The sequence below is a fragment of the Eschscholzia californica genome, unplaced genomic scaffold, assembly GCF_041429995.1.
Source record: "Eschscholzia californica isolate CP2 unplaced genomic scaffold, dmEscCali1.0.p SCAF_1, whole genome shotgun sequence".
Lineage (NCBI taxonomy): Eukaryota > Viridiplantae > Streptophyta > Magnoliopsida > Ranunculales > Papaveraceae > Eschscholzia > Eschscholzia californica.
In genome coordinates, this window is record NW_028238198.1 from 55803388 (window position 1) to 55875476 (window position 72089).

The following is a 72089-nucleotide window of genomic DNA, read 5'->3' on the forward strand; positions in this document are numbered from 1 at the left end:
AGATTGAGAAGTGTTCTCAGATCTACATACAAAGAAAGCGTACTAGATACCCCAATTCCAAGGATAACTGCGACCTCAAAGATTGATATTTATCGAAGGTATCTATGTTATCGAAGTTAACTTAGCAAATATAGTTGATTTCCCCTCATGGGTATTTGATACCGGATGTGGTGCTCATATCATTTATGATACGCAGGAGCTTAAGGAAGTTAGATATTTATCTAAAAGGGAGTCGGTCCTATGAGTAGCGAATAGAGCAACGGTTGCTGCGAAAGCTATAGGAACCTATAGTCTATCTTTAAAAACTGGTCTAGTTTTAGAACTTCATAATTGCTATTATAGGTCTTCTATTTCTAGAAACATTATCTCTGTCTCATTGTTAGACAAAGAGGAATATCACCTATTAATAAAAAACCGCCGTTTGTTCTTTATATAAAGGTGAAATGTTTTATACCAGTGGTAAGTTATACAACGGTCTCTATATGACAAGTATTGAGAACGAAGTCTTTAACATAGAAATCGAAAGGCTACGATCAGATGATTCAAATCCAAGTTACCTTTGGCATTGTCGTTTGGGTCACATTAATATGACACGCATGAAGAAGCTTCATAAGCATGGACTTCTAGGATCGTATGACTTAACATCATACGACACGTGTTAATCATGTTTAATGGGTAAAATGACAAGGTCTGCCTTTAAAGGAAAAGGAGACCGAGCCAAAGAACCATTGGAACTCATACACACAGATGTGTGTAGACTGATGAGTACTCTCGCGAGAGGTAACTTTGGCTACTTCATCACGTTGACGGATGACTTCACTCGTTATGGTTACATATACTTGATGAAGCATAAATCCGAATCGTTTGACATGTTCAAACAATTCAGAACGAAGTAGAGAATCAACTTGGCAAGAAAATAAAAGTCATCCGATCCGATCGGGGTGGTGAATATTTGAGTCAAGAATTTGATGCTCATCTTAAGAGTTGTGGACTAGTATCTCAACTCACTCCGCCAGGAACACCCAGATGAATGGTGTTTCCCGAAAGGAGAAATCGCACCTTGCTAGACATGGTTCGATCTATGATGAATTTAGCCAATCTTCCAAATACGTTCTGGGGATATGCTCTGGAAACGGCTGCTTTCACACTTAACCAAGCTCCGTCAAAAGTTGTAGAAAAAACGTCATATGAGTTACAGTTTTGAAAGGTTTCAAAGTTGTCTTTTCTCAAAGTCTGGGGATGTGGAGTTTATATAAAACGTTTACGAGGAGATAAACTCGCACTCAAGTCAGACAAATGCCTCTTTGTGGGATATCCAAAAGAGACAAAGGGTTACTAATTCTACCACGAATCAGAGAACAAAGTGTTTGTTGCTCGTGATGATGTCTTCCTTGAAAAAGATTTATTTCCAAGAAGACAAGTGGGAGAAATGTAGATATCAAAGAAATTCGATATGAGCAACAAATAAACAAGGATATGGAAATATCAAAAAGTTTAGCGGCTCCCCTCTATTCGCAAGAAATGGAAGAGGATAATGAGGTCGAGTTAGAGGAACTCTTGAAACCTCCCGCACAAGCCGAATCTAATTCGCAGGAGACATCTCAAGTAGTTGAAAATACTCCTAAAGTTGCTCAAGCCCCTCTTAGGTCTCAAAGGCTCAAGGAATTATCTCAGAAAACAGATGTCCTACTGTTAGACGATAATGGGCCGAGTACCTACAATCAAGCTATGACGAGCCCCGACTCTGATAAAATGGCTAAAGGCCATGAGATCAGAAATGGATTCCATGTCAGAAAATCAAGTATGGGACTTAGTTGATTTGCCCGATGGAGCGATACCAATCGGTTGCAAATGGGTCTTCAAACTGAAAACTGACAATGATGGAAACGATAGCGTTTTCAAAGCTAGACTTGTGGCAAAAGGATACAAACAGATTCATGGTATAGACTATGATGAAACCTTTTCCCCTATCGCGATGTTTAAATCCATTCAGATCATTTTAGCAATTGCAGCTCATTATGATTATGAGATTTGGCAAATGGATGTCAAAACCGCCATCCTAAACGGAAATTTGGATGAGGTTGTGTACATGACACAACCTGAAGGTTTTTTAGATTCCAATAATGTTGGAAAAGATTGCAAGCTTAAAAGATCCATTTATGGATTGAAGCAAGCAAGCAGGAGTTGTAATCTTCGATTCGACGAGGCAATCAAAGAATTTGGTTTCCTTAAGAATACATAAGAGTCTTGTGTTTACAAGAAGGTCAGTGGGAGAAACCTAGTCCTTTATGTCGATGACATATTATCATAGGACACAACATTCCGTTGCTGGAATCAGTTAAGAACTGGCTTCGGAAGTGCTTTTCCATGAAGGATCTAGGGGAGGCAGAATACATATTGGGCATCAAGATCTACAGAGATAGATCGGGGAGAATGATTGGACTCAGTCAAGAAACTTATATAGATATTATTCTTCACAGGTTAAAAATGGAAGACTCTAAAAGAGTATTCCTTCCCATGTCACATGGCATCGCGCTAAGCAATAATTAGTGTCCTAAGGGTCCTAATGAGCTAGCATACATGAAAGATATTCCTTATGCTTCGGCAATAAGATCAATCATGTACGCAATGATTTTCACTCGCACAGACGTCTCATATGCCTTGAGCATGTGCAGCCGTTACCAATCGAATCCAGGCGAAGCGCACTGGACCGCTACGAAGAATATTCTAAAGTACCTGAGAAGGACTAAGGATCACTTCCTAGTATATGGTGGGGAAGATAAACTCAAGGTTGTAGGCCATGTGGATCCAAGCTTTCAAACAGATAAAGACGACTTCAAATCGCAGTCCGGTAACGTCTTCTGTCTGAATGGAGGAGCAGTGAGTTGGAAGAGTTCCAAGCAGAGCACTGTTGCAGACTCTACCACTGAAGCAGAATACCTAGCAGCTTCGGAAGCATCAAAGAAAGGAGTTTGGATTAAGAAGTTCATAATAGAACTTGGTGTCGTATGTGGCATAGAAGAGGGAATAGCTCTTTATTTTGACAACAATGGAGCAATCACCCAAGACAATTAACCCAGAGCACACCAGAAGTCCAAACATATCCAAAGGAAGTACCACGTGATTAGGGAAATCACAGAGAGAAAAGATGTGCTCATTTGCAAGGTTCATACGGATGACAATGTCGCAGATCCGTTAACTAAACTGTTACCTCAGCCCAAACACAACTCACACATGAAGGGCATTTATATAAAGTGCATTGGGAAATGGCAACAAATGTAATTTAGAGTTTATGTACCTAATCACTTACATTCGGTAAATAAAATAAAACGAGTTTTATTTTGTCCTTAAAATCTAGTTTAGTATTTTAAGTGATAGTCCATCGATAAAGAAGTACTCCGAGTAGGCTTGTCAGATACGTGATCTGATGAATGGAACCCTAATAAGTGAACTTGGGGTTATTCATTATCAATTCCCTAGTCCAGATCATTGCATGGACAACAATGACTCATGAACACTAGCACGGGAGGTCGATGAGATAGCGCAGTTTCATGGGCTATAGGAATAGTGTATTTGATTCGACTACGAGGTTGTGTAACAGGATTATACGCTGGATAACCCTCAATATGAGAAGTACATCATGAATGATGAAACGTCAAAACACTTCTCATAAAGACAAGATTGGAGAGATTCCTCAAAACATGAGTGTTCAGCTCATCTTATGTAAGGAATGTCTGACTTTGGTTTCGTTAAACGCCGCACCGTAAAAGGAGTTTATAAAGGCAGATACTGGGAAGGACATGATAGACATGAAACTGAGTGGGAGCGCAAGAATGGATTATGTTCTCCTAATTATATTAGGATACAGTGTCCTCGGGCCACTTGATGAGTAGCAACTGAAAAATACATAGTCATGCTCAAATGGATTATAAGTTAATCATTTGTCTTGACAGTTGTAGTCAGGATCAAGAAAGTCTGAATGACGTGACGTATCAGATGGGATACTAAGTGACATGGGAATCGAGCATTGCACTTGTTCTAAGTACAAGTGGGAGTCTGAAGGAGATGTCCTTCAACTAAGGATGCAATGCGATCAATTGGTCGGATAGGATAATTGATTAGAAGATCATCAAGTCCGGTTGATTTAGGGGTAGTAGTGTTTAGCTAAAAACCAACTACGATCGTCGAATTACGAAGTAATTCGCGACTAACTTCGACCGGATCCTACAACGGGTTAAACAAAGAGTGTCAATTTGAGAGGAGGATATGACTAGAGGGATGAGATATATAATCATGGGAGAGCCCCATAAATATGTCTCATAGGCCTAAAGGAAGTTTAGGCAAAGATAGTACAAAAACCCAAAAGAGGGGTTTTGGGCCTAGAACTAAAAAGGGACTTTTTGGTACTGGATTACGCTGAAAATTGGTGGGACGCTTACTCTATTAGGGAAGGTTATTTCTGTCAATTTTGGCCTGGTTTGGACGTCCCCTCATCAAGGAATTGAGAAAATAGCAACTAGTTACTATTTTCGACTATTTCTTTAATCTTATTCAAAAGGTTCTTTTAGGAAACCAAATTTGAGTAGGACTCTTATTAGGGTTCTATATAATTACCCCTAGGGCAGTGAATACGGTTTAAAGTTTCTCTTAGAGCTTTCTTACTCTACAACAGCAAGTAGAGAGTAGAAAGTGAGCTACTTCCCATCTATCTATCTTGTCAAAGAAGAAGGTGTTCTAGCTCTCAACAAGGTGATAGATCAAGTTGATTGCTCGGTGTCCCAAGTAGAGGAGAAACAATTGGAGCTCTTGGTCTTCTCAAAAGAGATTGGAAATGTTCGAGGGGAAACTAGCGATTAAGGTAATCATCAAACTAGTTTTACTTACTTATCATAATTAGTTTATGCATGTGATCCTGGGCATACTAATGTTAGACATATGATGTCTGAGATTCCGCTTAGAACATTAGTAGACTACAAAACCCAACAGTGGCGTAGTGTAAAGCATGGAGCATCTTAATCACGTGTACCCGCAAAGCAGCAAAGTGAGCCTCTTGTATGTATAATCCAGTTCACCCGTGGCAACATAACTCTGTATAATCCAGTTCAACCCGTGGCAACTTAACTCTGTAGTCCCATCGTTTTGACCATCTAGATCTGCCCACGTACTTCACCCGACGGCTTATGTAGCTGCTCTACAATAGTTCTCGTACTCCCATCGCACCATAGCCCGAATTCTAAACTAGCCACCAGACGTCCTTCAATTTTAAGGTTTTATTCTTTAATCCCTTGAAATTACCATTTTACCCCCTACTTTGTCCCCAATTGATTCCTTAGCCAACATGTGTCCATTTTTTGGAGATAAAGTAACCACAACTTTCCATTTTACCCTTTTCAATCTTATCCACTAAAACCCTAGTCACCAACCAATAGAAATAAATCTCTTCCTCTCATTTTTTAGTAGACTTGATATCCCTCTCATTTCTCTAATCTATTTTCTTTCTCTACTTTCCTCTTAGCCTCTACTCTCTCTTCTCTTCTATTCTAACCTTAAAACCTATATTTTTCTACTTTCTCTATCCATCTTCACCTCTTTTACCCAATTTCTTTTTTTACTTCTAATTTCTAGATCTACTTTCTATTGATATCCTATCTTCTTCTCCCATTTCTTTTCTACAACCAATTCCTTTCTAATTTTTCTTTAAAACCTTTCTTCTTTCACATATTCTCAAAGTGTTATTATTTGGATTGGGAGCATAATTTGGGTCATACTTGGAGAACGTTTGGAGCAAGAATTTGGGTGATTTTTTTCTTTGTCTCTTTTATTTTCATGTATTTTATTTTCTCAATTAACATGTCTTTAAATTCAATGAGTAGCTGTAGACGGTGAGAAGTATACGGGTCGGAAGTCAGAAGGTCGGAAGCGTGAACGTCTTATGGAATTCCAAACGTTGAACTCTTGATTGATGGGCACCAACAACGTCTAGAACAAACCTGCAAAAGAAAGTGAACAAACACGAACAAACCCGTGAAGACTTGGGGGGACACCGGGATGGTGCCTGCCAAGGGCCCTCCGACAGTCAAGTCAGCAAAGTATTACAATGAATAATAAATGAAAAGCCGAGGGTATAACCATTGATGTATAATCGGAGAGTGGCTAGGCTCGTAGAATGACCGGAGTTCGAATCTACGGGAGTGAAATGATCAGAAGTATGAGAGTAGATGTTACCAGTAGCATCGAGCAAGAAGAAGGTTGTGATCTCCTCGAAGACGTCTGGAAGCGTCGAGCAGGAAGCGTCGAGCCGGAAGCGTCGAACAGGAAGCGTTGAGCAAGAAGCGTCAAACAGGAAACGTCGAGCCGGAAGCGTCGAGCAGGAAGCGTCGAACAGGAAGCGTCGAGCAAGGATAAGCTTTAACACCCTTGAGGCGTCTAGTAGTGTCGACGACCAGAACCAGGTGAACTTGTATGCAAAATGTCTCAAGGACAGTCGAAGAACAGAGAGCGAGTGGAGAAGAAGAAGTAGTATGAGTTGCTTTGCTCTGCTTTCGATGATCTGAGAAATGAAAGTGCTCCTCTTTATATAGGCTTGAGGAGTGATCCGTTGGGGGGAGTAAAGGCTTGACCGTTACAGAGTAAATGCATGGCAAGATACCTTGGATGTGGTGACGTGTGCACGAGTTGTACATGCACAACGGTTGTGCATGTTCTCTGGTAATGACTCTCAGTATGCATGTACATGGTCTCATTATTTATGTGAGACGTTACCATGTTATGCCTTTCATCAATGGGGGGATATTTGTTGCTGGAGTTACGTTGACCAAGTCTGAGATCTTTGTCATTATGGATATATTTGACATGTAGAGGATCTCTTCATTAAGTAATCTCTTACACGTGGTGCGTGGAGATATAGACGTGTCGAGCGCCAGATGTGTGGAGATTCGGGCGTGTGGAGTTTTGTCCATGTGGAAACTCTTTGCACGTGATTGGGCTTTGACACGAGTTTTAGGGTCTAGTCGACGAGGGCCCATTAAGAGACTTCTGGGCTGGGCCCAAACAAGGACAAGCGAGCCGAGTTGGGCTTGACGTCTCAATGGACATTTTATCGTCGAGGGCCCAGGTGTAGTTTTTGGTCAACACAGTAGCTAATCTTGCATCTAGGGTTTGTAGATGAAACCTATGATGGATTTTTTTGAGATATGTTATTTGATTAATTAAACCTTTTGATTGTGCTTTAATGTCTTTAAATACATAATTATAGAATGCTTTTATTAATAATATCTTTCGAAATTTATATAGTTAATTATATTAAATTTTTAGTTATGAAGAAAGAGGCTTAGTTGATTAATTACATGTGTTAGGAAGTGAACTAATATGATGGATTTTAAAATCCTAAATTTATTCTCATGTTACTCTCTTCTTCTTTAATTTGTAAATATTTTCTCAATAAAATCATTTTCCAAAACAAATCAAAATAATGAATGGAGTGTTAATTTAAGATTTGAGACGAATTTACTTATCCCTGAGGATTGAGCACGGACTTCCGACAATTACTATAACTTGATTCTGTATACTTGCGGGAATAGACCCATTTTGGGCCTATCAAGGCGCTCTACTTCTAGAGTTTTCCTTGTTCTTGGGAAGTCTGTAATAGCTTGATGCTTGAAAAACAACCCATTGTTGCGAAGCCACCAACAAAAGCTGAGTATAAGGCATTTTCTGTAGCAGCTGCTGAAATGTTATGGATCTCCTACCTACACTGAATTGCATCAATCTCTGACCTCCCCTTTGATTATCTATTGTGACAATCTTTGAGAAAATGATATTGCTGCAAATCCAGTATGCCATGCTCGAACCAAACACATTCAAGTGGATTACCACTTTGTAAAGGATCTAGTTTCTTCTAGGAAACTCCTTATTAAACATGTTCCCTCTTTGGAGCAACCTGCAGGTATTCTGACCATGGAATTACCTAAGAAACTGGTTCTGCCTCTTCGAAACAAGCTGATGGTCTCATTGAATGTCTTCTTGAGGGGAATGTCGGAGAGTAGTGAAGAGAGTGTAGATGGATTTTAGAGGGAAGAGATAAATAAGTAATGTGCGGTGCCTTCAAGATTTTGAGGTGCAGCAGGTGCCTATAGACTTGTAACAAACCAACATAAATGTCAGTTAAAGGTAGTTGCAACATAAATGGCAGGCCTATGTTTGACCCACAAGGGGACCGTTTCTTATAGAGGTCTGATTTGTTAGGATAAAAATTATCTAGTTCTTTGTAACACAAAAATCCAACAACTTAGTTGGTAAGGGATGTGTGTGCCATGCTAATGACACGAGTTTGATCCTCACAACCGATCGCACTTTTTCTTAAACATTTTGTATTTTGAGTGTTTCTTTCATTTTTTGAAGTGTGTTTAAGAAATAGATATCTAAACTATATATTGTGCAAATAATTTTATTCTCTTTTTGTTATTTTAGGTTGACCATGTCCATTAAAAATCTATTTTTCGCCCCAAGTCATGTTTGATAAGTGGCAAAATGAATATTCAATGTAACATTACATTAAGATCTAGATATTTTGTTAAAGTTTAAAATTTCATTATTTTATTTGTATTTTTAAACTTATAATCTAAGTCTTAAGATAAAATAAATGAATCATTTTGTTCATTGGTGATTGTGGATTTCCAAACTAAGTTTTTAATAAAAATGAAATTTAAAATAGATATTTTTTCTTACGACTGATTTCTTCAAAATATTATTGCATTCATTTGTAGTTTTCAGCTACCGACTGATAAATTATCTTACACTTTTGTTCAAATTTTGTCTGTAACTTTTATTACACGGACGACCCATATTCAAATTTCGCAGAGGGCCCCAAATTCTCAACACGGTCCTAATAAATTGTTTTCTGTATTTCTTTCTCTCCATAACTAACTTTTACGAGACACATAAATAGATCAATCAATTTTTTTTTGTTCTGTTGAGAATAGCTCAATCAACTTGTAATGTTTAGATGAAATTATGAGAAACGAAACAAGTTCTCTCTTGTGAGGACTGTGTGAGGTATAAAAACTAGTCACTTCAGCATGAGCAACATAGTGAGTAAAATTATGGATTTTTTTCGATTGGCCCCGCTTAAGTATGACCAGCTTTCCGCGTGACTCCCGAAGCATCAAAACTACCGAGATGATACCCTTTTGCGTTATTCTAGGCACTGACAAAAAAAAAAACAGATTTTAACTTGTTGATGACCTCCATTAATAGAGGCCTTTCTAGACAAAGAGAGAAAGAAGACGGTAAAGATATAAAATGAAAAGTGAAAATTATTAGGGAATAACCCAAAAATAAAGAAAAAGACAACCTTGAAAAGTTAAAATTTGACTTTTTAGTTAATGTATTACCAAAGCACAAAGGGAGCAATCTTAGTATTTTTATACTTTAGGGGGCCAATTGGAAAATAACCTTAAAATTATAGGGTTTAAATCAAATAGGTCAATATAATATTGAAAAAAAAAAAGAACACAGAACGTTCATAATTATTATTTAGGTAAAAAAACATACAAAAACTATAATATCCTTTTGTCATTTTGCGCAACTTATTTCTTTTTTTTTTTCTACGTAAACTTTAAATCTATATAATTTTTTCTTGAGATGTCGGATCTCTATGAAATTTATATATTTACGAAGGATTTTTCATTATCTTTCTAACAAGATCCACTTTTAATACATTTTCTTCAATAGAAAGTCACAAAAAAAAACGGTCTTCAACATTTTTTTCTTCTACAAACTGAATTTGGATTTTTTTTCATCTACAAACTGAATTTGCAAATTTTTTTCTGCAAACTGAGTTTGTATTTGCATTATTGAAAACTCACTTTGACTTTACGTTTTGCAAACAGAGTTTGCATAAGTTTATAGCTTGAAACTCTGTTTGCAACAACAACCTGAGTTTGCAAACTCCATCAAATTAGTTTACAGCCTCCATATATTAATCTTTTTAGTATAATCTCTACTAGAAATCACCTCTCGATTAACACTAAGAGTGTTGTAAAATGGTGAAAAGACCGTTCTTGAAAAAGTTTATAGCCTACATTATCTTCTCCTATTTGATTTCACGTCAATTAGAGTGTTGCGGAAAACAATATTTGGAATACAACCCCCAACCCACCTATCCTCAATCAACGTCTTATCTTCTTCAATCTTCCTTCTTTACACAAATATCTCACCATTATACAAAAAGGAAGTTGCCGGCCGAATTCCGACCGTCAATTTTTTGACGGGCGGAGACAAAAGGATGAGGTCGATGATAAACACTCTCAAATTCAGGCATTGCTTCTACCCACAGTTGGTAAACTTGTTATGACTAAGTTTTTATGAAAAAAGTACATTTCCTTTAACATGTTTGGGCATTGCATAAAAAACTTCCCGTAAATTTTTAGACCCAAGCAACCATTTTCCGTAACATTAGGGAGCCTAACATTATAGCAAATAGCAATTCTCCTTTTGCGGCTAAATTGGTCGAGTAAATTAAGAAAAAAAACACAGTGGGTTAAGGTAAGAGTGATATTAAGTGAATGATTTTATGCTTTTCCTTTTTTATTCTTTTTTTCGATGAGATTTCCTTTTTTATTCTAATCATACATGAATTTGTGGCCATAAGTTTTGAGGTACATGATGACATGAATGAGACTCGTCAATGTTCATTTTTTTGTTGAAAGGAGACTCAATGTTCATAGTAAGTAGATGAATTGTTTCCTAATAATTCGTATGCCTATTAATTAAAACGCTATATTCCCCTTAAGACCAATATTTGGTAGGAATCAAAATATTTTGATACCATCCATATAACCAACATTGAAACTTGTAGATATCATAGAATCTTGGAAATATTATAGAAACTTGTAGATATCAACCGTGATAGACTTCCCGGCACGAAACCCGGCTGAAACTCGGCCGGATGACGTGTCGGGAAGAGATTTACATAGAGAAAGTATCTCTCCAAATCTTTTCCGACACTACATCCGGCCGGATTTGGTGCGGGGAAGAGCATCATTTTCCTGTAGATATAGAGTATATATTTTCCTTACAAACTCGTCCCTTTACAAAAAACAAAACATTCACAAATCAGAATGACAAACACTGAATTCGGTTTCTACTGTTCTCTTTCAATTAGAAAGATGAAACCCTGCTTTCTTTTCGTTTTCATATTTACAATATTTCCACACTCAATTCTGTCAACACCCACTCCTAGGAAACACTTCGCATTCATCGAAACCCTAGAGGGAAGCCAAAAAGGTGAAACTGTTCAAGGTCTGAATCAACTTAAGCAATATCTCAAGAAATTTGGTTACATAAATCCCAACAAAAACCCTAATTATGTTAAACCGACTAGGCATGATCATGAACATGCAGATCATGAGAACGACGTCTTCGATGAGGTTTTAGAGTCAGCAATCAAGACTTATCAACTCAATTACAGATTAAACCCCACAGGAAAACTTGACACTCCAACTGTTAACCAAATGATGAAGCCTAGATGTGGAAACCCGGATATTATCAACGGCAAAAACTTCATGCTTTCCGACAACAAGAAAAAGAATACCCATAGCTTGTTACATATTGTAAAACACTTCGCTACTTATCCTGGAAACATAAAATGGCCATTACCATCAAAACTTCAACTCACATACAGATTCAATTCTACAGCAAACCCAGACCCATATATTCCCATTGAAACTCAAAGAGCAGTAATGTGGAGAGCTTTTCAGACATGGTCAGGTGTTACTCCATTCACATTTACAGAAGCACCTGGTATTGTTTCTGATATTGAGATTGGATTCAAGAGAGGTGATCATGGTGATGTTAGGGCTTTTGATGGGCCATTAGGAACTATAGCTCACTCTTTTGCTCCAACAGATGGAAGATTTCATATTGATGCAGATGAAAAATGGACTGTTGATCCTGATTCAAATTCAGATAGCATTGACTTAGAATCAGTTTCTGTACATGAAATTGGACATATATTAGGATTACAACATAGTTCAGATCCAGATGCAGTCATGTTTGCTTCTATATCAGCAGGAGCCAAGAAGAGACAACTTAATCAAGATGATATTGATGGAATACACTCCTTATATGGGTAAGTATATAATTACAGCAAACTTTTATCCACAAAGTTGATTATTAGTATTATTACTACAGTTATGCTAGTTTTGTTTTTTGGTCTCCTAAGGGTTGTTTAGTTTTTTACAATTTGTTCCTTAATTTAGTTGTAGGCCTAGTCTTTTTTATTGTTTTTTGTTTTTTGGAATTTTTGAAAGCAAGCGAAACCATATTTCATTCGTAAGTGATTCAATCACAAGTTACATGGATGATAACTTTTATATCTTTGGGAACTACATAAGAGTTACATACGATAAGTTTATTAAACTTTCGAATGTAAAGTGCCTAATGAAGGGAAATGAATTAACCAGAAACGGACTCAAACAAAAGACCCTAAAGGTCGACAAAAAATATATAATTAATACTAAAATTGCTCCAACCGAGAGAACCACCGCCGCCAATGAGTGTAAATCGCAAGGCCAACCATCACTATCACCGCCGAACAAGTCTTTGAGTTTGCTCCAACCGAGAGAACCACCGCCGCCGATGAGTGTAAATCGCATGGCCAACCATCACTATAACCGCCGAACAAGTCTTTGAGTCCTTCTGTTTAGGCTTGTTACTTGATAGATCCAAAGATTCAAGAAGCTTCAAACAACCAAATGTTGTTGTTTCAATTCCTGTTGAACCCAAGAAATCCCAAATCTCTCTTCATTTCTTCCTCTCTCACTCCATCAATCTGTTACTAAATCTTTCGAATCCTTTAACAAATTGAAAGAATCAATGTGTGGTGAGTCCAGAAAACAATCCCTAGAAACTCAATTTCAGAAGGAAAACAACCTTAGAAACTATTTATTGATGGAGAACAAACTACAAAAGAAACATAAAAGGGTTCCGGCGAAGGGAGGCCCCTTCGCCGGAGGAAAGAGACGTAGATCTGAGTAAGCTTGAAGAGAGAGAGAGATGGTTATTTTTTCATAGAGAGAGAGAGAGGATGTAAGCCATTACCTATTCTCGCCTAGTTTTCTTATTATGAATATGGAAACACTAACTTTCTCTTTGCATCTCTTCTTCTTCCTCTTCTCAATTTATTTTGTTGCTTGTAAAAATTATTATTATTATAAATTATCATTATTATTATTATTATTATTAATATTATTAATAATATTATTATTTGTCAAATATCAATAGAAGGAAAAGAAAAAGAATGAAATTACCTATTAGTAATCCCTAAGTAGCCTGCACTAATAACTGGAACTATTCCCGCCCCTTAATTATACCCTTATTATGCACACCCTTAAGACCTTCTAGATTCTTTTCCCAACCATCTTAAATTCTAATTATTTGACCTATTAGTTCTAGTATTTTTCAAAAATCAATATAGCATTGGTTCAGTAATGGTGTTTGGGAATTAGGCTTACAAGCAGTAATGTAGGGGTTGGGCCTATCAATTCTCATGAATTTGCCTTTCATCCATCCATAATCGTGTAGATTAAAAACACCCAATCGGGTTGTAATATCATAATAATAGGTAGAAATTAAAGACAATCCATCACTCAAGAACAGAATAATGAATTAACGAGGATCCTTATCAATGAGGAGATCAACAAAGCCATTAGAGATTTAAAGACAGAAGCGGTTCCAGGACCAGATGGATATCCCCCCTTTTTCTTTCAATCTATTTGGGACACGGTGAGTCCTGACATTCATAACCTAGTAAAGAATTTCTTCACTACAGCATACCTACCTGAGGAAGTGAATCATACTCACATCTGTCTAATTCCTAAGACCTCCTCCCCCCAAACTGATTAGCCTCCACAACACAACCTACAAAATTATCACCAAAATAATGGCGGACAGACTCAAAAATACACTCACCACCATCATAACTCCTTTTCAAGCGGCTTACATCCCAGGAAGACAAATGACAGACAATATCATCATCGGACAAGAAATTATCCACTCCCTCCAAGTTATTTTAGACTAAAGCTTGATATGTCTAAAGCTTTTGATAGAATTGAATGGGATTACTTGAAAGACATTATGATAAAACTTGGTTATGCAGAGCATTGGATAAAGATGATCTCTAACTGCATATCCACAACTTCCATGGTTGTTCTCATTAACGGGTGTCCGGGTCAAACATTTTACCCAACTAGAGGAATCAGGCAAGGTGACCGACTCTCCCCCTTCCTCTTCACTATCGCCATGGAAGGTCTGAGTAAACTTATACTGGCAGATCAAGATCAAGGTCATTTCAAAGGATTTCCCACCAACAGCCCAGACCTTACGATCTCACATCTTCTCTTCGCTGACTACTGCATTATTTTTGGACGAAATTCTCTGGATAATATCACTACGCTGAAAGATATCCTCAAAACCTTTTGCGACGCGTCCGGGCAAGTAATTAACTACAACAAATCCAACATATTCTACTCGAAGAACTCCTATCCCAAATTTAAGCGCGTTATTATGAGATCTCTCAAAGTCAAATACGCCACCACATCGGAAAAATATCTCGGAGCTCAACTCTTCATATGACCCCAAAAAACCAAAGTATTCAAAGACATAGTCCAGCAGATTAAATTAAAACTCGAGAAATGGAATAACACTTTCATTTCTCAAGCAGGGCGCGCTGTGGTCATTTCGGCAGTAGCAACAGCCGTACCCCGATACCAAATGCAATGCTTTGCCATCCCGAAAGGCATAAGCAAAAGCATATAGACCATTTAGAGGTCTTTCTGGTGGGGTAAGTCTAAAGTTATTTGCAATAAATCATGGGCTACTATTTGCATCCCAAAGAAAATGGGAGGTCTAGGTATTCATCAACCGGAGCTCGACAACACCGTTATGTTAAGTAAACTAGCGTGGAGAATTAAGACTGAACCTAATGCACAATGGGTTAAGTTTCTTAAAGCCAAATTTTACCCCCACTCGCAAAATTTTGGCCCGGCTAAAGCCTCTCACTCTTGGAATTGGAAAACAATCAGAAAGCACCTTAGTGCTATCAATGATTTAACAACTTGTGAGGTTCACAACGGAGAAGATATAGACATCTGGAAAGATAACTGGATACCAGATATTCATAATCCAACTAACAATGGCAACAGCTCCAACTACACAAAGGTATCTCAACTGATACACAACAACAAATGGGATGAAGATAAGCTCACAATGACGATGAAGCTAGCATCAACTTAATCAAATCTATTCCTCTACCCAATAATGGAAAAGACCAAAGAAAATGGATGCTAACGAAGTCGGGTAACTTCACGGTGAAATCTATGTACAACTATCTTAGCAATAGTATGAACACCCCTCTCCCCAACAATTATGAGTGGAATTTCATTTGGCATATACCCACAGTTCCCCGAATCCAACTCTTCCTTTGGAAAATTAGTTCCAAAGCCCTTCAAGTTAGAGAAAAAATAGGAAAATACATAAATAACAATGTTAACTGCCCTAATTGTAATGAGATCAAAACTATAGAACATGCTTTACTTTACTGCCCTTTGGCAAGAAACATGTGGTTTCATTTTAACATCATAGCTGAGAACATCTCCTCCGTAACGGATTGGATCTTCTCTTGGTAGTCTATGCCTGATCAAAACAAAGCAGCTAACAACATTCATTTCGCTACTATCTTGTGGATTATCTGGAAAACACGATGTGATCACTATTTCCAACACGAAATAAAAAATTTAGAAACGATTATAAACATGATAACTACATTTCTAGAATCGCATAATAAAATAAAACAAATCAAACAAAAACATCAAGACAAATGGCAGCCTCCAAATCAAAATTTCCTTAAAATAAACGTTGATGCATCCTATATAAACAACCAATCTATTGTTGGACTGAGTCTTATTGTCCACAACTCAGAATCGAAATTTATAGCAGCACACATTTCTACTTATAGATGTAGAACCAGTCAAGAAAGTGAAACGGTAGCTATACTTAATGGCCTCATTTGGGCCGAATCTCAAAACCTCTGAAATATCATTATAGAAAGTGATAATATAAATGTGATAAAAAACATCTCAAACAAAAAAACACGAAGTACGATGGCAATCCAAAATCCATATAGAGAAAATAAATCAAATGAAAAACTGGTTTGAAACAGTTCTATTTCAATACACCAGTAGGAAACTCAATACTTAAGCCGACTTGTTAGCAAAATGGGCAAGAACTAAGAATATATCCAAGACCTGGCAGAATGTGCCTTATTTTGTTGTTAAAATGTAATGTAATAAGATCTTAATTCCTTGTAATGACTTTTAGTTTTTAATATATGAAAATCAGTTCAACAAAAAAAGGTAGAAATTCGACGACTTTTTATATTCTATATAAGAACAAGACTCCAAAAAAATATAATCGCTATAATTATGTTTCAAGGGATGTTTTATCAATTTGTATCTATTGAAAATTTTAATTGAGTAGAAAATTCTCTTTATTCCTTTCCTCCGCTCACACGTATTTGATACATTACATATATGATATGGAGTTAAGTAAAATTTCATGTGATTCAGTAAACAGAATATACATTCCATCATTGCTAGATTGATCCTTACCTATCTCAATAAAGTATGTGATTGGTTCGAAGAGCGTCTCGAGATTCAGGCGATTGCAGATGATATAACTAGTAAATATGTTCCCCCTCATGTCAACATATTTTATTGTCTAGGAGGGATTACGCTTACTTGTTTTTTAGTACAAGTAGCTACGGGGTTTGCTATGACTTTTTACTATCGTTTGACCGTTACCGAGGCTTTTGCCTCGGTTCAATATATAATGACTGAAGCTAACTTTGGTTGGTTAATCCGATCAGTTCATCGATGGTCGGCAAGTATGATGGTCTTAATGATGATCCTGCACGTATTTCGTGTGTATCTCACTGGTGGATTTAAAAAACATGTTCCTTATATATGCGGAACCGTGTGCTATTCAATCGAAAACTTTTCAACTACAAATTCCTGTAGTAGTATAAGTATATGGTTCTTTCCATTACTAACTTTGGACTAGAACCCGAGGATCTGGTGACAGTGCAAATACATTCCTTGCTTTTAACCCAACCTAAGCCGAAGAGACTTAGTCAATGGTCACCGCTAATCGTTTTTGGTCCCAAATCTTTAGGGTTGCTTTTTCCAATAAACGTTGGTTACATTTCTTTATGTTATTTGTACCAGTAACCAGTTTATGGATGAGTGTTGTTAGAGTAGTCGGTATGGCTCTGAACCTACGTGCCTATGACTTCGTTTCCTAGGAAATCCGTGCAGCGGAAGATTCTGAATTTGTGACTTTCTGCACCAAAAATATTCTTTTAAACGAAGGTATTCGAGCTTGGATGGCGACTCAGGATCAGCATCACGGGAGTCGATGACTATTCATAGCTATTACCTTGATACCAAAGAAGAATTCGACCCAATGTGTTATTTCCCACTAACGACCCATGTAACAAGCTACACCAAGTAAAAAGTGTAGAACAATTAGCTCATAAGGACCACCATTGTATAACCATTCATCAACGGATGCTGCTTCCCATATCGGGTAAAAATGCAAAGCTATAGCTGCGGAAGTAGGAATAATAACACCAGAGATGATATTGTTTCCATAAAGTGGAGACCCAACCACAGGTTCACGAATACCAAAAGAAAAAGTAAGTGGACCTGACCCATTGAATCATGACTATATTAGCTATTCTGATATTAAAAGTCTATAGAGATAAAATTGTAGCAGCGTAGCGTACCGCCTTTTTTTATTTATTTCATTTCCTTGGGCTACGCAAGAATTTGCCGATATTTCTGATTGAATTCTCTTGTTATGGATGTCCCGACTTCGGCTTGATACAAAAATGATTTTTTGGTGCAACCTAGTGTATTCAGATCTCAATTATAAGTGCCTTGATGTAGCATAAAAAAAGAGCATGTTGATTGTATCAAAACTCGGAGGCACCGATAATTATAGTGAAGGATGTATCCGTTCGGTCTGAAGGAGATGTCCTTCTAAAGGAGTGTCCTTCGACCAAGGTAACAATGTGATCAATTTTTCAGCTAGGATAAGGATGAACTAGTCATGGAGATCATCCAGTCCGGTCCAATTAGGGGTTGTAATGCTTTACTAGAAGCCACTTACGATCGTCGAACCGCTTTGGTAATTCGCAGCTAAAATAGACCGGATCCTATAAAGGGTTACACATAAGAAAGGTAACTTGATCGGAGAGATTTTGACTAGTGGGGGCTGAGTTATAGATGGATATAATCCAGTCTAAAGATGCTCAAAAGATAGAAATAATCGGGCTTGAAAGAGAAATCCGAAAAGGCTAAAAGCACACCTTTTGGGCCGGAAAGGGAATCCCTTTTAAGGGATCCCCTTGCCCGGCCAAGGGAGCTAAGTGGGCTGGCCAGAACAAGCCCATAAGGGGCTGTTGTGGCCGACCATAGCAAGTAGAAACCCTTATTAGGGTTTTTCCCTTAAAAGAGTTTAAAAGAGAAATAAACTCCTTTTGTGCTAATCTTTTCTGAAGGGACTTTTTAGGATTCCTTATTTGAGTAGGACTCTACTAAGGTAATGCCTATATAAAGCCCCATTATGAGTTCAGAAGAGGTGTGGAATTTTCTCTCAGATAATCAATTCTCTCACACATAAAGGAGAGAAAAGATAAAAGAGAAAAAACTCCATTCTATCTTTCTAGTCAATAAGAAAGGTTCTTCTCAACCTTCCATTAAAGTTCTAGTAGACGTTAAGGAAGGAAAATCAAGTTATACTACTCGGTGTCTCAAGTAGATGAGCGACAATTGGAGCTCTGAATCTTCACACACGATTGGAAAGGTTCGAGGAAAAATCGCGATAAAGGTTAGTTTTTCTTTATTCTAGTTCTTAATAATTCATGTATAGATCCTGGATAACTTAGTGTTAAACATTAGATGTTTGAGATTCTGCTACCAACACTAGTTATTGTATTAGATACACATAAAATCCAACGGTGGTATCAGAGCCGATTGCATGAACGAACTTTGACTAGACGAATTAGATTCGAACTTGAATGATTGGATGTTTATGATTAGTTTAAATTAGATTTGAACTTAATCGGATAGAAATTGAAAGAGTTTCAATGCATAAAACTTCAAAATTTCGAGTTTTTAAAAAGAGTTTTCGAAAACAGAGTTTTGAAAGATATTGGTTTTATCAAAAGGATGAAAACCCAAGGGTTTGATGAACTTTTCATCAAAAACCAGCAGCTGAATCAGTGAGGAAGAAGAAGAAGATAAGAGTTTAGAAAAATCTAAACTCTTATCCGGATAGGGACTGGGTCGCGGCCACAAGACGCGTCCTGGACGCGTACCAGACGCGACTAACTCGCGTCCTGTCCTCTCGGACGAGGATCGCGGAAGATCCACGTCCGAGCCTTATCAAGACGCGTCAAGAGTTGAAGATATGAACGTCATACTCTCATTTAGCAAATTGGAGAGATTCCTCGAAACATGAGTATTTTGCTTATCTTATGTAAGGAATGTCGATAGACATGAAGCTGACTGGGAGTACAAGAATGCAATATGTCTTCCTAAGTAAAATTAGTATAAAGTATCTCTAGGCCACTTGAAGAGTAACAACTGGAAATGCATGGCCGCGCTCAAATGGATTAAGAGTTAATCATTTGTTTTGACAGTTTGTACTCTAGATTAAGAAAGTCTGATAAACATGACGTATCAGATGAGATATGAAAAGACATGGGAATCAAGCATTGCACATGTTCAAGTACAAGTGGGAGACTGAAGGATATATACCTTCGGTCTGAAGGAAGATGTCCTTCTAAAGGAGTGTCCTTCAACCAAGATGGCAATGCGTAAAATTTGGTAAATAAGATGACGATGACCTTATCCGAAAGATCACCTAGTCCGGTCCAATTAGGGATCGTAACACTTAGCTAGAAGCCACTTACGATCGTCGGATCACTTCGGTAATCCATGGCTAACATAAACCGAATCCTACAACGGGTTACACATAAGAGTGGTAGCTTGAACAGAGAGAATTAACTAGTGGGAATTTGCCTATAGAGGGATATGATCCAGTCTGATAGTGCTAAATAGAAAGAAAGAATCGGGATCGGAAAGGAAGCCCGGAAAGGCTTTAAGGGAAGCTTTAGGCCGGGTTGATCTAGCTGGCCATATAAAGGGAGTGGGCCAGCCAAGCCCATTAATGGGCTACTCTGGTCGGCCAAATCTAAGGAAACCCTAAATGGGTTTCTAAAAGGTTATCTTTTCTGTGGTCCAGATTAAATCCAAATTGGAATGGGGTTCCTACTTAGGGTTTCTCTATAAGGACCAGTTAGACAAACAGAAAAAATGTAAAATTTTTTCAAGAGAAAATCATCTCTTTCAGACATCTTAGAGAGAGGATTTTAGATTAAAAAAACTCCCAGTTCCTTTTAGCTAGTCAAGAAAAAGGAGTTCTTCATCTCAACCTTCAGAAAGGTCCTAACTGACTAAAGGGAGGGAGTTCAAGTCAACCTACTCGGTTTCTCAAGTAGAGGAGCTACTCTTTTGAAGCTCTTAATCTTCCGAAAAGGTTAAGGAATCTAGTTCGAAGGAAAGCGAATAAGGTATTCTTCTTTCCATGTTTAGTTCATGCCTGTGATCCTGGAAACCTAGTGTTAAACATATAGAGGCAACTTTTCAATTATTGCTCGGACTTGAAAGGCTTCATTTGTCACCAATGATTCAGTCGTTAGTTCTTGAAGAATCATCTGAAATTCTAGGACTTTGGCTATGACTGGTTTAGAGTCAACCATTTTAAAGTCCAGAAACCTTCTAACGATAAATTTCTTCACTCCTGCATTTGGTTTTATAGTTATTGTGTAGTGTGATCCATAATTCTTTTCCACTATCAATAACACAATGCACATTATAAAGCCCATTATCCAACGAATTCAGAATGTAACTCTTACATAAAAAATGACTATGTTTCCAAGCCTCTACGACCGAAGTATGTTGGATATCTCCATCTTCGCGAAGGACCGATTGGTCTTCAGTCAGATATTTTGCTAACCCTAGAGTGGTCTAATAAAACATCATTTTCTGTGCCCATCTCTTAAAATCGATCCCCTTAAACTTCTCTAGTTTTTCGACATAGGCATGACGAACACTTTTCATTGTGGCTTCACCAGTTGTTGCCATTTCTCTAACATGGAAAACTAGTTCAGTATACCGAAGAAAAGTCAATTGTCTTAAGATTGTTATTTTCGATGTACCGATTCAACAAGTTGACTTAGCGAGTCTATAATTGGATCACTGGTGAAACTTGTTACTAAGGAAGAGACTAAGGAAAAAATAGAGATGGAGAAAGCCTAAGGAAGAGAAAAACTCAATATATTTCGTATTTCCAACGATAATGTCTGTTATCCAGAACAAATCATTCGTAGTTGAATCTCACTATCGATATAAGATCGGAAAAAGGAATTGTATTTCTTCTGTGTTTTCAAATTTATTACTTTAAAATCAACACACTTCTGATTTGAAAATTAGAATGTCTTTGATTAAGAAATCAGATAGACTAAAAAGAAAAAGAAAAATCGGAGTTTAAGAAGAAGAATATTTTTTAATTGAGGCGAGGTGTTCCTCTTTCTTGAAGACAATTGACGCCCTATATAGTGCCACACAGTTACCGGCGTTTGTCTCCTAGGATACCACGATTAACGTTTCGATTCAATGGTACTTCGAATCAGAAAGCAGTCCAACTTGAAAATATAGTAACCTCTGACTTGATGCAAATAGACCAATACGTAGCTGTCGTGTGGCAGGTAAGGGATGATACAGAGCATCGCAGAGCATCAAAAGAATAATGCAAACCACATTAGGATCACAGATCACGAGGAATGGGAGCGTCAGCCGTTAGATCGAGCCATGCGCTTAAGGAAGTATGGTTGTATCTTGCACTCGGATGTACAGTATGAGAGTTAGGATTCATCCTGAGTACCACCCGCGCTTGCCTACTAGTGTACTGAAATTTTTACCCTCGCCGTCAGATTGCATGCCACGTGTCATCTAGCTGATTTGGTCATCTGTCTTTGACTTGGATCTTTGACTTTGTTAACTTTCTCATTCGGACTTCATTCGACTTCCGTTTTTACCATTGGGTTCGTCTTGGACTCTACTTCTCATACATGCATCAACATTGGAAAACATTACTATACTACCCTCATCTACATATAACCAAAGTACCCCTCGAGTGTGTCTTTCTACGGTTTTTATCTATTTTTCGTGCCAAATGTTGTAGAAGATACCCGGGTAAGAGAGACAATCAATTTATTTCGAAATAGACTAATAAAGTTAAAAGATTTGGATGGGAGATTTTCATGTCTTATCAAACATCCCCAAACTTAGATTTTGTTAGTCCTCGAGCAAAACATAAAAATGAGACTATACCTAACTCACCACTTTCGTAGGGATTAAGATTGCACTTAGCATGTGCAACAAGCCGTTAAACCTCTAGGTTGGGGTACAGGATGAGTTGTGTCTCGTGAGGGTTTGCAGTGAATATACCCACAAAATTCAATATTTCAAAAATTCAGAAAGGTCCAAATGTAACATTGACTGAAAAGTGTTTATCCGAGAGATTTATGAAAGCTAATAGAAATGAAATCCAAGTCAAACAGACCATACAAATGTTAAAAACCTCTTCACTAGTAATCTAGACTCGAAGTGCACGTGACCAGCCAATATGAGCATCATTTCGATTCTGAAAAGACAAGACCTTGATTACCATCTTAATAGATTTCGCCTCAACTGTTGACTCACGGTCGTACACAAAAAAAATGCAAGTCACACAAAAATCGTTCACTCAATGAGCGAGTACGAGTATGAAGGAAAACTCAACATATTACAAAAGACGGACTAAAATTTTCGTTGAACGACTGATCTCATAGAAAATGAACAACCACTACTACGGAATGGGGAACCTTACCAACTTTTCTTACTTGTTATACTATCTAATAGTGTTTCCTCGAGGTCAATAGGCTCTAATGAGGAGGTGAACTAGAAATCCTAGGAACTCGACGTCTACAAATCTTCAAGAACTATTTCAAGGGATAAACACTTAAACAAACATTTTCTTTTCTTTTCTTTTTCTTTTTCTTTCTTTCTTTCTTTTTTTTTTTCGAAATACATCTCTGGTATTCCAAATTCACAAAGTACTACTCCTTCCCCGGGTAAAATTCTCTTCATTTTGCTTCATGCCTTATTCTCAAGGTTCTAAATGATGGATGGGTTCATATGTTCCTCTAATTGACACTTTTTTCAAGTTTCTTAGACTACAAAAGAAAAGTTTGCATTCATGAGGGCATCCCTAGTGGTTGTAAAATTTGAACTCAAAAGATCAAATGAGCTCTTTTTAGTATTGCGAGTTTGAGTACCTCTTCATTCTACTTGGAATTAGCGTAAAAGAGATCAATCAAACAAAAAGAAAGGCTCAGAATCATACATAGGTTAAGTCTCCACTAATGATCAGTTAACTTCTCTCAGAAAAGTCTACTCTTGGCTTATCTAAACTCACATGGCTAGTGCAGAAACGACGTCAAAACTCGAAATTCATAGAAAAACCTTTAGCAAAAGGATAGTACGATCAACTAGACTCTATAACTATGAACAAGCAAAAACAATTAGACTCGTCTTTTCAATTCGAAAAAATTTCAAATTTTAAACCCTTTTGAATTTTTGAAATAAGTCTTTAGCAAAAAATTCAATCCCCTATCCCCAAACTTAAATCGAACAATGTCCTCAATGTTCGGAATACTATACAAAAATAAGAAGGTCAAGGGAAAGATATTACCATATGTCAACAACTTAAGCATGGGTTGCCTCCCAGAAAGCGCTAAGTGTAACATCTTCAGCCAGACAATGATACATAAAATGGTCCACTGTTGACTGACGTCAAGAAGTCAAGAATAGACCAGAAGCCTAATGTGTCAATCCGCCCCAAGGTAACAGGATTGCTAGGCCCAAAAAGATCCGCCACCTAAGCCCAGAACTGGGAGGTTGGCCAAATTATCTAAGGAACTCCAGCACTGTTCCGCCTAAAATACAACTAGGTCTGCCCTAGGGTTCGCAAGAAGTATACGGCGGTCCACGTAAGTAAGGTCGACGCCATACGCCCTAAACATGAGAAGGCAGAAATGCGCCGCACAGTTATCGACTTAATCCCGAATCATCTTAAAGATCTCAGTCGGCTACGACACTAAACGTTTAATTAACTTAGGCTTCAAGAGTCTCAAAGGAGGAAACATCTCCTAGAAGATCTATCAACTCGGCAGGATATTTGCGAAGTATCCTTGAACAGAGGAACTTCTAATTATCCTAGATACGAGATAAGCTAAAAAGGAAATCCTAACTCCGAACGGTAGTCTTAATCCCGAACAATGGATAAACCGCTTCATCTACACCGTCCATCATAGTCAGTCCTAAGTAGCCTATAAAAGGCACCTCATCACCTTCACCAAGTAAGCTCAATACATTCCACAAGGATCACTCAATACTCAATCTTTTAACTGGAAAGGGCAATCTGACTATCTTGAGCGTTAGAGAGGTTTCTGAACACTTTGCAAGTTTTCCCCCGAGGTTTTAAGGAGCAAAGAGCGGGAATCAAAAGAGGCAGTATCTTTCATCGAGACGGAGTATCAATCAATCGTACGATCCAACATCAAGGTCTCAATTTCCTGACTGATAAACGAAGATAACCATTTTTCGACATCAACAATACAGATCACTCAAAAATAGAAAGAATTATATCTACTAGATTACGAATGTGTAACTATCCATAAACAAATAAGAAAAACATCTATGGGTCAACCCAAAACACAAAGTATGTAGTGAACGATAGTCTCACGTTTGTGTAGATTAATGATAGTGCAAGTGAGACTATCAAGGAAAAAGGGCAACCCCCAAACCTAGACGACAATAAAGCGCTAAGTTTTACGTCTTCAGCCAGACTATACAGATAACTCATAAATAGAAAAAAGTATACCTATTAGATTACGAATGGGTAACTATTCATAAGCTAATAAGCAAAACATTTTTTTGTCCACCGAAAACACAAAGTTTTAGTGAAGGATAGTCTCACATTTGTGTAGATTAGTGATAGTGCATGTGAGACTATCAAAGAAGAAGGGCAATCCCCAAACTTAGACGACAATAAGGTCGTTAAGTTTGGCACTGCACAAGAGAGAGAACGAATCTGATAGAAGGGGTCTTTATATTGATTGTAGACTGGAGTGAGACTTTTTCAAAATCCACACATGGTTTTGAGGGACAAAATGCAAAGTAATCTAGAGGACAACTAACGACACCCGGAACTAAACTAGATGTCTCTAAAATAGGTACTTTGGGTTCTTCCAAGGGAAATAGTTGTTTAGGTAAACCTTCTACACTTTCTTGTGTCGCTATATAATCAGGCTCCTTGAAGAATTCTAGATCTTCACCAAAGTCAAGCGAATCAATGGTCTCATTTAACAAATTGATCAACCATGATTCATCATCCTGAAGAGAGTCTAACGAATTCAAATCATCTTCAACTCTAGCAACCTCTTTATTTTGGTTTGAAGGGATTTCAACTTTGGTACTACGAGAGAATATTGCAATGTTTCTGAGATTTTAGGCTAAATAACGATGTTTTTCGGAGAATTATATTCCTCTAAAATCATATCCACATGATATTGTGTACCGTACTCTACATTGTCATGGTAATCCTCTTCCGTAACACTAGTTCTCCTACTGAGTATTTCTTTTAGAGTTGTGTTAATTTCTTCAATATTTTTGCTAAAGTACTCTTTTGAAGATGGCCCACAATGTTGACTATTGAAGGTGATGCTAAAGATGTAGGGTCAATAGTTTCAACGTTTTCCCATTAAGGTTGAGACACGTTTGAAGCATAAAACCCTTCATTATAATGCATGTAAGAGTCATTAATTTCAACGTTACCTCATTGAGGTTGAGATACGTTTTGAGCGTAAGACTCTACATTGTAATGCATGTTAGATGATCTATCAGGATATCTATAATGGGACTGATAACCTTCTTGATATTGACGATCTCAACGATCATCATTATGCAAACTGTAGCTAGGTTGGTTAACACGATTTTGACTATTTGCTAAGTACCACCATCGTAGATTTAAAGAATTTTTTGCCCTTTTGTCACTATGTTTGGACCACAATCTATCCATCTCTTTTTCAATTTCTTTTCTCTTCATATATATCGAAAACCGAGGAAGCACTACGAAGATCCTAAATGAAAGGAACACAACCACAATCAATCTGACTTAACCAAGCAACCTAAACAAAATCTGGACGACAGAAAAGTTGGTCAGTTTCACTTAAAATTCTAGACAACTCTTACTCTGTACCAAAACTTGACCTATGATTCTTGTGAGGGTTACCCCGTCAAAGTACAACGGATAAGCGATTCTCCAGGAGACGGTCAACTATGAAATCTGTGACAACTGTCCTACCTTTGGCAACATTTTCTCTTCTCGAGGCGGCCTTTGAAAAGAGTTGTGCGCTCGACTCATTCCCTCTACGTGGGAATGCCCAAATAATAATTGAGTTCTAGAGTTGTTGCGAAGATCCTATAAGCTCAATATCTAAACCAGATTTTAATTTAAGTGAGGTTCGGGATTGCAACCTTGTTTCCAAGATGGGTAAGAGACCGGTGACGAAATCCGACTCTTATCTTGTCACAGTGTTAGTGCCTTACTAAAGACGATTAACTAAACAGTTCGTAAAATAAATCAGACACACAAATCACACACAAGTACCCACTTACAGGAGATTCGTGGGTGATAAAGAAAAGTTACCTCCCGTTCATGACAGGCGACGACCTTTGCAGACGACCCGGGCAACTCTTCCCTCAAGTGTTTGAACCCGAGGCTTCTTTGGGTTCGATTACAAATAAGCACTTTAAGTTTATGGTGAAAAATTAATACTAGAAAGTCTAAGTCTCTCTCTCACAAAAATAAATACAAAAAACTAAAAATTGTAAATTTCTTGTTTTCGACCTCCCCCTCGTTGTTGCGCCTTCTCCTTCGCTCCTTAGAGTTATGTTTGATCTCCTATCTCTCTATATATAACTATGTTTCTCTCTTTCTCTATAAGAATCATTTCTTTAAAATTCTTTTTCTCTCACTCTACAAATCCAAGCACTATTTACCTCTCTCTCTCTGTCCTCATTCTCTTTCTTTCTGTAATTTCATTGAAGCTTAGGAAAGAAGAAGAAGAACAGAGATGAAAAAAATCAAACGAACTCAGTTACTCCTTGTGGAGATGATCAGATAAGATCCTGTCCGTTCTCTTTTATAAGAAATGAAAATCCAGAATCCCCCTTTTATTTTTATAAGAATTTCTATAGAGAGAAAAGCAATCAGGCAGAGAAATATACAATCTATCAATTATCCTTTCTTTCAATGGAATTTTCATTTCTCTTTCTTTTGATTATTTCTAAAAATCCTTCAATCACATAAAATCCCTAGCTCTAATCTAATCTTCTCTGTTTCAAATCTCTTTCTCTCTCTACTAGCTAATTTGGTCATCTATATTTGACTCGGATATTTGACTTGGACTAACTTTCTCATTCGGACTCTGATTTGACTTCTGTTTTCTCCATTGGGTTTGTCTTGGACTCTACTTCTCATCCGAGCATCAACCTCCGAAAAATAACCATACTACCTTCATCTCCAAATGATCAAAGTGTCCCTCGAGTGTGTCTTTTTTCGATTTTTATCTATTTTTCGTGCCAAATTTTGTAGAAGACACCTGGGTAAAGGAGACTATCAATTTATTATAATAATGCAGTGAACTAATTTCTTTTTCTCAAGGTAGATAATAGATCAGAGGGTAAAGATGCCAGAAAAAAATGGAACAAAAGGTTTAAATTTGTACTAGGTTTATCCCTGTTAGCACAAAACATTACGTTTTGTGTAATGAACTAGGTATAACATGTGTCTCCGAGATGGGATGTTAAATTGAGCGGTTTATGTGTTCATTAGAAGTATTAGTTATATTCTTAGTTACATAATAATAAAGGGGGGAAAATTTGTTATTAAAAGTTATTACCAAAAGATGATAAAAGTCAAGTAAATAATCATCCTGATATTAAAGATTTTTATTAAAAATAACTACCATAAAACTTCATCATAAACAATAGTAGTTCTACTAAAGAAATCAGATTGTTCAGACAATAATATATGCACCCTCTGGCTGTTAGTACACATGGATAGATCTACATATAATTGTCGTGACTGAATACTGGAAACCGCAGATCTAGTTCCACATGTGTGACTGACTATCCTTAACACTTGTTTATTGTCATTGCATACGCTAATCGAGGAGGATACTAATGCCTTTTCAATTGAATTTTCAACTCAGAAGAGCTTGGTGTTAGAGAGATTCTAGGAATAAATACCATTTTACCACCTTTATCTCCAGTTAGGATTTTTGCTTCAAGAACTTGCCTTGCGCAGTTGACAATCATCAGTCTAGTCCTATTACATGGTCCATCTTTAGGGGAAAGGTTCCTTAAAAACATAATAGGACAACCAATTTTATCTACAACTTGAATGATGGTAATCTAGATTGATTAAGCGAGTTGAGAAACTCGTTTAGGTAACGAGCATTTAAAGAGTAATCATTTTCTTCTATTTCAGCCTTCAGCAGCCATGTAAGTGATCTTGGAGTTATGCTTAAAGATGATATATTTATGGTTGCTACATCTTTATTCCGTGCAGACCAAATGGTTTATTGTGTAAGATAATCAGTTGTAAGACTTTAAATCATATTTAACTCTGGATTAGTTTCATTCATAAGTTATACCAGAGTACGACATCTATTTAGGTAAGAAGGTAAGTGCAAATTTTTGAGTCATTTGTCCCTACCTACAGAAAAAAGTGTAATATCTATTACATAAAATATCACTTGCATCTAAACATGTGTAAATGTATAAAAGAAATGTCAAAAGATAAACTATCAAAATCAATTAAAGAACATACTCGTTGAAAGAAAGTCCGAATAATGTGATTGTCAGCTTCATCCAATTGGAGACACACGTTCTGTGATAGAGTCACCACGTTAATGTTGATTCAAAGAAATGGTCTCCTAAATGAGGCTCTTAATATTTGCTCTCGGACTCCCTTTTGTATAACAATAAGAATTTGACGGAAGTCACCACCAAGAACAACAGTAAATCAACAAAAAGGCTTATTGTTATCATAAATGTCTTGAAGTGAACGATCAACAACCTCGACGCAATATTTTTGTTGCATTGGAACCTCGTCCCATAGAGTCAATTTCAATGCTCAGAATAATCCGCAAATGTTGTCTGCTCACCCATGTTGCAATTAGAATCTTAATGCACATCAAGAGGAATCTGAAAGTTGAATGAGTTGTTATCCCTCCTACTAATAGCAATGAGGCAATATCAGATGAAGCAACAACATAAATATATCGTCATTCTTCTGACACGTTGCTGCAATTGTATTAAGAAACAACAATAATCCTTTAGTGTTACTTTCAGAATGAATAATGGACACAAAAGCGTGTCTTTGTGCACTGTGGAAAAGGGCAACTTTTACCGTTAATTTTGTTTCCGTGATTGATGCTTCTTGTTGGCATGTATTCCTAGATAAATTGATTGTCTAAAATTTGATCCGACTATTGATGCGATTGAGGCATAGATCGTATTAAAGGGTTTACCCTACTCTAAGAGGATTTCATTTAGTCTGAAATCTCGTATCTGAGAGTTGGTTGGTTCGGTAATACCGTGTGTGGTACGAAGTTGATGTGTGAGTTCATCACAAATATGTAGGGTGAATCTATCCTATAAAATAGATAGATTTAGTGAACTACATTCTAACAAAATGATTTCATTTAGGAGGTGTAACCTATCAACTTCTTTTAAACATAATACTCATTCACCAACATCTTCTAAAAGTCCACAGGCACCACATGCAGATTTGAATGTGTCATACAACATCTCATTCACAGTACGTAATGATTCAAATGACACTGGATCTTTCACAATGATTAACAATAAGCGTCAATATAATATTTCCCATTCTCTAGGATTAACAAAATACATATTTCCCATTACAAATTTTTTTTCGTTTCACCCACAATTTAGATTGTTTGTCCCACACATAGTGTTGTAGAAATTGTTGATGAGTGTAATTTATTGAGGTTCGGTCCATGCCACAACGGTAGAAAAAAACCATTAAAGTAGAAATTTCGTTAGCAGCTTTATATTAAACGATATTTGGATGCTCTAAAGGTTGGAAAATGACATCATGCGTAGCAGGTAAATGCACATCCAACCTAACAACAAATGTATATTCTTCATGCAGTAAATGACCGAATAAATTTTGTGCCGCCTCCGGTGGTGCAATAGATGGAGAGTCAAGATATTGTTGAATCTCATCTGTTACGCCCACAACCATTGTAGTGCGATCATGTCCTTTATAGATACATTTGTTTATATATTTAACACAGCGCACGTATAGCCTATATAAAGTAAAAAAGAGAATTGTAGGGTTAGCGCATACGCTTTCTTGGTGGGAGACGTGGAGCACTAAAGTCGCCGGAAACAAACCGTACCTGGCTGGATCGGGCTCGGACATAGCATTCGACTCCCCACCTTCTCATCTATCTATGTTTGCCGTGTGCACGGATGGCGAAACGACGGACTTCCCCTCTCTCTCCATTGAAAGGTAAGGGCCACTCCCTATCTCCTGCCTCTGCCGCTACTGATTCGAATCCCGGCATCGACTTCTCTATTTTCCCGCTCTCCCACCTACGGGAGGCACATAGTAATCCGCCTCTTTCACAAACTTTCACATTAATGTGTAATCAAATAATTTGGAGAGGTGGGGATTATAAGGAACAACATCCCTATTATCACCTAAATTACCACGGACGATGAAAGTACAACCATCATTACGACAATGATGTACTGGTATCCATCTTTCCTTATAGTTGTTTTATCCACATAATTTACGGGGTAACTTTTTGAGCATTTTCAGCTTATCATGCATGGTGACGTAGGACCGTCCTAGACCACATGGACCGTGTATCTTATAATTTTTAACTGTCTCAAAAAGTAGGGGATCAGTATCTTGATCTGAAAATTCTACACACATGAATTTATCAACCTGGGCAGGTGTGTAAATTTTATGTTTTAGTTGAAGGGAAATAAGAGCATGCATATGGGGCAATCCACGTTTCTAAAACTCTATTGTGAAAACATGAGTTACAGATTTTCTGAATATATCATTAATTTTATGCGCTTAAGCTCAAAGAGATGCGCAACTAAATCAGGTCGATCAATATCGGTTTGATTTGTTAATAGTGGTTGTTATCTTTGGTCATTTGGATTTGCAGCCATTGTTAAGAAAATATCTGGATGATGGTGATAAGGTGTGATTGTCATGGAATCTGGATATATTTCAAATAAATGTCTACTACTACCTGTGAAGGAGGATGGCAAGATAAATTGACGACCTACTTGATCAAGACGTAATCCATCACTTGCAATATTTGTGAGACCATTATATAATTGGAACGTAACTAGCTCTGATTAAGTCTAATGTAATTTAAGCGGTTCTGCTCGATTGAGGCCTATGAATCCACCAAAAACTCTTGGAACAAATTACAATCCCTTAATATAGTTGAATACTCATCAAGACACTGGAATAGACGATGGTGGTAGAACTGCATCTAAGTTAGGCCTTTCCTACTTATCCGGTTCAATTTTGTATCCCACTGCTTTAGTTTGGGCTCCCATCCTGACCCCCCCCCCCCCCATATGAAAAGAGCGAAACATAATGTAAGGGCAAATAACTAAGGTGACAGTTTGATAGTCTCACAAATTCATTATCCCATTCAATTGCAAGATTATATGGGTTGAAGTTTCTGCTGCCATCTTTAGAGAGTATTACAGTAATTTCTTCAGTTGTAGGTAGATTATATTGTCTTATGTCAGTTGACGCACTATAGCGTAAACTAATAGGTATATCTTTGTCTGGCGAATTTAACTGCATTAAAATTGCGCGAGTCGATAGATAAATTGGGAAAAATACATTATGATTTACGAACGTGTCCTGGATAATTTAGAGGATTTAAACATCAAAGTCGTCGTTTATATGGTTACGGATATTTACAGCAAATGAGGTATAATAAATATAAAGTTGCATGTATCAGTGAGTTGTTTCTGGTACGAGTGATCCGATCTTGTGACGTAATTCTCCCTGTATAGCTAATGAGATAGGACTTTTCCTTTGAAATTTATGCCCTCTAAGTTGCATCCAAGACTTGTGAAAGCATTTGATGGGTTGTAGCATTGAATATTGCATCAAAATGGTTTAGATTGATCTTGAGTACCATCTACTTTTGACGACAAAGGGGGTTCACACAGTTGTGGTAGTCGTATTTTCCCTTGCAAAAATGTCTCAAATAATGGTGGAGTATTTGTACGAGAGTCGACTAACTTTTCATCAAGCCAATGCAGTGCTTTGAAATAGGGGCATTCACCTTCCATTAATCCCAGGTAGTGACGGACTAAAGTCTTAGTGGGTATGCTTTCCAGGAATGGATTCACTGACCGTATTAATAAATGTATTTCGAGAGCGGCTGGATGATCCATCTTCTTCATAAATGCTAGAATTAAACCTTTCACGCTTAGCCAAATGTGTTTGCTCATTTGTCGTGATGATTTCCTATTCAAATGAATATATATGATGACATGAGTTTTGAGAGAGACTTAAAACGTTTATTATAGATATTTTAACACAACTAAAAGTATAACGATATATTGGTCATGGTGGTGTGGCTTTTATATCGACAATATGTAATTGTTATCGACACAAAATATAAGTAAACTAAATTAAATGCACTATGCAGCAAGATTAAGTTTAGTTATATTTATTATAGTTGTAGATGAATTTAAAATTAAGAGGTTAAAAATGAAGAGCTGAAAAGGAAGATAATTTGTTGACATACATCGGCCTGATTTGCTACTACTTTTTCCATTTGTTGACTTGTTATCATTTCATTCTAACGACGTATGCGTTGAGCTATATGTCGATTCTAGATTGATATTTAATAGATTAGTTGGAACCTATAACATAATTATTTGTTTCAAAATCTTACATCCGTACAGGGAAATAAAGATGCGTTAGTTACTTCTAGCGTCTCTGACAACGAATGCGATGCAAGTTCTCTTTCACGTCTACGACGTTGAGTTAATGTTTGTCCTATTAAATAACAAATGTAAAAGCCCGTCACAGAGTCACTGTGTCACTGTTCTCCAACTTATGGCACTCCCATACAGAGTGAACGTATAGCCCGTCAACGATCGTTTCCTATCAAGGCCCCCTCGAATCCACATATCAAACTTCTGATCCAGAAGCGTCAGCCCCTCTATTGTGAACTAGACCAACATCCGCAATACCTCCCAGATACCGCATTATGCATTTCACAGCCTGTCAATGACCCCTTCTTTTAGGCTTGCCCAGGTACTCTGTCTCCTCATTAGTTGTCAGCTATGATTCAGCTGAGAGCTTCAAATGTGTTGCGAATGTACCCGTTGAGGAGGGGTTACGATATTTGTATTTATGGTGACAGCTCCATACGTTACTGCATTTAAGACACATCTCACCGCTAGGTGACAGTCAACTCAAGATATTATAAAATGACTAAGAAAAGCATGATACAGATCATCGAGTATACGCCTGACATAACCGTATAATCGGTTATGTATCTGATTATCAATAAAAACAATCCACCATTTTTTTCTCATACAATCTTGCTCTCTCTCATCCAAGTACCGATCCCGCAGCTAGGTTCACAAAGAGTACATGACTTACCTTGAGGAATCGAACATTAACCTTCTCTCTCTTGACAACTATTCTATCAAGGAGGTCGCCTACTTATCTCTCATAAGGAAAAGGCTGCCTACTTTATCTCTCCAACGAGGTTGCCTACCTTATCTCCCTAGAAGACTGCCTACCAGAGAACGACAGTCAGACTCCTTCTTCATCACCCACGTGATTTCCTTATACAAGGTACAAGGTCGACCGCTCATAAAGGCAGAAATCCCACTTTAGTTACGGTACATATCTTGAAAGAGACAAACTTCACAAGGGCCGGCTTACTAAATGACAAACTCATAAGCTGTCATGTTCTCCCCCAAGCAAGTCAGTCTAACCCGTAGGGATCGAGCTCCGGCTACTCTATAAGTCGCGGCATACTCTGACGATGCCCTAGACTGTAACATTCTAGGGATATCATTCACGTGTTTATTAATTTTAGTGCAAGTTTACTGACTTGACCTTCAGAGTCCCTTTGGCCGGCACCATCCCATTGTCCCCAAAGATGTTACGTTCATGTGTGTTTCATTTTTTGTCACAGGTTAAGCCCAGAGACGTCGTTGGTGCCCATAAAAATATTAACGAGTGAAGTTTTGACTTTTGGTCCACGTCCCGGTCCTGCTGACTTCTTGACCCACGATTTCAACTCCTCACACTTAGTTTATCTAATTATATTAGGATTTCTCTTTGGGATTTTCCTGTATATTAGATATTTGGAAGTTGCCTTGTTGAAGGACACTGGATAGTTTATTTCGCGTTTGTAGATCCTATCTGAGAGGTTTTCCCCCTTGTGGGACTTGCTGATGTCATAATTTATAAATCTTGTATCATTCAAAACAATGAAGACTTGATGTTGGATCATGCCTTGATGATTGATTCTTATCCGTTGATTCCTTCCACGATTAATCATGTTTTCGCTCTAGCTCCTCGAAACCTTGGGGAAAACCTGCAAGGATCTCGGAAACCTCTCTAATGCTCAAGACAGTCAGAATCCCTAGCAGTTAAAACATTAAGGTAGTCAAAACCTACGGGAAACCTGCAAAAAGCTCGAAAACCTCTTCGAGATTATTTGATGCTCTTTTATAGGCTGACTTAGACCGACTGTTAATCGACGGTAATGATGAGGCGGTTGAGACCCACTGGTGTTGTATTGGAACTACTATTTTGCAGTTAAGAGATGTAGGATTTCCCTTTAGAGTTATCACATATTTTGATATTTAGGAGATCCTTTGTTTTAGGATTCTCGATAGATATCTTTCCAAGTTGATAGATCCTCTAGGAGATGTTTCCTCCTTTAAGAGTCTTGAAACCCAAGTTAGGCAAATACTTAAGATCCTCGCAGACTGAGATCTTTGATTAGATTCGAGACTAAGTCAGTAAGCGTTTGGCACGCTTCTTCCTCCCAATATTTCGGGCTTAAGGTATCGTCTTTGCTTACGTGGACGTAAGTTGACCCACGGGCTTTTGGTTTATTCTTGGCTCATTGACCTCAGTCAATTAATGACCACTTTTTATATCATAAAGACTCTTCAAACCCGAGTTTGATAAATACTTAAGATCCTCACTAACCGAGATCTTTGATAGGATTTCGAGATTAAATTGGTAAAGCATCAAACACGCCTTTACCCTCATGTTTTAGGAGAGATATATTGGCCCCACTTACACAGACCTCCATAGTCTTCTCGTAAATCCCTAGGCAGACTTAGTTATATAGATTTTCTTGAACATGAATAAAGGATTTGGTGGTTGTCTTTAATTGTTGTTTAAAATATCTTGATGATCCCTCTTTGTTTATCTATGTGAAGCCCTTTCATTAAATTACTTCATTAATTCCTTTAGCCATAGCGTATGTTAGATCCGGCTTCTCAACTGTCTGACCCTATAAATTCTGTCAGAATAGAGCGATTAACCTTCATCTTTCTTTATGGCTTGTTTAAGGGTTCGTGGAACTCTTCCTGAGGGTAACGTTGGAGTAGCCTTTTACATAACTCTTGAGGGTCCTGATTTCTTTGTTTGGCATCTCTGTGTAGAGGTCGGGGAAAAACATTTTGCTACTGTTCTTCGTCTTGGCGACCTAACTGATTTCAGAATCCTGAAGATGCTTCTTTCCGCTGATCCCTTCTGTCTATTGGTTCACTCCGACTCTCGACCTGTGATTTTTGACACAATGGTGTTCCTTGTTCGTCGACGAGGAGGTGGCCGACTTCTGGCCATTGTTGCCCGTGCCTCTATGAGTCTGATCGACCCTCCGGTTGATCTTCCTTCTACCTCTCCATCTTCTTCTTCTTATCTGGATATGTAAAACCTTAAGATCACTGCTATTTGGTGGTGTAGGTTATAAATAAGGTGGGTCGACAAAATAATAAAAATTCACTATGAGATATGTTATTGAGGCGTAGCGCTATAATTTTATTACTTTACTTCGATGCAAGTGATATGCATAGCAGTTAGGAAAACAACACTACAGTGATTGTCAAATCACAACAATCAAAGCGAATATGGTGTTATTCTAGCAGTGTCAACCTAGGATTTGTGTTCGTTCAAAGAGTTATATGAAAAGGATAATTTGTTTTGGAAAGGTAGTAATAATGTCTCTAACATATTTATATACTCATTATTTATAGTGGTCATGATGAGAAAGATAATTAACCATACCTCAAGCTTGAAGTGTTTCTTAGTTATTTGGTTGGATGTTGTAAAAGGTAGCTCTCAACAATATCAACTTTGTTTATCCTATAGAACGCTGCAACTAAATAAAGAACATAAAGTTAGTGATTTGAACATGAGTATGTTTAATATTAAAGCAAATAAAAGAGTAGACGACACAATTTTTAGCAAGGGGAATAAAATCAACATATTATTTTAGTGTTTGTAATTTGCAAATGTAATTTTGATTTATGAGGCGGATGATCGTCAAACATCCCATAAGGTACACTTTGGAGCAAAAACAATGACACAACATCACTAGGTGATAGTATCTCAATATAAAAGTTAGTCAACGAAATAGAATAACGTTGAACAAATTACACACAATAATATTGTTAAAAAATAATATCCAAGTTAGTTGGATAAAAAGAAACAAAATTTTCAACAAACAACCTCCTTTTATCTAAACAAAACAAACACAAAAAATTATTGCTTTCATTATTGATGAGAGTAGGTAAAGACTACAAAATGAAAGGCAAAGTGCGAGTTTGATAAAAATGCCATACTTAATCTGAAGATGAAAGTGGCTCAGAAAAGTAAGTTAGTTTATAAGTCTTCACATTGTGACTTATCATTGTGTACTTCCATTGGCATTTCTTGCAACATATCACCATGTACGTCATACTCACCTCCTTGAAGCTTTAGATATCATGACATGGTGTATGACATTTTGAGAAAGATGGCCAAAGAAAGTAGTCATAAGTTAGCGGGGACGTTGTGGTGGAGGCTTCACAAATGGTGGACATGAAAGGCAGTTCATTGACGATGAAAATGAAGATGAAAATGTAGGGGATGTTGTCCTATTAACGGATGGTGTTGTTGGCACATTAATGATGGTGATGAGGAAACCGATGACATAGTCGGGGATGACTGACTAATAGATGGTAAAGACATGTGTCGGGCTTCAAATTTATCTGTTTTCGTCTTTCTATGGGGCCCATTGCTTTTTTTGTGACAAAGGGTAAATTGTTTGAAGCAATACCTATACACGGAAGATAAAGAGGGTTTGTAAGAAAAAATAAGGTCAATTTTTTAAAAACAAGGAGCAAAAAACAATACTAAGGCCTACAGTGCTATTGTCTGGAAATTAGATTGTTAAGTCATATAATCTAAAAAACAATAAAACATTTACTAAACGACGAAAATGAATAATTCGCTGATTGTAGTTGAAATGAAAGAGCTACAAGTCCGAGGGTTAAAAGAGTCATGTTTTACTGTAAGATTTTAGAATCACTAAATCCAAAGTTGATTGGATTATTAATATCTTATTGGTAGAGTCCAAACTAAAGATGACATAAATCTTTTTTTTTTTTTTTTTTTTTTGTTGAGGAGAAAGCTACAAAACGCAAGAACTACACAAATGAGGACTGTAAGGCGACAGGAAGATCTGATCGAGCAAGCCAAGTCCAGTTTCCTCCATGCAGGCGACTCCATTTAGCCAACTGATCCGCTCTAGTGTTACCTTCTCTATTGATGTGGGAGTAAATAATTCTGATGAAGTTTCCTTCCAGTTGGCGGATTCGGTCGAAGAGCTTGAATGTTTGCCACCCAATATCTGCCTGTTTACCATTGAGCATTTGAACAATATTACTATTATCACTTTCTATATGGAGGTACGCTATGTTCTTTGTAGCCGACCATTGAAGCGCTTTGACGATTGCCCAACCTTCACATTCTTCTGCGTTTTGTCTTCTGAAGTTACATGCCGTCGCCGCTATGAAAGATGCTTGATCATCAAACACTACGTTACTAATTCCCGCAAATTCATTGCCCTCCACGAATGAGGCATCGACATTAATCTTGATGAAAGGCGCTGTCGGTGGGGACCAGAGGGAGTTCCTCTCCTGAGGGGAAGTAATTACCGAATCCTTAAGTAGAGTTGGAGTGCTTTTAATCTGTTCAATAATCATCATAGGTGAAATCTTAGTTGACGAAAAGCATTTATCACACCGCGCTTTCCATATCTGCCAGAGAATATTAGCAAAAAGACCGCTGATCTGCTCATCAAGAACTTTCCAAGAAGTAATCCAATCAACCAGATTAGTAATATTGCCAGAGATAATATTAAAGTGAAACCAAACCACGGAAGCTAAATCACAATGTAAAAGAACATGAGTAGTCGTTTCAGTTTCTCGACAGAAAGTACATTCGAAGTTATGATCAGTAAATCGACCAATAATACTACGCACAGGTAAACTGTTGGTGCAACATTTCCACAGGAATAGTTTGATTTTTGGTTGGACCGGTAGATACCAAATGAAATGCCAATCTTTAATATTATACTCATTATATTTCGTACGTAAATAATAGTACATGGATTTGATTGTGAATTTACCCGATTTGGTTAGGGACCATTGAGCCGTGTCATCCATGTGTTCCTGCAGATTGATGCTCAAAATGGAATTAGATATATCTCTGTTAAAACACTGCGTAATCATATTCGTATTCCACTGGTTATTAATAATAAGTTGGGAGACCTTAGTGAGGTTGCTATTATTGGTATTATCTATAGGCGGCGGGTGGTTGGGAATCCAGTAATCCGATCAAATATTAATGTTAGTTCCTTTATTGATATCCCAGAAGGTTAAATTGGTAACGTTATCCACCTGCTTGGATATGGATTTCCAGAACCACGAGTGATGGTTCTTGGCACGAATTGGTTTATGATCACTGTTTAAATACTTCGCTCTGAGAATCCTGGCCCAAGGAGAACCAGTATCTTTGAGAAGTCGCCACAATAACTTACTCAAAAAGGCCTGGTTATCCAGAGCTGATAACCGGAAGCCGAGACCTCCCAATTTCTTAGGAAGACAAATAGCGGACCAGTTAATGGTATGAATCGTTTTGGATTTTCCCCACCAGAAAGTTCGTTGAAGAACTTCAATGCGACTGCTTATGCCCTTGGGAATGGCAAAGCATTGCATTTGGTATCGGGGAACAGCCGCAGCTATAGTATTGATAACAATAGCGCGGCCAGCGGGAGAGAGGAGAGAGGTCTGCCATTTAGAGAGTTTAGATTGGATCTGAGTAATGAGGGAAGAAAACAACTTCCGTTTATTCGCACCAATGAAGAGGTGGGTGCCAAGGTATTTGTCAAGATTAGAAGATTGATGGACCTTGAAATCACGAATGATCATACGTTTGAATTTCGGATGGGTGTTTTTAGAGCAGAATATGGTAGACTTAGTGAAGTTGATCATCTGACCCGAGGCAGAGCAGAAGGTGTCCAGAATATTTTTAAGGGTGGTGATATTGTCCAGAGAGTTCAAACCAAAAATGATGCAATCATCCGCAAAGAGGAGATGCTTCATCGTAATGTCGGATTTAGGAATCGGGAAGCCCTGAAAGGGACTGGAATGACTATTGGTTTCCAAAAGGCGACTAAGACCTTCCATAGCAATAGTGAACAGAAAAGGAGACAAGGGATCACCTTGCCGGATACCCCTGCTGACATTAAAGGTAGGACCGGGACGACCATTAATAAGAACAGCCATGGACGAAGTGGAAATGCAGGTGTGCACAAGGCTAATCCACTTGGAATTAAAGCCCATCCGGCCCATAATGGTCTCTAAGAAGTTCCATTCGATCCGATCGAAGGCCTTTGACATGTCCAGCTTAAGCGCGAAATAACTCTTCGAACCTTTGGTGAGTTTGAAAGAATGGACCACTTCTTGGCTGATGATGATGTTATCCGTAATCTGCCTCCCAGGCACATACGCGGCCTGAAAGGGCGAAATGATATCGGGAAGCACCATCTTAAAGCGGTTAGCCAGGATCTTGGTGATGGTTTTGTAGGTGGTATTCATAAGACTGATGGGACGGTAGTCCGCCGTCGTCTGAGGGGTGTTAGTCTTGGGAATGAGGCAGATGTGAGTATGATTGACCTGCTCAGGAAGAGTAGAAAGGGTAAAAAAAATCCGAGACAAGCTGAATCATATCGCCTTTCACCGTATCCCAATTGGTTTGATAGAAAAGAGGGGGAAAACCATCCGGTCCTGGGGCCGAGTCAGCCTTGAGAGACAAGATGGAAGCGTGAATTTCCTGCTCCGAAGGAATACGAGAGAGAGCAAGGTTAGACGAGTCAGAGATTTGATGAGGGAAGAGATCCAGTAAGTCCTCAGAGATAATCGACCCCGAAGAGGTGGAAATGCAAACAAGATTGGTAGAGAATAAGTTAGCAATATCCAAAGCTCCCTGAATCCAAGCGCCATTATTGTCCTTGATAGCCGTAATGCGATTCTTTCTGTTCCGATTAATCGCCTTTGCATGGAAGAATTTGGTGTTTTGATCCCCCAACTTAATATTGTCATTCCTGGATTTCTCTTTCCAAAGGCTTTCCAGCTGATTATAGGCTTCTTCTAAGAGAAGAGATAACTGATAAGCCCTATTACCACAATCAGCATGTTGGAGAGCCTCAGTAAGACTACGAATTCTGGTGTCAATGTGACCAAAAACCTGTTTATTCCACTTGGCTAGGTTAATGGCTAAATGATTCAGTTTGGGTTGAATAGATTGCTGGTTAGAAGGCCAATGAGATCTGATAAATTCACTACACTCCGGATGAGACATCCAGGTCCTAATGAACTTGAACGGGTGTTTGCCAAGATGAGTCAAAGCAGTGGTGGTGAGCAGGATGGGGATGTGGTCCGAACCAACTCCTGGAAGATGAGTAACCAGAGTAGCCGGGAAGTCCATCAACCAGGAATGGTTAGTGGGGCCCGGTCTAATCTCTCTTTAATGAGAGCCCCTTTAAATTGCCTATTAGTCCAGGTGTAAGTGGTGCCCTTATAACCCGCATCTTTAAGGCCTAAACTATTAATCTTCAAATTAATCTTAGAGACCTGGCTAGAAATCGCGTTACTTCCTCCCTCCTTATCCGACGGATGGAGGATGGTGTTGAGGTCGCCAATGACAACCCAAGGGACATTAGAGTCAATGTTGTGCGAACTAAGAGTGTTCCAGGGTGTCATTCTAGTATTTCTATACGGGCTCCCGTAGAAGCCCGTGAGCACAAAACTATTACCATTATCAATGTGAGAACATTTAGTGTGGATCATGTGGTCATCCGAATACAAAATATCAACGTCAAATTCCTGGGTCCAGTATAGCACTAGACCCCCGGCTTTGTTTTTCGGATCCACCACATGTAAGTTATAGTTGGAATAAAACTTGAGCACCTGATTGAGGTGCTTAGTGGTGCCTTTAGTCTCTGAGAGGAAGATAAAGGCAGGTCTGTGTTGCTTAATAAGGCCAAAAAGATGTTTACGGTTCAAGTATTGGCCACACCCACGAATGTTCCAGGCCAAGATGGATAAATCCGGTTTAGGGGGGTCCATAACAACCACTAAAGGCACCCCCTAAACGAAATAGCGAATCAAAGGGCAAAGACCAACTAGGCTAAACAGGACAAAAGATCAAACCGAGAAAACTAACAAAGAAAACAACTAACCAAAACAGGCCGAAAGAACAAAGGAAAAACTAGCAAAGTAAATAACAGAACAAACTGAACATAAACAGTAATACAAAAGTAAACTAGATTAACAGTCCAACTAAACACTAAAAACAGCCAAACCCCCAACAAGCGCCTCCCACTAGAACAAGAGGGCCAACCTACTCCGGTACTAACTGCCAAAGGGCCAAAAAGGATGCCACCACCCAAGAGTCTGAGTCGACTCAGAGCTTAGGCATCAACTAGGCCTCAGTAACCCAAGGCAAGCTTTATGTCAGATAGTACCAGCAAGGGGAACAAACAGAAAAAAACCAGACCTGAAACAGAAAAACTAAACAGAAACACGAACTTATCTAACAACACTTAACCAAAAAAAGAAAAAGAACAGCAGGAGAAAGCTAGGTAGACTGGACCGGTGGGATTACATCATCCCCTTCATCCCCTTGCACAAGGATGTTGAGACTACGAGACAAGATCATGGATTCTACAAGAAAATCAAAGTAACTAAAACACCAAACCCTAACAAAGAAGATAAACTACAAGCAAAACTGCAAAGGGACACCAAGAAAGGAACTCGGAAACTAATTGAAGATAACAAAAGAACACCAAATAAGGAACTCGGAAACTAATTACATATAAACCAAGTGAAGTCCAAGAGATGATATGAGGGGTTCTATTACATGCGATGGTGAAGGGAGGAGATTAGTCTATTGAAGTCGAATCAGGGTAGGAGGAGAAAATAAGATACACAGACAAAAAGTCAAAAGCATGAAGTTAGATTGAAGAGAGAGATCAGAGAGCTTCCCTGATTTCCAACGGTGAATGTGAATTTCTACTAAGTGAAAACCCTCATGCAAGTACCCTGAATAAGTTGATATGCATGCATGTTTCTAGTGGCTGGTTCATCCTCCTTGTTGCACTTTGAATCCGAGTATTGTTGTGAAAGGCGATTTGAAATTAGATTTGCTACCAGGTTTTGAGTTGGTGGTTGGTTCTTGGTTGGTGATGGTAATGATTTTTGAGGGTTTTGGATGGGTTATTGGTAGGTGAGAGAAGTAGATCGGATGATTTGGAGTTTTTATTGTGTAATTTATAATTGGAGTTGGATTTGGGTAAGATCTTCAGGTGAAGTTAGGGTTTGGGTAGAAAGGAAAGAGGGAAAGTAATCGGGACTCTCTCTCTCTCTCCTCAAAAAACCCCCCCGACCAACCCCGTGCATTAAGATGACATAAATCTAAGTCTATAAACATTAAGTTCCTTTTTTTTGTTTTGATGAAGACATTAAGTTTCCTTATATATGAAGGTTGAAAGTCCCATTTTTTGGAAAAAATAACAAGGTAAAACATATAAGTCTGTAAGCAATTATGAATGATAAATTAAAGATTTAATTCTTATTTGACCCCCCTACTTTGTGACCAGCTTCCTTTTTGACCTCCTATTTTCTGTAAATTCAAATATGACCCCTTTTTATGAAAAGGTCCTAACCACCCTTCTTTTAAATATTGTTTCAAAATAAAATTAAAAATAAAACATTAACTCCACCTCATTTCCCTCTCCACCACACATCTCTCTCCATGTCACCTCTCTCCACCTCACCTATATTCCCAACTCACCTCTCTCTCTCCAACTCACCCCTCTGTCTCTCCAACTCACCATTACCTTCTCCGACGAAAGTCGCCGGCCGGAAAGTTTTCAGTCCGGTGACCTTCAAAAACCCAAAAAAAAAAAATTTCTTTTTCTCTCATCTCTCTCTCTCTCTCTTTAAAAACTCTGGCGCAGCCATTAAACACCATGGTAATTGGTTGAATTTGCCTTAGTGGCTGACTAGTTGTTGGTTGGGATCCGAATTGAAACTTAGGGTAATATTGTTGGATTGGTAGTGGTGAAACTCTATTCCCTCCGTATTTATAACAATTTGGACCAGATTGAATCTCTCTCAGGTGGAAATTCCGGTGGCAATGGCAGGCGGCACATTTGAAATCTTCACCACTTGCCATGAATTCTCCACACCCATCAATTATGTGTCCTCTGGTGCTAGCTGCGTGATTTCTTAGGCATTCGCTGTATCGGATGATAGATTTCTTAGTAGTACTAGTGCTAGGGTTTGTTGATTCCCTTCAACAAGTGAAGATGATGGTTTACCCAGATCCAAAATTTAAATTAATCTGGATCCAGTGGGATGTTGATTACTGGTTTACTAATTAGCATTTGTTGCCGGTGATGATCTTGAGTTTGAGATGGGTTTAGAGATGCAAATCCATTATTGCCCTTCCCACTGATTTCCATTGATGAATTCTTCAATCACATACCCTCACTCTCTCTCTCTAACTTCTCCTTGATGCTTAGATCAACACGTAAACACTTCAGTTTTCCATACCTACAACAAAATTAAATTTGGATTACTTCATCCTTGTGGGTGGTAAATTCATCAACCTATTTTCCAAATTTTATCCATTTAAAATGCGGATCATGTGAGCAAGTAATTGACCAGTATCTAGGTTTAGTTTAGAAAGATAGTATTAGTTTAGAGAAAGAGGGAGAAAGAAAGATGACATATATGATGAAGAAGAGACCATCAAAACTCAAATGAGGAATAATTGAGGTTAAAGTAGTACTCCTAAATATATTTTAATAAAGCAACCTACTAGAGATCCATAAACCAAAAGTAGAGAGAAAGAAAGTGGGATTGACTTGAAGAAAGGGTTGTTTCCTTACAGCAAACTAGTTATCAAAACTCAAAAGGCCCTAACATGGGATCTGGTTGTTTCCTTACCTTCAAGGTTTGGTTTTCCGGCGAAGGGGAGCCCCCTTTGCCTTAGAGAGAGAGAAGGGAGGGAAAGAGGGAGAGAAGAAAGGAGAGAGAGGAAGAGAGATTTTTTTTTCTTTTTTATGCTGAAAGTCGCCGGCAAAAAAATTTCCGGCTGGCGACCTTCGTCGGAGAAGAGAGAGATGAGGTGGAGAGACATGTGTAGTGGAGAGGGATGTGAGGTGGAAGTGAGTTGGAGAGAGATATTTACTAATTAAATTTATTTTGAAAATATATTAATGGGAGGGGTTGTTATGGTATTTACATAAAAATAGGGGGTCAAATTCGAATTTACAGAAAATAGGAGGCCATGAAGGAACCTGATCACAAAGTAGGGGGACAAATAAGAATTAACTCTAAATTAAATCATGGTATAAGTATTGAGGTTGGAATGAACCAATAGGGTAATATATATTAACATATCTCTAAAAGATAAACCATATAAGCATATAAGGACCTAGAAGAATATTACTATGTTTTTCTATCATCAACGAAGTTTATCAGGATAGTTCAACAACAAAAAAAAAAAACGAAGTTTATCAGGATCTCATTACAATAAATGTAAACACATACATGGAAACTTCTGACATTTCATGAAGTAAACTATATATTAATTTCTATGAGACATTTGATTGAGCACGCACATGGTATATTTTGACATTTGACGAAGATCTAAACTATGCTAATTTCTATCATATGTGTATAATAGCAACACAAAGGTTATACAAATCGTAAATTGCTATCAAACATTCGATCAGGCACATACATGGCAGGTTGTGAACTATCAACAAACAAACCTCCATAAAGTTCAATTTTCTTTTTTCCTTTAAACCAAGTAAAATTCATAACACAATGAAGCAAAATCTTACTGAAATATAGAAAATACTAACTTTCTAATGAGCTTGAACTTCTAAACAACTGTATGTCCTACAATACAAAAAACTGAAGAAGCAAATGGGTAGAACACAACGTAAATAGGAAAAAAACAACGAAGGAAACCAATGACCAATGAGTATACCTTGCAACGTATTTATGATGCAGTCAACTATTGATAATTATTCTTTCTAATGTCTTTACCTTACAGTTGAGGGTCTAAGATCACTTGGGTTTCTGGGCATATCGTAATTGGGAATAGAAGAATACAATAATGTTTTTCTATCATCAACAAGCAATAATATTAGTGACCAATATGCATATATAGATAACAACTCAAGAGTGATCTCACTCACAAGAGAACTGAACTGTATTAGGATCTCATTACAAAGCATAAACACATACATGGCAACTTTTGACATGATGAAGAACTAAACGACATACTCGTAATACTCCAAAGCTTTGTCTTTGCGCTTATAGGTGACTTCGCGGGCATCAGGCTCTTTAAACTAAACTATAGCCTTTGCCCTTCTCTTCGTCTCCTTACGTTCTCATAGGTGAAAACTTTTTTCTTATCCATCAGACATTCGATCAAAGACACACATGGAAGAAACATAATAATGTTTCAACATACAATCTAAAAGAAAGCACCATTTCGAGTTAGGAAGCACATATAGCACTATCATGAGGATTTTATCAAACTGGCGATAAGAAATTGTAAGTGAGCAAACATAGATAGAACTTACTTGAATTCGAAATTCCTTGAGTCAGCGCTGAAATAAAATACAAAAAGAAAAGGATAAACTTTAATGAAGACTTTGTGGAGGGAAGAATAAACTTTCAGTAAGCATAAGCATTTATTATAAATAAAACTTACTTGGAACCCAAATTCCTTTAGTCGACCTAGAAGAAAGTACAAATCAAATAAAAATAAAGAATAAATTTTGAGAAATGAAGATTGGAATTGACCTAAAATGTACAAATCAAACAGGAAAAAAATTACAAAACAAACAAAAAGCGGAAAGAAAGCAATTGACCTGAAAAACATAAACTTACTTGAAATTGGAGTTCCTTGAAGCTACGAATTGACTGGAGCAGAAACTACGAATTGAAGGAAGCAATTAACTGAAGAAGGTGAGTTGTGAAGATGGATAACTGGGAGATTTTACAGAGGATTACTATAACGTCGGTAACACTCCTACAGAATAATTTCTCATTTACAATTGGAGGAACTGATGGATTTGAAGATAGAAATTACGCCCGTAATGCTCTGGCCGGATATTCTTAGTTGAGTAATTGAAGAGCTTGATGGAGAGGATGGAGGAAAATTGAGCCGGCGGTATTTGTAATTGACAGTATCGAATATGAAATTGTGTCCAAATTGGTTGCCAAGAGCTCTAAATTAATCCAAATTGAATACCTGATTTGGCCGCCAATAGCATGTATTTAGAGTCTAAATTGGGTGCTAAGCGCATTGCGGCAATCCAAACTGATTTCTTGGTTTAAAAGAGACTTTAAAGCATTGAGGTGAACGTGAATGCAATTCAACCCACGGACTGACCTGTCATGTTTTAAGTAAATCTAAAGAATCTAACGGTTTAAAATAATAGTGTTGTGTCATGTTTTACGTATCAAAACAATCCAACAGTTGAAATTAATTATGATCTGAAAGGAACGGTCAGATTTATCTTTTGGTTTGTCCCAGTCAACACTCTTCAACCTGTTTTATTATACAGATTTCTTCTTCCTCTTCTTAATAACCATTGGATATATTAACCGTAACATATTATCATAGCTACTTTTAAGGATAGGTGGGGGCGTCATGGGTGGAGGCGACTGCTAATGTATTAAATCTAGGCATGGTGTTGTGAGATAATATCTCTCCACAACCAGTGCATTAGAGAATTAGGAAAGAAAATAATTGTTGGAAAATTTTTCCCTAACAAACTAAGTTTCTAGGAGAACTAGACTTGATCTTTTCTAAAAAAGGATTCGTCTACCAGATCAGAATCATCTCCAAAAGAGCGGCACATTAACAGTTAAAAGAAATTTTTGGGTCAAAGGGTGCTACGAGTAACATATAGACTATCTGAAGGAGATGTCCTTCTAAAGGAGTGTCCTTTGACCAAGGTGGTAATGCGTTCAATTTGTCAGTTAGGATGACGATGACTTTATCCGGAAGATCATCTAGTCTGGTCCAATTAAGGGTCGTAATGCTTAGCTAGAAGCCGTTTACGATCGTCAGGTTATTTCGGTAATCCGCGACTAACATACGCCGGATCTTACAACGGGTTACACCAAAGAGTGGTAGTTTGATCGGAGAGCGTTAAGTCATCGGGCTCGAAAGAGGAGACCGAAAAGTGCAAAACTCACTGGGTGGGTGCCCGGATCATACCCGGTTAGGGGCAGCCCCTAACCGGCCATATGATTGCAATGGGCCGGCCATATCAAGCCCATAGTGGGCTGATATGGCTGGCCAAGCACTTAAAGAAACCCATTAGGGTTTCGGGTCAGAAAAGTTCTGACTAGTTTACTTTTTCTGGGACACTTATGATATCTTATCGGGAATAGGATTCCTATTAGGTTTTCTCTATATAAGGGTCATTAGAGAACAGAAAAGGTTGGTGGATTTTTCTCAAGAGAAAAGCTTCATCTCTCTCACAATATACAACTAATGGCGAGTGAGGGTTTTAGAGAAAAAGCTCCCAATCTATCTATGGAGTCAAAAGAAGAATGGTTCTTCTTCTCAACCTTCAATGGAGTTCTAGCGGACAACAAAGAAGGAAGATCGAGTTATTTACTTGGGTGTCTCAAGTAGAGGAGCTACATATGAAGCTCTCATCTTCTTCGGAATAAAGTTAATGGAATCTAGTTTGTGGGAAAGCGAATCCAGGTATTCTTCTTTCAGTTTCTAGTTCATTATTAGTTCATGCATATGATCCTGGTTAATTAGTGTTAAACAAATGATGTTTGAGATTCTGCTTACAACACTAGTTAGATGATTAGTATGTATTAGATACGTACAAAACCCTACTGTGGCATCATGATCCGTTTGCATGTAACTAGTTTTGACTAGAACAAATTAGATTCATACTTCATTTATTAGATATATTAGTTTGAATAGAGATTCAGACACGTTTCGGTTAGTTTAAGTTAGATTTATTCGTAATCAAAACACGTATTTGAAAGAGTTTCAATGCGTAAAATCATTAGATTTTGAGTTTTTTGAAAAGAGTTTTCGAAAACGTATCTAATGGATTATAGATTTTGAAAAACAAGTTTCAAAATCATGAGTTTTTGGTGATGAATATCACAAAACAACAATTTTTGAGTCCAAACAGCAATTTCTATGTGAAAACAACAGTTTTGGGGTACAAACAGCAATTTTTGGTTGTACACAACAGTTTTTTGGCTATAAACAGCAGTTTCTGGCTGCAAACAACAGTTTTCTGACTGTAAACAACAGTTTTCAAGGCTAAAACAACAGTTTTCCGAAGAAAACTGCAGCTATGGACGGCTAGAGGAACAAGAAGAATGTCGGAATAATAGTATCTATTTCGAAAATAGAAACTTCCCGGTCCGCGCAGCCAAGACGCGTCTCGGACGTGTCTGGGCAACCAGAGCGGATCCAGCAAGATATTCTCAAACGCGGGAATATCTAGGATTCTCGGACTGGGTCTCGGACTGGGGTATTCCCAGTCGAAGAGGAACAGGGAGTTCGAAATTTAAAGTCTCGGACATCCAGACGCGTCTAGACGTGTCTGGAATCCCAGTCGGTCTCGGTATAGTACCGAGACCGAGACCTTATGCCAGACGTGTCTAAGACGCGTCTGGTGAGACCATACTTCTCGGACGTGTTGTCCGAGAAATTAAAGGCTCGGACGGACGCGTACAAGACGCGTCCGAAGCATCAAGGCGCGTCTAAGGCCAGCAGACGTGTCTGGCCTAGGGCCAAGACGCGTCCGAATCAATGGGTCTGACACGTTTTGAACGTGCCGGTCCGGTCCGGCCAGTACTAGGGCTAGATCCTAGACTTGTCATGGGGCAACTCGGGCTAGTCAAGGGGACTGTTGACCAAGTTTGACTTGGGTCTTTCGAGTATGACTCGGGCCTTAATCCGAGTGGGAGGTCTTGACTTTTCTTCTTCCGATTTCAACCAATGTTTTTGAAATCGACTCGGGCCATCCGAGGGTCCAAACGGAGTTTTTCCTTGAATCGATTTTAGAAATCATTGAGGAAGAAACATAGCGTGAAATTAGTCCGTATTTTACGAAAAATAACTTAGAAGCATATTAGACATAGATATGTCACAATAGTAATGCCTTATCTTCTTCTTCGAATTTGACATCTATGTTTGCCAAATCTAAGAATACTCGGTTGAGTTCATCCATATGGTCTTTCAGCGATTCCCCTTCTAACATCTGTAAACTAAATAATTTCTTCTTTAGATACAAACGATTAGTTAGAGATTTCGTCATATACCTTGTCTCCATCTTACTCCATAGCCCATCGGCCGTAGTTTCCGTCGCTACTTCCCGCAAGACCTCATTGCTCAAACAGAGTAGAATTTGACCATGAGCTTTCTCCATGAGATTTTCCTTCTATGCTTCTGAAAGTGATTCAGCGAGTGCAGCCTTCCTATTCAACGTCTTCAGCAGACTCTATTGAGCTAATACTGCTCGCATCTTAATCTTCCAAAGATTAAAATCGTTACTTCCATCGAACTCCTCTATCTCGTATTTCACCATCACAGAAACCTCAAAACCATAGCTCTGATACCAGTTTGTTATGCCCAATCGGGGTAATGTGAACAATACGAGTAATCCAAGACAAGCAATAAAAATTGTAAGGAACAATCAAGAACTGAAAACAGAGATTTACGTGGTTCATGATGTAAAATCTAGTGAAACTAAATACTAGGCTAACTAGACTAAATAAACAAGTGCACGAACCGTATGTGAATATGGCAAGTATTACGAGGTCGATCCCACGGAGATTTGTTTGGAATTAAACCTAAACCTAAAATTAACTAACAAACTAGGAAAGTGGACAATTGATTTTAAAGAAAATATTTGGAAACTAAAAATTGAAACTTAGAAAAAAAAATAAAGTTGTGATGAAAAACTATAAGTTGGTAAATATAGGATATTGGAATTCACCACTAACAATCATATTCGAATCTAATATCTAATTGAAATTATTATCCCTCTTTGATAACTCAAAAATTGTTAGAAATCAATCTTCAATTTTCGGAAGATAAAGCAATAAAGGACCCTTCTCAATTAACTAAACCCATAGCCCACTTCACTTAAAATATCATGCAATTAAGAATCAAGTTATTAGTTTCTTAGGCTAACCGAAGTACGATTAATTATGAAACATTAAGACACATTAAAAGAGATAATAAAATAAATATGATACTAGAATTCAAATACTCTGTTAGGGTTTATTCCTTTATCCTAGTGGAAGAGTTAGAAACCCATGGATATTAAATACATGGTTCAATTAATGATAAACAAGTAAAGGAAAAGAGTGAAGAAGATAAAACCGAATTGATATTGATGAAGCCCGTTCCTCTCGACTTTCTCCAAAACTTGTCTTCGATATAGCCCTTGAATCTCCCAAATTCTTGCACCTAAAGAAGCTAATTTATCTCTAATGTTGCTCCTCTAAACTTACTCTTTTCACTAGTGTGTCTGTGTTGTGTTTATTGTATTGGCTTGGTCCTCTTTTTATAATATCTCAATAGATATAAATTTGGAAACAATTAAAAGAACAGGGGATGTGTTTTAAGTCCAAAATCGCATGTTCAATGAGTCTAGAGACCAAAGATAATCTGAAATAGAAAATAAATCCACTCAAAGTAAATTACATGTCTATCCTCTCATTCTCTTTTACTACCTATCCTATCCTAAGTTAAAAAAAATAACCTATAATAAAATATACCATAATATTTAGAGTTTCATTAATGATTTCCTCAAAAACAATCTTTCCTAGATTATTGTTTTTCTTACTATACGTAATTTAAAATGTTAAAATAAAAGCATTACGTATAGTAAGAAAAAACAAACGTTAAAATAAAATGTTAAAAATGTTGTTAGACTCAATAAGATTCTACCAACATAGAATTTTATTAGAATCAACCTATTGTAACAAATTCATAACAGATGGTAACAGAATCAAGAAAATGCTAGTAAAATACTGAAAATGTAACAAAAACAATTTCATATAATATATTTTAATTACTAAAAAATATTTGTTAACCTACTGTAACAAATTCATAAGATGCTAGCAAAATATTCTTGCTTTTTAAACTACTATAGTCAAAATCATTCAACAGATGCTAATAGAATGTAAAAATTGTTACTAGAATCAATAAGGTGCTAGCGAAATAGTATTTGCCTTTTAAACTAATTTATCAAATTCATTCATCCAATGCTAGTAGAATGTAAAATATGCTAGTAGAATCAGTAAGATGCTAAAAAAATAGTATTTACTTTTTAACCTACTGTAACAAATTCGTTCAACAGATGATAATAGAATGTAAAATATGCTAGTAGAATCATGCTAGAAAAATAGTATTTGCTTTCTAACCTACTGTAACAAATTCATTCAACATATGCTAATAGTATGTAAAAAATGTTATTAGAATCAATAACATGCTAGCAAAATGGTATTTTCTTTTTAACCTACTATAACAAATTCATTCAACAAATGCTAATAGAATGTAAACATTCCTATTAGAATCAATAAGATGCTAGCAAAATGGTATTTGTTTCTTAACATACTGTGACAAATTCATTCAACAGATGCTAGTAGAATGTAAACATTGCTATTTTTTTGGAAACCATAAACATTGCTATTAGAATCAATAAGATGCTAGCAAAATGGTATTTGGTTTTTAAAACATCTGCAACAAATGCTAGTATAAAGTAAAAAATGCTATTAAAATACAGAAAATGTAGCAAAAACAAATTTACTCTATAAATCTTTTTTATGAGAAAAAGATTGTAGTGATAGAGATTTCGACATTCATTTTTTACCAAAAAGTTATAAAAAATGTTACATTTAAGTTTTTTGATAGAATAAAATAATTTTTTGAAGAAGATTGTACTAATAGAGATTGTGTTAATAGAGATTTATATATTTTAACGATCAATTTAAGTCAATCATATCTCACAAACGAATTTGTAGATGTCCAATTTGATCGAGGTAGAGATAAAAAGTAAATCACAAATTCATACTTTCTTGAAGTTCAAAGAACATAAAGTTACAGAGAGAGAAATCGTTTTTGGGAGAGAGCATCTCGTTTTAGGTAAATATCCATTGAATTGGTAGGTTAATTTAGACAAATATAAGTTTTGGAAATAATATATTTTCTTGAATTCAAAGAACATAGAGTTACAAAAAGAGAAACTCGTTTTTGGGAGAGAGAAACTAGTTTTAGGTAAATATCAATTGATTTGGTAGGTTACTTTAGAAAAATATAAGTTTTGGAAATAAAGATTAACATTAAATATCTACCATAAATATTCTTTCATAAAATTTATGGAAAGAACAATTGTATTAACTCAAACATTATAAACCTTTGGTTTACCAATGGTTAAAAAATATTTATGAAAGGGCAAAAATGAGAGAAAATTAAAGGATTGATGCATGAGGCCCACCAAATAGTGAATTTTTGGACTTATTTTACATTTTCGATTTATTTTGGTTTTATTTTATTTATTGATTTAGGAGTGGATATATGACTAATTACCACCCCTATTTTTGGACCTTAAACTCAAAAATCCTTAAAAGAATTGGAAAGCATAGATGTTAGAAAACCCATTTATTTGGAAATCCAAAATTAAGAAGCCCGTCATACTCAAGAAACACCACCGCCTATAATCAGTGGGTTCTCATTAGTGGATGCTGACGTCATCGTCATTTTTAAATTAATTCTCACGTGGGCAGCAATGCCATTTCTAGTTAATTCAAATTTAAGTCCCTCGAAATCCAGAATTGGCCCCTATAATCTGACTGGCTGCAAAATCCCCCTATATCAACTTTGAACTATTCCTTCAATCTTCCATACAATCTAAGACCAAATATATATTTTTGCCAACTTCGTCCAATTAATAGCTTCCTTGTATTTTTGAGAATTCCTGCAAGAGCCATGTAACTTTAAATATTTACCAAAATTTATACGTAAAGACTATAAAATAAAACCCCAAAAATAGAGTACTTTACGTACTCATCAAACATCCCGAAACTTATAGTTTGGTAGTCCCCGAGCAAAACAGAACAATACTATACTAAGAAAAGAAAAAGAAAATCCTAACTCACTTTCGCAGGCAATCGCGATTGCACTTGGCACGTGCAACAAGCCGTTAAACCCCTAGGTTTCCCTTAGTGGACGAGTTGTGTCTCGTGAGGGTTTCTAGTGAATATACCCACAAAATTCATATTTCAAAATACAATAGGGTTCAAACTATTTAGAGTTAAAGAGGAGTCAAAATAAAACTAGTTCACCCAACGTTAGACTTTAGAAAGCTAATAGAAGAAGATCAAAGTTCGAGAAACTATTCAAGTACTAAAATTTTCTCACTAGTAATCTAAACTCAAAGTATCCGTTGCTAGGCCATATGAGCACCATTTTAGTTCTGAGAAAACAAAACTTCAATCCCTTTCCTAATACATTTCGCCTCGACTTCAGCCTCACGGACATACACTCAGAAATAAAAGTCACTCAGAATGGTTTACTCGCATGTGTGAGTATGAGTATGGAAATGGACTCAACACATGATTTTAAGAAGAACTAAAATTTCAGAAAAACTATCTCATGGAAGGAATTCAACCACTTTACTAAGGATGGGGAAGCTCACTCATCTTCTCACCTGATCAACTATCTAACAGTACCGTCCTAAAGGTCACAGAGATGATGGTGACATAGAATTGTAGGTTTTCTAAGGATATAGACTCTTTAATATCTTCGGAACTTTACTCCTTTGAAAATTTTTTCTTTTTCATCTTTTTCTGGTTTTAACCCTTATTTACTTTTTTTTTTCAACAACCTTTTCATCGAAGATCTTCACTGCTTCTTCCTTTCCTTTATTTATTGTCTTCCTCTCAGAATTCTTTTGGAATAAGTGGTATGGTGATATGATCTGTTATTCTCTACTATGGTACTGTTGATCTAGTTTCTCAGACTTCAAGAATAAGGTTTATTCGCATTCCTGATGACACCCTCAGTGGTTGGAGAATTTAACTCACGAGATCAAATGAGCTTTCTAAAATTACAAGGTTGAGTAGCTCTTCATTCTACTCGGAGTTTATGCAGAAGAGATCTCTCGATTGACATAAAAAGGCTCAGAAATCCTCACTGGGTTTAGTCTCTACTAATGATTAGTCTAGTTCTCTTAGTAGTGCTAACTCATTACCTATATAGTACTCATATGGCTAGGTATCAAATAACCTTAAGACTCGACATTCGTGACAAAATTTTTGGACAAAGATAGTATACCAACTAAGATCTAAAGCTAGTAACAAGCTAAAATTCCTCAACTAGCCCCACATAATCCTATCGACTCAAAAATTTTGAACTTTGAACCCTCTTACATTTTGAAACAAGGGACAAATTTTTGTAGCCCCCATCCCCAAACTTAAACCGAACATTGTCCTCAATGTTCTAAAATTGGACAAAGAGAAATGTAAAAAAAATAAAAGGGTAAGAGGAAGGATATTACCAGATACCGGTGCCCCAAAACCTACCAAGTGCATGGGTTGCCTCCCAGCTAGCGCTAAGTTTATCGTCTTCAGCCAGACCATGATGACTCAAAGAAAAGAAAAGTTACTAGACCTACTGGATTCCGGGTTGGTGACTCCCCATAAAATAGTAACCGAAAAATCTGAGGGTCAACCCAGAATGTGAAATATCCAATTAGGTCTAGTCTCACGTCTATGTAATGATATAACAGTTTAAGTGAGACTCTTAGAGTGAATGAGCGATCCCCAAACTTAGATGATGCTAAGATCACTAAGTTTGGCAATACACTAAAGATGACAGACTTTGGATAAAATGGATCCTCATAAACCTGATAAATGGGTAGAGAGATCGTGTTGGAATTGACAGGTATTTCCATAGGAGGGACACGAATTTCCGAAAGACATGGTGCAAAATAATCTAAGAGATTTTCAGGTTCACCTAGACCCACTCTCAAACTAGGAGGTTTTAAAGTAAGCTCATCAAGATGTTGCATCGAAATTTCCTCCAAGTTAGGTCCAAGATCCTCAGACTCCGACTTAGGTAAAGATATAGCAGACCTTCTAGTGACACATCACTCTCGTTTAAGATTTTTGCAAGCCATAATTCATCATCTTCTTCCTCTGCTAAATAGATCTGATGTTGCACCACTGAAGGACTGATTCCCTTAATATCAACTGATGAGTTAGGTACTAATGGTTTGACTTCTAAAGGTTCAGGTTTGGCTTTCCACTTGAGGTGATCTACAATTGGGGTCGATTTTAACACAACATTTACTTCCTGGACATCTTCTTCCTTAGCAGCTGACTCAAAGTAAGCAAAAAGGAGCTCTAGTGGATCTTGAGATAATGTGGTTGGTAGAAAATCTTGAATTAACAACTCAATTAGGTCTGCCTCATCAAATTCGTCAGGATTAGTTGGGCGCAGTCCAGCATTGAAAATGTTTAATTCGACTTTCATGCTACCAAATGACATCCTCAACAACCCACTTCTACAAAAAATGATTGCATTTGACGTGGCAAGGAATGGCCGACCTAAGATAATTGGGATTTGCCTATTGATATTCTCGACTGGCTCAGTATCTAAGATTATGAAGTCCACAGGAAAAATGAGATCACCCACTGTAATTAGTACATCCTCAGCAATACCACGTGGACGTCCTATAGAACGATCAGCTAATTGAAGCATCACAGATGTAGGTTTCATCTCCTCTAATCCTAGTGGAAAAAAACCGTGTACGGCAAAAGATTGACACTGACACCTAAATCAAGTAAAGCACGCTCTATGTGATGATCTCCTATAGTGCAGGGAAGTATCGGGCTACCAGGGTCTTTATACTTAGGAGGGAGTTTCTGCTTTTTAATGATGGAGCTGACATTCTCAGTTAGAAAAACCTTCTTGTGTACTTGTGGCTTACGCTTATGAGTACACAATTCCTTTAGGAGTTTTGCATAAGCAGGAATCTGCTTGATTGCATCGAGTAATGGAATGCTAATTTTTACTTCTTTGAGAATATTTATCAATTCATTAGCATTTGTACCCTTTATATCCGCAACTAACCTCTCATGAAAAGGAGTTGAAATTGTACTGGTCCTCTATGGTGAACTCTTGTCTATACAGTTAGGAGGTGGGTCACTATATATTAGATCCTTGGTGGGTGAGGTGGTAGTAGTTTTACGCTTTTCAGGTTCTTCCTCCTCATCACCTATATCTTTGCCATTCCTAAGTGTAAAGATCGCTTGTACTTGTTCTTTTGTCTTAGAAGAGTTAGGTTCAAACACTCCTTTTGGTTTTGGTTGAGGTTAGCTAGGGAATTTACCTGGTTCCCTCGCACTTAGTGTATTTGCCAATTGACCTATTTGTGCCTCTAACTTTAGAATGGACTGAGCTTGGGAGTTCATCATCTGAGTTGTTGTTTCTTGGAACCGAGCATTACTCTGGGCGAGTAATGATAGAGATTCCTCTAAAGACAACAACTTTTGTTGAGTGGGAGGGTTTTGCACAGTTGGTTCTTTAGGAAAACCGGGAGGAGTAAGAATATTCTTAGATTGAGTGATATGATTTTGTCCGTTGGATCATGAGAAATTAGGATGCTTTCTCCACCCTGGGTTGTAGGTGTTAAAGAATGGATCATACCTTTGTTTGTTCTCATACCTCTGATTCTGATAAAGAGCATTGGCTTGTTCATGTTCACTAAAGAATAAGGTGCATCGGTTACCCGTGTGTGTAGGATCTCCACAAACTGAACATGGGTAACTTACTGGTTCATTTCCTACACTCATAACCGGATTTGGTGTGCCCCTAGACTCGACAGAAGACTTTTGTTTACCTATTTCAACGGCCTCTAATATTTTTGCTAAATCAACAAAAGCTGGATGGGATTCTATATGGTATATGCCCCCCTTGTTAGCTACAGTCCTCCTAGGCTCTTTAAAGGGTTCCCATTGGTGAGATTTCTCTGCCACATCATAGAGGTACTCCATTGCCTCTTCCGCTGTTTTATTCACAAATCCACCATTGCAGAATGACTCAACCATGTTTTAGTTTGATAATCTAGTCCATCATAGAGAATCTGGGCTAATCGTATTTTCTCGAAACCATGGTGAGGGCATTGTAAGAGGAGGTCGTTAAACATCTTTAAATAACTACAAAGGGACTCTCCATCTTGCTGCACAAAATCTGCAAAATTTTGCCTAATGGTAGCGGTTTTGTGTTTAGGGAAGAACTTTTGAAGAAAAGTCGTGGTTAACTCTTCCCAATGACTGATCGACTCGGGTTGTAAAGCGTGCAACCAAGATTTAGCTTTCTCTTTAAAAGAGAAGGGAAACAACCTCAGTTTTAACTCATCCTCAGACATATCTCTATATTTCATGGTTGAACAAATCTCCTCAAATTCCCTAATATGGTTATAGGGATTCTCATTTTCCGCACCACGAAAAATAGGCAACATTTGGATCATACCCGGTTTTAGTTCAAAATGAGTTGTGGTGATAGGCAACTGAATTGTCATTATGGTCATTTGCACCTAAGAGGGTCAAAATATAGTTTTAGAAAGTCTATGAAGTCTTGGGAACATGATTGTCACTTTGGTGAAGACTAGAGATGAAAAGCATAAGAAATGAGCAAGTTAGAAGACAAGGGCAAAATTGTCATTTGCACCCTTTGGTCAAGTTAGAGAGCCCATTGTTCAAGTTAGAATTAAATGGAGTCATTGAATAAGTCAAAATAACTTGAAAAAGTCAAGGTTGACAATGGAGTGGCTATAACTACTAAAGAGGGGCAAAGTAGTCTTTTGGGTAGGAAATAGATATTAATGCCCTAACTTGGTCTCTAGACTTCATCTTCTAGCTTATGTGCTGAACTTTAGAGAGAGAAAATGATAATGGAGGCTAGGGTTCATGGAGATTTAAAGATCTAGAGAGGGAAAACAAGAAGAAATCAAAAGGAAGTGAAACAAAGAAGGTAGAGAAGGTGAAGAATGGGTTGGCTATGCTTTGGTGCTCTTGGCCATGGCTACCCAGCTCGGCCAGCAGCTTTTTCAGCCCATTAATGGCGTGGGAAAGCTTGTTTTGCATAGGGTTTGGTCTTCCAAACACCTCTCCTGCTTCCCTTGAGTTCCTTTGTTTGTATCTTCTTCTTCTTTTGATTTCTAAGGTTTTTTAAGCTATTCTTAAGGTTGTATATGAGTGATTCATGTTATTATGCTTTGATTTGATTATCTTTATGGATAACTACTCTTTCTTGATTCAAAGTTTATAAATAATCCTTCTAAAGCTTGATTACTAGTTGTTCTTCCTACATACACCCTAGAGAGAGAGAAATTAAAATAAAGTGAGTATGATTATGGATTTTATGGTGTTTATAATGTTAATCACACTCTCATTTGTGCTTGAATTCAAGAATCTCTCCATGTCTAGCTAAACCTCTTGTTGAGGATTATGATGAAATCTTGATATGTTTATGTATGTGTTTGTTTGATTAGATTAGTATGTTTGATATCTCTATCATGTTAGGTTAATCGGTTAAACTTGTTTCATGTCTTATGTCAAGCATATGTCATATAGTTACTTGTTAATCGATCTTTCTGATCTAGACTCGATGTTAATGGAATATGATGACCCTTTGACTAGTTATGACCATTAGATATATCTAGCACTTAGAGCATCTAATTTAGAGTCGAGAAGACTCAAACTTGAGAATCGACCCAAACAAGCATCTACGTAAATATATCTCGATGGATTCCCGAATCCTTAACCTCTCTCATATTTGGAATAAAACCCTAGCCTCCCAAGAATCTTTAGTTAATAGTTCAAGTTTACTTATTTCTCTTCTATTTCTTTTTTGTCAATGCCTAATTAAAACCCCCCCTCTTTACTTTATTTGTTTCTGTTTTTTTTGTCTAAGTTAGCCTTTGATATCTAAATCGGTGGATAAGATCCTTCGATATCTGAGTTACAACCTATCTTTGGATCGACCCCGGCTTTACCGGGTTACTACTTGATACCTCCGCTTGGGTGTGCAACCTTTCGGGTGCATCAACTTACTACCTCGAGTTAAGAGATTCAGATGGGACATTTTCATGTCTCATCAGCTTAAGACTATGAAATCAGAATATTAGGCTCTGCCTCAAAATAGTAGTTAGACATTAACTCCCAAATTACCTTTAATGAATGTTCTTGAGGTGCAAATGGGTCTTTATGGTAAAGTATAACTCTGTTGACTCTTTAGAGACATGTAAAGCTTGGATAATATCTCAAGGATATAGCCACCAAGAGGGTATAAACTATCATAGAGACCTTTAGTCCTGTTGTCAAGATACAAACAGTGAGGGTGGCTCTTACAGTTAGGGGTGGGAAAAAGATCCGAAAGACCGCTATCCGACCAGTTCGACCGAGATAAAAAGTGTTCATGGACACCCGATGGTCATAGCGGTCAGTGTCCGACCGGCCCGAAAGAATTGGCGGACGGTCACGATCAAAATTTTATGTCGAAGGACCGACCGCTGACCGACCGGTACGAGTGATCGAATAGGTTGACCGACTAAACTGTCCTCATTTTTAGAAGTTGACCGTTGAATTTTATAGACATACAAATATATGATGATCGTTGGCTATAGTCATATAGTCATCTGGAAGACCAAACATTAGTGAATGGCTTAATTATATCTTGTCAAATGATGATCAACTGTGTTTTTTCTTTTTTATATTTACTTTTGATTTCTTGGCGAAACATCTTCATTTGTAAGTAATTTTGTTTGTGGTAATAAAAATAAAGTTCTGAATTAAGTAAATTTATTGGAAAGTCCGGACCGAGACCGTCCGGTGTCCGACTGGACCGGTAAAATAAACGGTCTTGGACGGTCAATGGAAAAAGAATTCTTGAGAGTGACCGTCCGAGTCCGCCCGAGTAAATAGGTGGTCACCAACAGTTTATGTCCGAGTCGACCGGTTCGATGAAGTTAGAGTCCGATACCGACCGGTCCGGACCGATTCGCACCCCTACTTACAGTGGCAGTAACACATCAATGGCTGATGGGTCATGAAAATGTCCCATCAGAGTCGTTTAAATTAGTCGAGTTAGTTCGTTTCGAGTCTTTATTTTAATAAAATGGTTGATTTTCTTGATTAAGTGTCTTTTGCAGAGTTAGGTGTGGAACCGGTTAGAAAAGGATACAAAGGGTATTTTGGTCATTTAGAGTCGAGGATATTTTGGTAATTTGGCCAAGTTCCGTGCATGGGTGAAAAGTAGAGGTCGAGACGAGTCCGTAGGAGAAAACGGAAGTCAAATCGGAGTCCGGACGAAGGAATAAACCAAGGTCAAAGTCAGGTCAACATTTGGTCAGCATTCGGTACAATGTCGGGCAAGTTTCTGGCCCGCGGTATGCTTAGGGACACGTGTCGTAGTTCGGAGGTCGGAGCATCAAAATCCCGTGTTTCCGCTGGACACCGAAGTGGCCCTTATAAGCCTGATTCAGTGAAGCGCGTCGCAGCTTGCTCCAGTAGTCCCGCCCCCACGTTATAATCTTGGCCGCAACCTCCCGCGTCATCAAGATCGGACGGCTCCTCTGCATCCCGTGTTTTATTGATTATCCCGTGCACCCGAAGCAGTTTAAGTACCGTGCTCCGAGACACGTGGCCTTGTATCGCACTCCAGATCCGTGCGCGTGAGAATCGACGGCTGCTGTTCCTTTCGCAACTTAACACCATGATTCCGGCCACACCAAATCAAACCGAAATCCAGCATTAAACCCTAGCCGCCAGCCTAACTAGAGTTTTGCCCTTTTAAACCCTCTTATTACCCTTTTAGCCCTCAGTTTTCCATTTTTTACCAATTTTAACCCCAACTCAACCCTAATCCTATATAAACACTTTTAGAAGACCAACTAACCTCTCCCTTCTTAGCCCCTCTTTCCTCCTTCTTGTAGTTGTAAAACCCTAAGCCTTCCTTTCCCCTCTTAGCCTCCTTTTCTCTCTACCTCTTCTCAACTAAAAACCCTAGCCACCATTCTTTTCTTCTACTTTCTCTACCACCTTCATCTTTTCTCTACATTTTCTTTCTACTCTAATTTCTTCTTCTAACCTTTTAATTTCTCCATACCTTCTTCTCTAAATCTCTTCTTCTTCTATCTCTCTTCTAAATTTCTCTTCTTTTATCTTCTAATAAGCTATTATTTGGAGATTTGGGTAATATTCTTGAGACACTTGGAGCTTAAATTGGACATCAAAATGGAGATACATGGGAATATGGATTGTGAACATTCTTGGTGATTTCTTTCCATTAATCTTTTGTAATTCTATTTATTTTATGAATGCAATGAATATTATTTTAGATTCCATGAGTAGCTAAATTTTGTATCTAGGGTGTAGAGGAAACCCATATTTGGGCTTATTTTGAGATATGTTATAAATCAATGAATCCTTATTTTGAGTTTCAATGCCTATTGATTGTCATTTCATGTTGATTCTATAACCTTATTATCATTCATGTATTATAATTAGATATTTCATGCTTTTATTGATTTATTAGATGAGATATGCCTTTTAGATAATGAATGATAGTGTAGGAATTTAGTTTTATATGATAGTCAATCAAATATTCTTGATTTTGAATTGTGTTATTAAAGAATATTATCAGAAACCTAATTAGTTCATTAAGCTAGGTTTTGAGTTATAAACAAAAAGTGATTTGTTGATTGAATGCTTGTCTTAAGTAGTCCATTTATGTGGTGAAATCGAAATCCCTAGATTCTTTTTCTCACCTTGATTTCATTCTTATTAGTCTATTAGTATTGTTTTCTTTCTTTAAGTAATTTCCAAATCAAATCAAATTTTTGAAAGGGGGTTTTTAATTCGAGATTTAGGTAAAATAGCTTGTCCTTTGGAACGATACTCGATCTTATTTTAAATACTATAACTTGACCCCCTACACTTGGGGAAAGACCTATTTTGGGCCTATCAATGGCTCATTCAGCAGCTAGATGTGTCTAATGCATTCCTCCATGGGGATTTAAATGAGGTTGTCTATATGAAGTAACATACTGGTTTTGAAGATCCTCAACATCCTAATTTTTTGTGCCGCTTGCAGAAATCCCTCTATGGCCTTACGAAGGTCCCAAGAGCTTGGTTTACAAGGATAGGAACTTATCTGCTTAAGTGGGGTTTTGCGAAAAGTTCATCAGACGCATCTATGTTTATATCACTCGGAGGGTTCTTTGTTAATAATTCTCCTATAGGTGCATGGCGTTATACTCACTGGGTCAAGTATATCCTTAATGTTCAGTTTAGTGACATTTTGTATGAAACAGTTAGCTACTCTTCACTACTGTTATGCCAATCAGGGTTTAATGTGAACAATACGAGAGTAATCCAAGACAAGCAATAGGAATAGTAAAAAACAATCAAGAACATAACACAGAGATTTACGTGGTTTGGTTGGTGAGACCTACTCCACGGCGACAACGGCGCGATGATTTCCACTAAGATAAGCAAACAAGTTTACACAAGAGATTCGTGAGATTCTGCTACTGATATCTCCTTAGGGTTTAGTTTATATAGCCACTAAACCCTAATCCCACCGCCTCACCGACTCTCTCTTTACAACCGACATTATACACGGATACGCTAATACTAATAACCGACATAGGCCTAGCTTCGCATTCCAGCTCTGTCTCGGAGCCCAGCTTTGCCTCAGAGCACCGCTTCGCATACCAACTTTGTCTCAGTAATCAGCTCCGCTAATGGGTCCAAGATTCGGTAAGTTGTACCGGGTTCGATACCAATCCATATTCGAGTCACTTCTAACAATTCTCCACCTTGACTTGAATATGCTCCTCTGGACTTAGATCTGCCACCATCATAGCTCAGCGCCTCTGAGCCATCTTCGCTCCAGCCCTGGTAAGGCTAACATCTGGAGATCCTAAACAAGTATATGCAATCCTTAAAATTAAAAGTTGTAACTGCCTTGGTCAGCATATCCGTTGGATTCTCTGTCGTAGAAACCTTCTTTATCGTGATCTTCCCTTGTTCAATCACGTCTTTGATAAAGTGATACCTGACGTCAATGTATTTAGTTCTCTCGCAATACATTTGATTTTAGGTCAAATGAATAGTGATGATGCATAAAATGTCCAAACATTGACTAACGTCTGAAGAGTCAAAGATCAGACTAGAAGTCTCTCGGAATATCTCGGCTTAAGGCAGCAGGACAACTAAAACCCCTGATGGTCCACCACACATTCCCACAACCGGGAGGTCGGCCAGAAGAAACCAGCTCTGCACAAAACGCCCTTGGCATAGATAGATCAGCCCTAGGATCTCTAAAGGAATAAGGGGGGTCTCCACAGATTCGGCCCACATCTTATGCCCAGAACAGGGAAGATATCAGCGTTGGGCAACCTAATGACTTAATCCCGGACTTTCCAGAAAGATCTCAGTCGGTTACACATCTTGAAGTGTTTAAGCCCGCTTGGACTCCACGTATCTAAAGGAGGAAACTTCTCCTTTAGAGTCTATCACTCCGGCAAGATATTAACGAAGTATCCTTGAACTTAGGAACTTTCACTTATCAAAGATCCGGGATAGACTCGAAGAGAAACCCTAGATACGCAAAAGAGATAACTTCTATTACGGTTTGACGGCCACCGGCTCACCACCGCCACTAAGGACAATCGGCCTACCTTCGCCTATAAAAGGCCCCCACTTCGTCCTTCAAAGGACACGATCTCTGAAAAACAAACATACCATCTCTCCTAAAAACAAGATCCCTTCACACCAGAAGGATCACCCCCCTAAACAAAGTTCTCATAACTCGCCCCCCAATAGGATCAATCAATATTCATTCTTTTACAGCAAAGAGCACCCTGACTGTCTTGAGCGTCGGAGCGATTTTCGAACCCTTTGCAGGTTTCCCCCCTCGGGAACAGATGAATAGGAGCGGAGAAGCAGACCGGTACAGAGGAATCTCCCCTCTCTAAACGAAATGTACCATCATAACGGAGGCTGTCATGCATCAACTCCCTTTTTCATGTAGATTTAACTAGGAGTAATTTTCGACATCAGCATTTGGCGCTAGAAGGAGGGGCATCTCTCCAGCAAATCCTCACATTCGATTACTCGAATTGTACTTAATACTTCTTCAGAACTAATCACTTTTTCCTAAAGACCTTCAGGCAAACATGCCAGCAGAAAAACGAACACCCGGTGAAGACCGAGAAGGATCTTTATACCTCATAATGATCTCAGCAGCTCTCGAACGGCTTAAGGTTGAAAGAAGGAAACAAGAAGAGAGAATAATGAAACTTCAGAGCAACCTAGACGTAGCAGAAGCTAGGTTGAAATCCCTACTGGGTAAAAATCCCAGAACGGCATGCGATCTGAGGGGTCCTATATTCTCGGGAATAGGATCGCTCTCGGAAACGAGAAACCTTACTAATCTCACACAAGCCCTTCTCGATGCGTTCGAAAGCCTTCCGACGAAAGGGACGCCAAATTAAATCACTGGGGAAAGGTCACTTTACCCACACTCATCGGAGAAGGAGCGACCAGCCGAGCACTAATGATGGAGTTCGTAATCATCGATGAACTACAAGCGTACAACATTATCCTGGGAAGGAACTTCATAAAAGAATCACGAGTTGTGATCTCTTTGAACCACTTAACCCTGAAATTCCCAATTCCGGGAACGAACCTGGTGTGAACAAATAAAGGGGATCAAGCGGCCGCCAGGGAATGTTACGATGTTTCAGCTCGGCACTGTCGACGACCAGTAGTGGTTCCCACCCTTCCAAGCACCGGAAAAATCACCAACTTCAAACACACCGTTGCTTCCCGAAGACGCAATGTTCACAGAATTCCAGTTTTCTAACCTTCTTCCCACAGAGTAAACCCTGCTTGCTCAGTATAGCCATCCCCCTTTCACTCATATGCCCTAACCGCATATGCCATAGCTTGGTAGTCTCAACTTCCTTGTCTGATGATGATACCGCTATAGATCTGGTAACAGTGTTACCCTGTAGAACATATAGACCATTCTTTTTCAACCCCTTATCATAACTGTAAGACTCCCTTAGAAATCCGAAGAACACCACCTTCACCAACATATTTGCAGCCATTATCATCCAGAGTTCCCAAAGAGAACAAATTCCTCTTCAAATCTGGAACATGTCTGGTGTCTGTTATAGTCCTCACAACACCATCGTGCATCTTGATCTGAATAGTGCCAATTCCAACCACCTTACAAGGAGCGTCGTTTCCCATTAACACCTTACCGCTATAATGACTGTGTAAGTAGAAAACCATTCTTTATGAGGACATACATGGAATGTACAACCAGTATCCAAAATCTACCTATCCTCAGCGGAGCAGGCATTGATCGCCAGAACCATAGCTTCATCACATTCTTCAATGATTGCCAAGACACTACCATCATCTTATTCGATGACTGCTGCCTCTGCTGGCTTCTTCCTAAGCTCAGGACAATTCCTTTTGAAGTGCCCCTCCTTCTTACAGTTAAAGCATCTGTACTTCTTAGGTTTCGATTTAGACCGCGAACGCCCCTTCCCATCGACCAATGCTGCGACCTTCCCCTTACCACTAGACCATCGCCTGAATTGCTTTATTCCATTGACCTCCGTCTCAAGTCCTTCGAGTTCAATGCTTCTTTAACATCCTCTAAGGTTGTAGTTGTTTTACCAGACATAAAAGAATCAACAAAGCTTTCATATGATGCTGGCAAGGATGCAAGCAATAATACTGCCTTATCTTCTTCTTCTTCGAATTTGACATCTATATTTGCCAAATCTAAGAATACTCGGTTGAGTTCATCCATATGGTCTTTCAACGATTCCTCTTCTAACATCTGTAAACTAAATAGTTTCTTCTTTGGATACAAACGATTAGTTAGAGATTTCGTCATATACCTTGTCTCCAGCTTACTCCATAGCCCATCGACCGTAGTTTCGGTCGGTACTTCCCGCAAGACCTCATTGCTCAAACAGAGTAGAATTTGACCATGAGCTCTGTCCATGAGATCTTCCTTCTCTGCTTCTGAAAGTGATTCAGCAAGTACAGCCTTCCCGTTCAACGTCTTCAGCAGACCTTGTTGAACTAATACTGCTCACATCTTAATCTTCCAAAGATTAAAATCGTTACTTTCATCGAACTTCTCTATCTCGTATTTCGCCATCATAGAAACCTCAAAACCTCAGCTCTGATCTAGTTTTTTATGCCAATCGGGGTTAATGTGAACAATACGAGTAATCCAAGACAAGCAATAGGAATAGTCAAGAACAATCAAGAACAAAACACAGACATTTACGTGGTTCGGTTGGTGAGACCTACTCCACGGCGACAACGGCGCAATGATTTACACTATGATAAGCAAACAAGTTTACACAAGAGATTCGTGAGATTGTGCTACTGATATCTCCTTAGGGTTTAGTTTATATAGCCACTAAACCCTAATCTCACTGCCTCACCGACTCTCTCTTTACAACCGACATTATACACGGATACGCTAATACTAATAACCGACATAAGCCTAGCTTCGCATTCCAGCTCTGTCTCGGAGTCCAGCTTTGCCTAAGAGCACCGCTTCGCATACCAGCTCCGTCTTATTAATCAGCTCCGCTAATGGGTGCAAGCTTGGTAGGTTGTACCGGGTTCGATACCAATCCATATTCGAGTCACTTTTAACAACTACTTCCTCGGTATAGAAGTTCAGAAGTATTCCCTTACTTCTTTTTTGCAGCTAACTCGGACAAAATACATCAATGAGCTGCTCCATGAGGCTGATCTTCTGGGTTGCAATCCAAGCTTAATCCATGTATCCTACGAAAAAGGGTTTCCAAACTTGGTTGAGATCTTCTAAAGAACCCACTGTCTAAGAGATGTATTATAGGTGGCCTTCAATATGCTACAATGACTAGACTAGATCTTGCATATGTTGTAAATTACTTGGCTCAGTTTATGCATCAATCTTGAACCACTCCTCTAATTTTACAAAAGAAAGTACTTAAATACCTTAAATGTACTTTAGGTTTTGGAATTAAAATTTCATCAGGAGATATATCTTTCTTCTTTGGATATTCAAACTCAGATTAGGGTAGTTGTCTTGATTCAAGAAGGTCTACAAGCAGGTATTGTATCTTTCTTGGTTCTACCCTTATTTGTTGGTCTTCTAAGAAGCAAAATATTGTGTCATGATCTTCTACTGAGGCAGAGTACAGTGATTTTCTTTTGTTAACTCTAAGCTGTTGTGGATTTTATATTTGTTGAAGGAACTTCATGTTATAATTCAGATGCCTATGAGCCTATGACTCTCTTTTGTGACAATATGGGTGCTAAGTATTTGGCCTCAAATCCAATACTTCATACTAGGATTAAGCATGTTGAGATTGATTTTCATTTTTTTAGAGATCTGGTTTTGCAACATACACTTGTAGTGAAGTTTGTCTCCTCCCATGAAAATTTGGCTGATATCTTTATAAAGGGAGTTATCTTCTCTACTCTGGGATTCATTTGAAACAAACTCATGTTCCTTCAATCCTTTCCACTTAGATTCATGTGTTTGAGTGGGGCTGTGAGATAGAAGATACTGTTGAAGATTAAATACTGAAAGAGTTGAAGAATAGCGTAGATGATCTCAACAGAAATAACTAACTCTAAATGGCTTTCTCTATCGGCACCCTCTCACACGTATTACTCACACTTCTAACAATTAGTTAGTTAGGGAAGTGATTAGTTGTTAAGATTAGCTTCTAACTAACTTTCTCTCTCTTGAATCCTTTGTTCTGTTATATAAGAGAAAAATTAATTGTAATTTGTTCAATGAGAAAGTAAGAGCAATATAATTTTACTTATCAATTTCTCGGCTTTTGTTATACCTTCGAATTACATTCGTTTTTCGGTAGTAAAAGATGTACAATCTTAACTACCAAAATTTCTTAACCGTTATAATCATGTTACTTTTCTCAACTAATTAATCTTTGTGATGGAAAATCATGAAAACCACAAAGAATTTTTCACGTGTGTGAAAATCAAACAAATTTCATTCGTTCTCTGATTAGATAAAAATAATTATAGTTAACTACAGGAAGCTTGTAGCTGTTATAGGAATTATGTGGTTTCCCATCTAATTGTTGTGGGGTCAAGTAGTTGCCTATATGTAGCCTATAAACTATTATCAACAAGCGATTAGGCCTTGTATATTCGTCCATGTAATATCCTTATACCTTATTCCTTAAGGAGGAAGCAGTGAGGTGCCTGCCTCCTTTAAGAGATATCATAGCCACCTCAAGCATGCAAGTAGGAGGTGCCTCTTACCAAACTCATTACTCATATAAATGCATGGCATACGTGTAGTTCTCATGTTGCTCATTATTAGGTATTTATACCGCACCCTTTGTTGTAGTTTTTTTTTTTTTTGTTGAAAACCCTTTGTTGTAGTTGGACACAGAGAGAAAATACAAACCTTTACTTTAGATAACAGGGTCTTGGTGCCATAAGAAATTTTCATTTTCATATACTTTTGCCATTGTTTATTACTTCAATATCATATATTCACAATAATATACACAATACGTTATCAGCACGAACGCTCTAACCAACCGAGGAGAATCTATTCAACTCAAATAGTCTATCAAAATTTACAGTTAATTCGTAATTTTTCAAGTTCAATATGTTGACTCTAACAAGTGTTGATTTTACAGCCCTTGACTATATTATTTGGAAGCTTGAAATCAAAGCCCATCTAAAGGCCAAACAACTAGAGAAGACAATTTGCGAGGGAAATAATGAACCTCTTTATAGACGCTCATCAGCCCTGATTGTGATCCGCCATCATTTATGTGAACAACTTAAATCAGAATATTTATATCAAAAAGACCCGCTTGTATTACGGAAATGTTTAGAGAAAAGATACGGTCATTCAAAAAGAGTTATTTTACCAAAAGCCCAAAATGACTGGATAAACCTGCGGCTGCAGGATTTTAAAACTATTTCTGAATATAACTATGTACTAGTTAAGATAACAACAAAATCGAGACGTTGTGGCTATCCGGTTTCTGAAGAACAGATGTTAGAGAAAATGTTTTGCACTTTTCATATTTCTACATGAACCTAAAAGAACAATAAAGAAATATGAATTTTAAATTTCATTCTGAATTAATTTCTTGTCTACTTGCTACGGAACAAAATAAAGAAGTGATTATGAAAAATCAAGAGGCTCGTCCAACAGGTTATTCAGAAGTATCTGAAACTTATGTGACATCTTATGGATGAGGTGGTCGTGGCAACGGTCACAACAGAAATAATAGAGCTGGTGGCTACCACCCTGGAGGACGTGGTCGTGGTAACGATCATCAAATAGATACCAGAGATGGTGGCTACCACTATGGAAGGCGCGAACGTGGGAATAGTCAAAATTGGAATAATGGAGATGGTGGCTACCACTCTAGTGGACGTGGTCGTGGTTACGGTCGTGGTCATCAAGGACGTTACAATAACCTGAGTACTAGACCTCATCCATTTAGTCGACAAGACATAAGAAAAAGGACATTAAATCAACCATCTGAAATGCAAACTAAGTCATGTTATAGATGTGGCATGACAGGTCATTGGCAAAGGACCTGTAAAACTGCAAAACATCTGGTAGATTTTTACCAAGCGTCGTTAAAGAAATCAACGAACAATACAGAAATGAACCACATGGAGATAGGTGGTTCCTTCTATAAAACTGTATTAGATGTGTCTGATTTTATAGTTGATGAAGTGGAAATTCATCATACTGAATCACAGGCCGAGTTATTTCCCGTTGATTACGGCGATAATCTTGAAATTGCAAAAGATTGTGTTCCAGCAGCTGAAAGAGATATATACAATGGTAGTTTTGATCATTCATCTTCCATTGAATTTGACAAAATACTTGATGAAGAATTTGACAAAAAATTTTGATCAAATTTGATTTATCCCGGAATAGTGTTTTATTTTTACATATTGTTTTCTTTCTTAAATAATTAATGTAAAATTATCATGTTCATATAATACAAGTATATTATAATTTTCTTATGTCTTTTTTTTGTGTACATAAGGCATGGATTGCAGAAAGACAGTATCAAAAGATGATGAGGATATATGTGTAGTTGATAGCAGAACTACTAACTCTATCTTTCGAAACAATAAATATTTTGAGACCTTGAGGTTATATAAGGCTAATGCGATAACAATCGCTGGTTCATCTAGTCTCATTGAGGGCTCTGGTAGAGCTACTATAATATTACCGCATGGTACAAAAATAACCATTGATGACGCATTGTTTTCAACAAAGTCTTTGAAAAATTTATTAAGTTTTAAAGACAATCGTCAAAATGGTTATTACATTGAAACTAGAGATGAAAATAATGAAGAATATTTATATATTACTTCCAATGTTTCTGGCGAGAAGCATGATTTAGAAAGACTATCGACTCTTTCTTCTAGATTGTATCTTGTAAGGACAAAAATGATTGAATCATACATTGTCGTAAACTAGAAGCTTTACGACCCTAGTGTGGTGACACTTTGGCATGATCGTTTGGGACATCCAGTTGGATCTACCATGATGAGTAGAATAATCCAAAATTTTCAAGGACACCATTACAGATAAAGAAGTTTTTAATAAGTAAGGATTTTAAATCCTGCTCTCTGGGTAAATTGATTGTAAAACCATCTTTCACAAAAGTTCACATAGAACCTCCTAAATTTTTGGAAGGATTCACGGAGATATTTCTGGTCCTATTCACCCATCATCTGGACCATTTAGATATTTTATAGTATTAATTGATGCATTTACCAAATGGTCTCATGTTAATCTTTTATCTACTCGTAATAATGCATTTGCACGATTACTAGCTCAAATTATTAAACTACGTGCTCATTTTCCAGATTTTCCTATCAAAAGGATACGTCTCAATGGGGCAGGTGAATTTACATCAAAAGCTTTTGATGCTTATTGTCAGGCAATTGGTATTGATGTTGAACATC

The 72089-nt window shown here is 37.7% G+C and overlaps 1 protein-coding gene, 1 long non-coding RNA gene and 1 pseudogene across 2 annotated transcripts; 1 reads left to right on the forward strand and 2 right to left on the reverse strand.

The window, feature by feature from the left end:
* The first annotated feature begins 1521 nt into the window (after positions 1–1521).
* On the forward strand, positions 1522–12134 carry LOC147567723 (metalloendoproteinase 2-MMP pseudogene; annotated as a pseudogene).
* Positions 12135–40587: 28453 nt separating this feature from the next.
* Positions 40588–41268, reverse strand: LOC147567724 (uncharacterized). The gene has a single exon (XM_086657727.1). It carries the CDS (start codon positions 41266–41268, stop codon positions 40588–40590), a length of 681 nt encoding a protein of 226 aa, XP_086513853.1.
* A 4863-nt stretch (positions 41269–46131) lies between these two features.
* On the reverse strand, positions 46132–47205 carry LOC147567725 (uncharacterized). The gene is made up of 3 exons (XR_015237871.1): positions 46884–47205; positions 46705–46730; positions 46132–46600 (listed from the first exon to the last, which is right to left on the reverse strand). It is a non-coding gene; the product is annotated as an uncharacterized LOC147567725 (long non-coding RNA).
* Positions 47206–72089: the final 24884 nt, after the last annotated feature.

Excerpts from the sequence above, each read along its gene's own strand:
- LOC147567724 (XM_086657727.1), bottom strand. The coding sequence starts at position 41,268 with ATGTCTCATCCGGAGTGTAGTGAATTTATCAGATCTCATTGGCCTTCT.